The following is a 72089-nucleotide window of genomic DNA, read 5'->3' as shown; positions in this document are numbered from 1 at the left end:
CCACCGAGTGGCGCGATACGAGCTTGTAGGTCTGCTATTTTTTTTAAATCGAAGAGTGACTGACATTTCTAGAATCTGATCTCAGGTCAGAATGGGTTAATCAAACAACATTGTCAGGTCGTAGGAACACAAAGGCTCATGAGGTTTTTACAGCAACAACATTCATCCATTACTGTACTACACAGCACATACTATACGATGCCCACTCTACGGCTACTTCACCTGAAAAAGGCACTTTGGGCGTTAAAAGGGACGAGGGGAGCGATCATCACCTGTACTGTGAATGCAATGTAAACGCAACCCGTCCTTCATGTGAACGAGCGTTAATCACCTGCGTTGGATGTAATGTAACCCGTCCTTCATGTGAAGAGGTCCCTGCCTCGAGCACAGACCGGAATAGTTGTGTTATTGGACCGCCTGCTAAGAGAGAGAGAGAGGTGTGCGCGTGTAGGGGGTGGGGGTTGGGGGGGGACAAGGAGGGAGCAAAATGAATGGGTGTATGGGATGGAGAAATGGAACATGGGGAGGGGGGGAAAAAATAGGTACTTTAATCAGGAACGGGCAGATCGTTCTAAACTTGACCTTGGGGAGAGCTCTCCTGGCTTTTCTCAGAGTAACATGTTTCTCTTCTCGTGTGTGTTAAGATCAGTAAACGGCAGTGGCTCAGGAGGTAGAGTGGCCGCTAGGGAATGGGGAAGGTTCCCAGTTCAATCCCCCGGCTCTGGGTTAGTGTCAAAGTAAGTGTCCTTGAGCAAGTCACTGAACCACTAACTGCTCCCGATGAGCAGGCTGGTGCCTTGCATGGTTGCCTCCGCCGTCTGTGTGTGAATGGTTTTATTTTATTTTATTATTAGCCAAGATAGCAGATCTACAAGCTTGTAGATATTGTAGACTTCCTATTTGCTATGTTTGTGCCACACCGTCATACGACAAAGTGCATTAATTTATGAAACGTGGACAAGTGTAACATTATAGCCCCAAAGTACAATCATAACTTTAGCTTATTTGTTCGTTTTCTCTTTCTTTCGTTTTTTTTGTGCAACTAATCAGAAAGACAACTCTTTAACGTATAGCTCTTACCGCGTTCGCAAAACAAAATGAGATAACGTGACTTATAAGGTGTGTGCAACGTGCACTTAAAAAACCTGTTAATAATAAAAGCCTGATAAATGTGAACACCCAAATGGGAGTATAGGCATGATTAATACCGTTTTATTTATGGCAGCCGTGGGTCTTGTGTGGTGTCTGAAATATTGTCCTGTATGGATTGCAGCACTTTACAGTAGAAAAGAAAAGCAGGGCAGCCGTTGCATTTAAATGTGCGCGCGTGTGCGTGCATGTGTGTGTGCGTGTGCACGCGTGCGTGCGTGTGCGTGCGCGTGTGTGTGTGTGCGGTGTGTGTGTGTGTGTGTGTGTGTGTGCGTGGTGTGTGGGGAGTGAGGACACGAATGTGCTCGGTCCCCTTTCGACAAACCATTTTAGCAAGGGGAGAAAAGGGCTATCAACAATCCTCCCGTGTGTCGCGGGGAACGAAGCACGGCGCTGCAGGGCCCAGGCTGACCTCCTTGTGTCTGAGGCCTGATCGCTGGAGCGTTACCTGGAGACTTTTTGGTTTGTCTCTCATTACAGTCGACTATATAGGAGGCCCGCAACACCACCCGTCTGGCCGATATTTGTGTATATAACATCATTTGACTTTTTGGGTGACACCAAAGTTCAGTTTGTGTTTATATATATGCATCTATGTATAGGAAAATAATTGTTCGTGTTTATGTCTTTGCTTCCAAGAAATAAATAAATAAAATAAAATGTAAAATAAAATATTTTTTTGACAAAATATCGATCAAAATGTCTACTACACGGACACAACTTGTCCCTGTTCGGGGGGGTGGGAAGCCAGCTGGAAGGTGATAATTGTCACTGCATGTAATCCTACAAGAGTGTTGGGCGGGAGGAGTAGGACGAAGGCTCTACATCCTCCCGGTGGAGGCTCCTCACTGGCAGGTAAGTCAGTAGGATACAACAGTGACAACTCACAGAAATGTGTGTGGAGGGGAATCAATTGGCATGACAACAAAACAAGGATGGAAAGTAAAAGATCTAGTCTAGCCCATTTTGGGGCGGGAACCCCTTTGTGTTTTAAGCATTATGTTATACTTTAGCTATTGAAAAATAGCAGACCTACAAGTACTGTACAACTGCTATTCTTTTTTAATTCGTGAAAATGTGCCTCAAATCTTTGAATATATATTATTACAGAGTGAACATTTCAAATCTTTGCTTCTGGGGTGGGTCCCTGGAACATCATATTTTCAGATGGGGGGGGGGCGGAGGCCAATTACATATAATTGTTGGGGTCCTTGACATGAAATATGGAGCACCACTGATACAGAAACATAAGGTTTTTCATAAAACTGTCAGGATTTTGAAGACATTTTTAAAATTTCGACGTCAGGCCTAAATAGGCTATAGGAGGACTCTCCATATCAGCATACCCCAAATCTGCCATCTGCTACACCGCTTCCACACACAGAAAAAACATCTGCATGAGAAACGTGTGTGACATCTGCATCTCATCTCACACACCCATCAGTTCTCCTATTCCAAACTCTCACACTGTTTCTCTCCATCTCCCCTTCTCCCCTTTCTGTTCATGTTCTTGCTTGCACACGGTTCAACTTCTGTTTGAGTAAAGGGACAGATTTAGAATGGGGCTCAGCTAGGATGCCGCTGCGGTCTTCTTATTCCCCATGGGAACTGGCCACATATTTGCCATCACTCTGCGCCGCGCCTCTCATGTCTGTCAAGCTGAACGGGAATAATAGTTTTCTCAGCAGGTTTGAGGAGCGATTTCCTTTTAGACGCAATGCCCTCGATGCAGAGTGTTGCAGTGGCACATGGGCACAGGGGTAGGAAAGGCTGCAGGAGTCGGAACATTAGAACTTGTGACCCAGAGAAAGATACTGTATAGGCCTACAGTAGTTATGTTTCATCTTTTGTGAAATAAAAGGGAATCTATCTGATGACATATTGTGCACTATACGTAAAATAAGAGTTAACCACATGAACCCTAGCATCCGTATTCTAGGCAAGTGGTATTAAGTGAAAACATTGGCAAAAATAGTAGACCTACAGTACAAGATCATAAAATATTGCAAAACGACACTGTCAGCTTTATACTGTAGATATTACTGTAGCTATTTTCAGCAAACATAATTAGTTTACAGGGACAAAAGGAGGGCCCCGAGTACGGAACCCTGTGGGACCTCTGGGTTTAACTATAGTGAAAAGGAGCGGTTGATTTCCCACGTGCATTTCATCTTGCACCTCGTTGCAAGTTGAAGCAGGGAGTGCCCGCATTTGTTGGTCCCGTTTGGACGTTCATGGACCGGCGTCTTCCGCAGCACATCATGTCAGGAGTTACAAGACAGCTCGACAAGGAAAAGATTGAGCCAAAGTGGAGAGGGTGTCATGTTTTCATCGCCTTCCTGTCTCTTCCTGTGATCCTTCAAGTCAAACACGCGTCATTCTCTTCTGCTGCACCGGACACCAAAAATAGTGTGATGATCAGAGTTGGATTATCATATTACTCTGGATTTTTACTGTGCACAGACTGCTAGGATGAATGCTCCTAGTTATTTATTTATTGATTGATATAGTATTACTAATTATCTTTTTTTTTTGGTACACTGCCACTCCAGAAATGCAACAAAAAGTCTGAATTAGGACAAGATGAGGAACCAAATCGGATTAGGAATTTAGGAGTCATCAGATGGAGGCTGAACAGGGGAACATGTTGTATAGGTTCATTCAACCAGCAGGCACATACTGTACGAGCATTGCAGGTAATCTCTATCCATGTACACATTAAGTGATGACAAAGCCCTGTTCATGAATCCTGTTCCTGGCAAACCTCTTTCCTGCTCTTTGCATTGTTAAGTCGATCAATCATGCATTATACAACAGCGAGATATTTCACACCATAATTTACACTTGTGGAAGGGTATTTCTGGAAGGGGTGTGAATTCCACATGACATTTTCACCCTTGTACTGTAGTTTATTTTACTTTGCCTGGCTTAGAAATGTTGCAGGTATAATCATTAACCCATTCTGACCGGGCACCCATTTTGGTGTCAGCATCATGTTATGCTTTAGCTATTTAAAAATAGCAGATCTACAAGCTCGTATCGCGCCACCGAGTGGCGCGATACGAGCTTGTAGGTCTGCTATTCTTTTTTTTATCGAAGAGCGACTGACATTTTTAGAATCTGATCTCAGGTCAGAATGGGTTCATCAGACCAGTGTGTGTCCGGCGGAAACCTCGTATAATAACCTCGTATAATCTCGATCCAACTTCTCTATACTGTAGCTTGTGAATTCATTGGTATACAAATTACTTTTACCGTAAAAGCGAGAGTTGTCAAAGGAAATTAAATTGGTGGTTGAGAAAATGTGCATTACACAAAAAAGAATTGCTCGATGTTGACAAGAATGTGTGGAGAGTCTGCTCGGCGTGTGGCTGGAGTATCTCCCCCACTTTGAAGTAGCAGTTAGGAAGGCATAAATCTGGTGGATTGGAAGCCGTCAAAGCTTACACTGCGAAACAGAGTAAATTTGCCGATTTGTGGTTAGCTTTCACTGTGACTTGTCCCATTAGTGCTAAGCAAATTTGTGTTTCACAGACACGTCACTCGTGCGCGTGCGAGTACGCACGCACGCACGCACGCGCAGCGGGCACAGAGGGCAGGGCAACAGAGATAACCAAGAAAGATGTTTGCCAGTGCTGCTCAGACAAAACACTATTACAAGAGTGTAATTTCCTACAGAAGGTCTTATAGCACAAGGAAAAGTGTCTGTGAAAGTGTGACACTGTGACAGTGTTCGCATGGCTGAAAAAAACCCCACAGAGGCCATATGGAGATATTTCTCACTTCCCCGTTGATTATTTTAATCGAATCCCTCTCTGGAATTTCACAGGGGCTTATCGGAGAGGGGGACTAGATCCACCGTGCTTGGCGAACTGCTGAGGCTGAGGGACACAACACCTTTCTGGAGCATCACAGACCCACATGTCATTCACTGATGTGGCAGTCAGCTGACCAATTGGGCGGGCTACTTAAGCTCACTAGACTGCATGCTCTTCCTGCCTTCCTTTGCTCCCACCACCACCCCAGCACCACCGGTGGGCTCCGTTATTTATGTACTCCATGTTTTTTTTTTAAATTGTATATCTATCTCCCTGCTCTTTATGCTTAATGATGGTGTTTTTGATTGTGCCGAACAGGGAGAAAGATATAGCAGAGCCGAACGTCAAGATAAAATATTTCATGCACACTTATTCTCATTGTTGCGAACGCAATGAGCACTAACTATGAGACCCTGCAGATCATGTCTGAGTGTCTGTCTGTGTGTCTGTCCCGCTGTGACACCACCCGCCCGCCACCAGAGGGCGCAGCTGTAGCACACACACACACACACACACACACACACACACACACACACACACACAACCACACACAACCACACACAAACACAGTAGAAAATTACTAACTAAAAAGATTGTTGTTATTGCAATTTACGAGCTGCGTTCGCTTCACGCGTTTGCGCGTCTTACTTGTATAATAAATATTGGTTAAATCTATCCGTGAGTTGTCTGACTGAACCAGGGTTAAGGTTAAGAACTTGAGATGGAAATGTAAAGTCCACAATGAATCACAGATCACAATAGCGGCTAAATAAATTATCCTGAAATGTGACCCTTGAACAGGGTAATAATCCTGGGATCCTGGGAGTCAGCAATCAAACTTTCACAGTTATATGATGTATTATTCATTATCCTTATTGTTGTAAGAACAGGACACTTATGAGCCACAGGTTGAAACAAACTAGAAACTAGCTAATGTTCTGGACTGTATGTTGTGAAAACGTCCATAGACATTCTACCCGGAATACCCCATCTACCGTAATTTCCGGACTATAAGCCGCACCTGAATATAAGCCGCACCAGCCAAATTTAGGGAAAATCCCATATACAAGCCGCACCGGACTATAAGCCGCACCGGACTATAAGCCGCAGCTACGTTAGCTCAGAGCCTGAGATGGCTCTGCGTTAGCTGTAAAAATCCATAGATTAGCCGCACCGTTGTATAAGCCGCAGGGTTCAAATCATGGGTAAAAAGCCGCGGCTTATAGTCCGGAAATTACGGTAATCTAATCTGGACTATACTTTATACGTGTATGTCGGTAGACCAGTGTTGATTTTGTCGACTAAAACTAAGATGAAAAATGTTCGACGTCGACTACCTTTTTTCACTGACGAAAACTAAATGGAAACTAAATGAAAACTAAGCTATGATGACTAAAACTAAGACTAAATATACTGACAATTTGTCCACAAATAAAAACTAGACTAAAATGTTAGGAAGGGACTAGTGGACAAAATATCCAGTATAAGTCATTTTGCACTTGGTTTGAATGCTGAAAATAGCTGATCTACAAGATCACAACGCTTGTGGGCTTGTAGATCGGCCTTTTTCAGAAAGTGTAAAATCAGCCATTACGATGGAATCAAGGCCCGCCAAAACACAACTGTGATTGAGTCGACTAAAACTAGACTAACACTAAAATATTCCAGGTGACTAAAATGTGACTAAAACTATTCAAGAGACTATGACTAAAACTAAAATCTAAATTTGCTGCCAAAAACACTGAAACCACCCCAGTTCAACTTCAAGCATTTTCATCCACTAAAATGACCCTAGTACAGGGTATGTACAGTACTGTTGTCTTTGCTCTATATGCCCCCATTTAGTATTGCAGTATTTATACAGTATGAATAATGTATACGTGCGTTGGATCAGACCAGAATTGGAGTAATCGGATGAGTAATCCACAAAGAACGTACATTCGTACAAACATGTAGTAACGACCCGTCCGAGTTGTGTATATACCTGCGGGATCAAACCTGGAGTGCACGTTGAGAAACACCATCGATGCTTTGGAGAGGAATTTCACAGGTGCACTTCAAAAAGCGAGAGACGGTGCACGCGCCCCGACGTGTATGTGTGTGTGTGTGTGTGTGTGTGTGTGTGTGTGTGAGAGACAATCAAAAAATCAGTGCTACCATCTGTGAACATTTTAGTGGAACAAGGGCACGAAGCTTGGCTGAGAAGGTAAAGTGGAGAACAGGGCACAATGAGTAATTGAAAACACATCCCGTACAGCAGTGGTTCTCAAACCTTTTCATGTCAAGGACAATGGCCTTTAATTTTTACGGCTCTAGCAGTGATTCTCAACCTGTTCAATTTCAAGGACCCCCCAGTTTGACATGCATTCGGCTACGGACCCCCATTTAATGGCATTTCTATCTCCGGGACCCCCAATTTATATTGTAAAATCAATGTTCATTTAACTCTGAGAGTGTACAAATGGCACAAAAAGGACACATTAGGGTCCATTTGGTTCCAGTTGTACACTCTGAGTTAGACCCATAAGGGTCCATTTGGTTCCAAACTATCATTTAGCTGGGGACCCCTTGGAACTGCCTCAGGGACCCCTGGGGGTCCCCGGGACCCCACTTTGGGAACAGGATGTGGTTACACAGGAGATATAATTATTATACCATATACAGAAGAGGACATGAGAGGAACTAATGAGTTGGCAATGCAACCACCCTCCTCAACCATGCCTGATCAGAAAACATATACTGTAGATGACCCCCATCATCCGATTGCTGCGTGTCCCTTCCATTCTGATTACTTTATAGCAGAGAATTGCATTGAAAGCCTGTCTGATGTCGTGCTGTTTTTAGAACATTAATGGTCCAGAACAGGGGTCCCCAAACTACGGCCCGCCTGCCTCAAGCAAAAAAAAAGAAAAATAATGTTTTTTTTTGTTTTTTTTATATATATATAGCCAAAATATAGGATTTTATTTTTATTTTTCATTAGCACTGGATGAGAGCAAATAATTAGAATAATAAATTAAGATTAATTTGTATTATTGCTCTTGTATTGCTATTGGAGACACTGGGGAGGCACTGGGGAGACACTCAGGGGGACACTGGAGAGGCACTGAGGGAACACTGGGGAGGCACTGGGGAGACACTGGGGAGACACTCAGGGAGGCACTGGGGAGACACTGGGGAGGCACTGGGGAGGCACTCAGGGGGACACTGGGAGGCACTGGGGAGACACTGGGAGACACTGGGGAGGCACTGGGGAGACACTGGGGAGACACTGGGGAGGCACTGGGGAGGCACTCAGGGGGACACTGGGAGGCATTGGGGAGACCCTCAGGGGGACACTGGGGAGGCACTGGGGAGGCACTGGGGAGGCACTGGGGAGACACTGGGGAGGCACTCGGGGAGGCACTGGGGAGACACTGGGGAGGCACTCAGGGAGGCACTGGGGAGGCACTCAGGGGGACACTGGGAGGCATTGGGGAGACACTGGGGAGGCACTCAGGGGGACACTGGGAGGCACTGAGGAGACACTGGGGAGGCACTGGGGAGGCACTCAGGGAGGCACTGGGGAGGCACTCAGGGAGACACTGGGGAGGCACTCAGGGAGGCACTGGGGAGGTACTGGGGAGGCATTTCATATCGCATACACACCATGATTCATTAGGCCCCTCAAACAAAAAACAGCTTGGCATGGCGCGATTTATTTCATGCCAACAACATTCTGCAGGAAACCCTGGCACTGCTGCATGTACAGTACATGCACTATGCAGCCCTGTAGTGCTCCATGTACAGTACATACACTATGCAGCCCTGTAGTGCTGCATGTACAGTACATGCACTATGCAGCCCTGTAGTGCTGCATGTACAGTACATGCACTATGCAGCCCTGTAGTGCTGCATGTACAGTACGTGCACTATGCAGCCCTGTAGTGCTGCATGTACAGTACATGCACTATGCAGCCCTGTAGTGCTGCATGTACAGTACATGCACTATGCAGCCCTGTAGTGCTGCATGTACAGTACGTGCACGGGTTATTAATATTTGGTTATGTGTGGCTTTCTGGAAAAAGATAAAAGTTTACGTTTAGGCACCCCCTGCGATCCTCACATTTTTCTGTTACAAACTGACCCCGGCCCCCATCAGAGAAGGGAAGAGTTATGTGGCCCTCACAGGAAAAGGTTTGGGGACCCCTGGTCCAGAACAAAACCAGCAGGCACAGCTTATGATGTATTATTAATACAAAACATACAGTAACTTTTTCAGCCTAATTTCAACTTTGGCTATTTGTAAATAGCCGATCTACAAGCTTGTATAACTGTTATTTTCAAAAGATTGAAATGCATTTTTACACATAATGATAATGATAATGAATTGGGACATTCTGCATAATGAGTACTTTCACTTTTGGTGCTTTAAGTATTTTCATGCCAATACTTTTGTACTTTTACTGAAGTCAATTTTTGAATTCCAGAATTGCTACATTGCAGTATTGATACACTTAGTATTGTACCTTTTACTTAAGTAAAAATGTCAGTACTTTTTCCACCCCTGAATAGATGAAGAGATCGTGTGCACACGTCTGAATGCTGCTGACAAATTCTACAACACCTGACAATATCACGACTCAAGAATTACGAGTAGAAAACCCCTGCAGGGGAGGAAAATTGGAGAAGCAAAGAAAAAAAAAAAATTCAATGGTCAAAATGAAGAGATAAATCAGGAGCTGAAACAGGTCTGGTAATGGAAGCCGGTTAAAAGTCAGAGCCTGCCAGCAGCGACCATTAAAGCTGCGATATCCTTACACGACAGATGAAATGGAGTGAAATACAGCCGGGGCCCTCCGTCATAACCTTTACACATTCCATCATTAGTTAGTCTTCTGCAAACAGCCATTTTTAGAAGCGCTTGACCCTATGACCCTAGTAAAATCCTATCACCCCCACATACAACACCCCCCCCCCCCCCCCCACACACACACACACTAACCACAAGTAGTATTATTGTTGTTAAAGATTTTTTTCTTCCCCACAAAAATTCAAGGACATCTTGGGAGATCCAATCGCCAGCATCATGCAGGCAATAGTACTGCCACAGACAGTAGAAGAACATAATTGCTTGTTCAAAAACACAGCAAAACCCTAGAGCCTAGAGACTGTATTCAGGAAAAGAGAAGGAAACCCACACACTCACACTCATATGCTCAAAAAGGTTATATTTACTGACGACATTTCGAGCCAAGGCTCTTCATCTGGAGTTTGACCAGCTGAAGAGCCTTGGCTCGAAACGTTGTCAATAAATATACCTTTTGGAGCATATGAGTGTGCGGGTTCCCTTCTCTTTTCCTATGTCACTTTTTGAACCCAGCACCTCCCAGAAGTGATGTGCGTATTTTACTATAGTTCCTAGACTGTATTTGCCATACAAAGGCTACAGTATAGTCCTTATATACAGACTGATCCTCCTGAACAAAGTCTCTCAAGTGTCTGAAGAGCCACTGCATTCAGAATGAGCTATAGAATTAAGTACAAAGTGGAAGCCACTCGCCAGAAGAGTAAGAATAACCTTTATCCGAGGTAGAGCAGGTGGGGGAACTTTTAAAGTGTTTGCAAATCAGCCATTCAAAACGTATGCAAAGGTCGACATTGGTCAGGAAGGGGGGCGGTCACAGTCTAGCATGATTCATGACTATCATTTGTGCTTGAAAAATTAATGGGAGGGGGTCTGATAAATCATCACCCAGACCATCCCTTTGACAAAATCGCTGGACTGCCAGACACCGCCATGCCCTTTGAATGGGCGGAGAATGCTGAATGCAAGCAAGGTCAGCCTGAATGAGAGAAACTAAAGCACTTCTCTGAGACAATGAGACGCAGACAAGGCGGTGTGTGTATCGCTCAATATTATGACATTTAATCTCGTCAACTTTACACCTGTTGTTGATCTGATTCTGAATGAGGCTGTGTCAAGCAGGACCTTGAACACAAGAACAAAAGAGATCTCACTAAGGATCGGCAGATATTCAAACTCTCACAACAAAGACAGAGCTTCTTTTGACAGGTGCATGCAGTGCATGCACACTGGCATAGTAACCTTGCCTTTGTCTTGAAACAAAATAATGACCGTTTTAACTACACAAAATGGGGATGGTTTTACAGTCTTCTTACACACTGTAGCAAAGACTGCCTCTCTCGTCAACAATCCGTTTTATTTTTCAAGTACAAAATATCCCTTATTTCCAGAAAACACATCTCTTTGGAACTTGGGATGTTGTGATTGACAGGTTTAGTACAGAAGACACAATTGAAGTCTAAAGGGAAATGCAAAGAGAGGCTAAAATAACCTTGAGTTGAATGCTTTACATATTAAACGTGCTGCTCAGCTACACTGCACACTAGGCTATATATGTACAAGAGCAGTCAAATAGCAGCATTCAAAGCTTCATTCCAACATCAAATAATGTGTACCGTGTAACTGTATTTCTCAAGGAGAGGAAAGCTAAACTCTGACTTTTGGCGGGATGGATGGATTGTGGTATTGATACGATTCACGTTATGAGATAGTATAACGCCTTGAGTTATCTTGCGAGGCAGCCTCAACATCTGATACATCGCTGGAAAGGTAAGATAATAGAGCACCCTTCATGTCGTCTTTCGTCAACTAATCAAACCGTCGGATTCTATTCCACCCAGGTCCTTAACGCCCGCCCGTGAGCCAAAGCTCTGCATGAAAACACCGACGAGTGCCAACACACACTCACACCTACTAAAGCGTGATTCCTATACTTTTTCGCGCCAGGTTGATACTTTTCGCGTGCTGGAAATAGCCAATCTACACAGCTCACAGCATGTTGCAGCGTGACGTGTTGCAGGCTTGTAGATCTGCTATTTTCGCTGTGAGACGCGCAAATAAGTATAAATCTTGCATGTGCACACACATAGAAATGTGCATACCCAAACATTCTTTAGCTCTCTCTCTCTCTCTCTCTTTCGATCCCAGCTCCCTCCCCTCCCGTCCCTAAAATAGGAATATCAGTGATGAGCAGTGTGCAGCTGGAGACAATAAACTGGTAGAAGAACCAATTACCGGCAGGTGACAAGTCGGTGGTTCGGGGGCTTTCAACATGTCATTATCTGCACATCGACATTTCCAAGAGCCCTGACAGGCCATTTCTGTGGCTGCCATGTGGCAAGCTACCGTGATAAACCACCAGCAAGGGGGCGAGAACAGAAAAACACAAAGCCATTCATAACTTCCCTACACCGCACGCGTTTGTATTACTATACTTGTGAGGAAATAAAAAGTAGAGCTGGGACTTGATTAAAAAAATTAATCTAATTAATCAGAGGCTTTGCGATTAATTAATCTAGATTAATCGCATTTTAATCGCATATCAATATTCAACCCGAGAACAGCGAGAAACTTTTTTTTTTAATGTTTTTTGGTATCCCAGTGAATCAACGAATAGTGACTACAGGATACCACTCATTTTCAACATTTTACTGTCATTAATATACCTGTTGTGGAAATAATAATAAAAAGTCACCCCATTCTGTGTTGCCTAGAACTGGAGGTCTGAAAAAAAATTAGTAACAGTAACAAGTACATCTCAGTGACATCACAAAGCTGTACTTACTGCATATTGTTACTGTTTTTTGTCAGACCTCCAGTTCTAGGCAACACAAAATGGGGTGACTTTTTATTATTTCCAGTTTTCAGTACTATAGAAAAGCGCCCAGTGAGAAACGTTCCGCGGTGAAAAAAAAGGTGCAATTAATTTATCTGTAGTTAATCGCGATAAATTTTTCTGTAGTTAATTAATCTAAATTAATCTCAATTAGTCCCGGCCCTAATAAAAAGTTTAGCACAGCATTAGCCGATCCATGATGCATTGTATTGTATCTTCCGATGTGCAACAACACACAACAAAGTATAATTATACAGGTCGTTTCGAGGAAGCAATGTGATTGGTTAAACACAGCCTTCTAGCCGTGCGTCAAACCAGCATCATGGAACGGCTAATCAAAACAAAGAATTCAGGTGCTCTGTACGTTCTCCCAGAGCGCAGCATACTCGTGGCTAGGCTAGCTAGTTTCTTGGGACATTTGTGGTCGTAGTGGCTACATCTGTCATTAAGAAAATATGTTTTTTCAGCGATTTTCTTAGTTTGAAAGGTAACTGTTGTATAATTGCAATATTACACTGGAGGGGGTGGTTTAACGTCATTAATGCTGTGGAGTTATATCATGATATAATTATACAAACATATATATATAAATCATACATGGAGTGTTACTGCCATCTAACGGCTGTCTGGGAAGTGCACTGTAAAGGTTTATGCGCATGCGCCAAACTTGTTTTCGTCAGTGTGGAAAAGTTTCCGATGAAGATCAGACCTGGAATTGGTACGTACAGTAAATGTATATATATATAATGTTGTTCCAAATATCCCATCTAAATAATCATACTATCGATAGCATGCTGTACTCATGATCAATCTGTTCTTAATCCTACAGTTAAATTACCTACCTGCTGCAACTACCGATGCTCAACAAAGACAAAGAAATATAGACTATTGTGATTACTAGGCCAAAGCAAGGCGCTTATATTACACAGACTGGCATTATATATTTTCTTTCTCCAGTTTATTCTCAGGGTTTATCTGTATGTGTATTTTGTGTATGAGTGAGTGCGTGAAAGGCATAAAAAGTAAAAAGACACGTCATCTCTTTGTTTGTTTTTTATAGCACAGTGAAAGAATAACAGCCGAGTGATTTTCATATACATGTGTCTGACCATCGGACTCCTTACGGAGGGATCACACTCCCAAGATAGGAACTGTTTTATAGGCCTGTTTTGGTAAAATTCCGTACAGTAATTTAACAATCTGGTATACGGTAATCTTGTATAACCAGCTGTTATTTTGCATCTGTGTCTCGAGGGAGCGTGACACAGTAAGGTAAAAGTACGGTGATAGAAGCCAGTCTGTGCGCCGAGGGGACGGTGGACTAGCTCCGTTCTTTGTTAGGGTCCAGGGAAAAGGGTGCCTTGAAACCGTCATTGGGTCCGTCGGGAGCCGATGCTAACCTCGCTGGAAGGAGGAGATCGGGACGGACGACCGGGCGGGTGAAGCAGGGCCTACTCAACAAAGACGAGGAGGAGCACCGTCGCAACGTAGAGGACGCACGAGAGGACTGCATTAGGAGTTGTGCCTGGTGGTTGCGGCTGTAAAAAACGCCGTCAACCATCCAACGACCGTGTCTTTTTACCACCACAAATGTGATGAGCAAACGATGCAAAGAATCGATGCCTAAACTGTGATGAAGGGTGTTTACAATAGGCACTGCTAAGTCCATTCAAGCTAACATTGTTGCTGAAAGTGCTTAAACCATAGACATTGCAAGTCCAACCAAGCTAGCTAGCATTGTTGTTGAAGTGCTTGAAACTAGACATTCCAATCAAGCTAAGCTCACTTGCTAATGCTAAAAACATTGTTGCTGAAGTGCTTGAAGCTGCTAGACATTCCAATCAAGCTAACCTTGTTGCTAAGCTCACTTGCTAATGCTAAAAACATTGTTGTTGCCTGCCATCTTGATTACCACGGAGAAGACGCCCACTAAGGTCAGTTTTGAGTGACGTCATCGCCACCATTTTGTGGTTGCACGTAGCAGACGCACGTAAGGAACGTTGCTGCGTGTGGTGCGCCGACACGACCACAGGGTGTCACTCTTGTGCCACTGAGGAGTAGTGACATTTTGCCGTGGCAATTGCAGGCACATTAAGACATTGAACTAAATACACACTATAACCGTCGTCATGGCGTCCTTAGATGATGTAAAGACCCAACGCTCTGCTGTTCAGAGGGAATTAACCAAGTGTTTGAACAAAATTGAGAGGGGTTTTGATGAGCTCACAGAGGATGCAATGGCAAATGAACAGTTGAAGCTTGCATCATTACATGAGGCACTCTGGGCTGTCACAGAGGATTATTTAGCCATACTAGACGATATTCCACTTGACACCAGGGACGCTGACCATGATAAGGTGGTGGATGGTGTGACACAGAAGGCTGACAGCAGCAAGCAAAAGTATGATAGCATAATGCAGAAGCTCAGGGACACGTTATGGATTTCCACAGTGGCAGCCAGGTACGCCAAGGTCAAAGACAGACTGGAAGCTGACCTGGCTAGCGCCAAGACCCAGGAACAGGATGCAACTCAGGCACATTATGACATGATGCAAGATGTCCTGAGTGCTGATCTCACTGATCTTGGTGGGGTGGTAGATAGGTGGGCCTACTCTGTTCCTAAAATGAATGGTGCTGAGATGCGGGAAACCCTTGAGGACTTGGACCGTGAGGTGAAAAAGGTTCTGAGGACATTAAAGGGCCAGGCGCGGAGCGGCACGGGAGGGTCACCATTTCCTGGGCGGCGGGTCCGGGTGGGGCTACCAGCACCTAGCTTTGGCTTTGCACCGGCTGTCAACGTGGCTACTGGACAACCCACACCCTCTGCACCGGCTGTCAACATGGCTCCTGGACCACCCGCACCCTCTGCACCGGCTGTCTACGCAGCTCCGCCAGGATACGGGGGTCTACCGGGCGGAGTACCAGCAGCGCCACCGCAAGTTCAACAGGCTGCACCGGGGATTGCAGCTGCTGCGGTGGCTGCCGCAATGCCAAGGCTATCCATTGCTCCGATGGCTCTTCCCAAGTTCAGCGGCGACAGAAGGGGCTACTTTCGTTGGAGGGAGGAGTGGCTCAGACTGCAGGGAATGGCTGACCCATCGGGGTCCCCTGATCTGCTGCTGTATCACTTGCGGGACAGTATAGCTAATGCGTTGACCAACGAACTCAGGCTGGGCTATTGTTACACTGCACAAGACATTTTCAATGTGCTGGATGACCGATATGGCGATGTTTCGCAAATTACGGAAGACATTATAATGGAGTTGCAGGAGCTGCCGGTAGTGCGAGAAAACCAGCCAAAAGAGACATTACACTTAATTCACGAAGTGGAACGAGCTGTACTGGACCTGACAGCTTTGAGGTGCGCAGGCGCTATTAACAATCCTTTAGTAGTCCGTACATTGGAGAGCAAGTTGCCGAACTATTTGCTCGACCGGTGGCTTGCACACAGTTGTGACCCAGTGAACGGGGTCAACGCACTAAACCGGTTTGACAGATTTTTAGCGTTTCTGGTCAGCCAGAAAACTATTCTGGTGCGGCGAGAGCAACTACAGCCCAAGCGACAGGTTCCTGCCAAGACGGGCGGGCCGGTACCTTCTCCCAGCAAGTCAACAGGAAACAATCAGCGCGAGCAGCGAGCGTACACCAAAGCATCAATGAGCGACGGGAAGGCGCATGGAGAGAGCTGCTCATCGCAAGGTTCCTGTGTGGTCTGCGGCGAGGAAGGACACTCGGGGCAATTGTACAGATGCAGGTCTTTCCGCAAGGCCAGCGTGGCTGAAAAGAGAGAATATGCCAAGAAGACAAAGGCGTGTTTTAAGTGCTTGGGCCCTAAGCATGACGGAGCCTGCAAACAGAACTTTCTATGCAGAAAGGAGGAATGTAAGAAGGGGGAGGCATCATGCGACCATCACTACATGCTCTGCCTCAACAAAGCGCCATCGCCTAGTGACACTTCTGCAGGAAAGAGCGGGAAGGAAGGCACCACCAAAGCGGTGCAAAAGAGGAACGCCCGAGGCCCTACGGAGCAGCAGGAGGCCGCACTGGCTGCAGCGAAGCTGACGGATGAGCAGTTGGAAATCATACGCAAGGCTTTTTCCAACAAGACTACTGCGTGTGTGGACGAGGATAAGTCAAACGACGGCCCAGTTCTTTTCATGTTGCTTGATGTAACAACGAAGCGAGGGGACTGGGTGGGCGCGCTAATAGATCTAGCATCTGACACGAACTATGTCACGCACCAAGCAGCCGAGAGACTTGGTCTCGAGGGAGAGCCCGTCACACTTCTTGTGCATGGAGTGGGTGGGATGACAACGAAAGTCGAAACGAAAAAGTACTCTGTGGGGCTAAAGGTGGGGACGAAGAGAGGAACGTGGAGTAACCATGACATGTTTTGTTATGGGTTGGATGAGATCGCACGGGTCGGCTACACAGTGGACTCGGAGAGCCTGGAGAGATTTTTCCCGGGTGATGTGAAGTCAGGCGACCTGCGGCGCCCGGACAGGGTTGAAATGCTCATCAGTGCGCGGGAGGGTAGACTAGCTCCTCAACGGATGAGGAGACATGGGGACTTGATTCTCTGGGAAGGTCCTCTTGGAAAATGTGTGAGTGGAGCCCATCCAGAGCTGTCTGAGTTGGTCGAGAGAGCGACCTTAACCCAAACTCTTTGCGCCTGGACTATGAGAGCAGAGGCCATCGCGATCAAGGTTCCCCGTAGTGGTCCAGGACAAGACCGTGCATTTGCTCAGACTATGGCTATCTCCAACGCTGAGGTTCTGAAATGGCTTGAGTGGGACAGTATCGGGGCCGCCTGTGATCCAAAGTGTGGTGGCTGCCGGTGTGGGAAATGTGCGCCTGGAGGAAAGGAGATGTCGTTGGCCGACGAGAGAGAGCTCGAGGTCATAAAGAGCGGCTTAACCTACCGACTGGAGGATGCGCACAGCAAGGAGCCACACTGGGATTCCAGCTATCCCTGGAAGGAGGACCCATCAACACTTCCCAACAACCGCAGAGCAGTCGAGGCCACGTTTAGGAGGTCTGAAAAGCGCCTTGAAAAGGACCCAACGTGGAAAGAGGCTTACAAACGGCAAATGCATGACATGCTAGACCGGGGAGCTGCTGTTCTACTGTCGCAGGCTGATATGGATGAATGGAAAGGAGCAGTGTGGTGGATAAGCCACCTTGTAGCTCCCAACCCACACTCCACTTCCACACCAGTACGGATAGTGTGGAATAGCAGTCAAGAATTCGAGGGAGTGAGTATGAACAGTATTCTGCTCAAGGGTCCGGACGTATTGAACTCGATACGTGCCGTGCTGCTGCGGTTCCGGGAAGGGTTGCACGCAGCCATTGGAGACATCTCCAAGATGTATAACTCTGTGTGGTTGGAGGAGCGGGAAGTGCACCTTCACCGGTTCCTCTGGAGAGACTCACCAGCGGAGGAGATCAGAGACTACGCCGTGGTGAGAGTTAACATGGGAGACCGACCTTCGGGCGCCATTGCGCAGGTGGCAATGCGCGAGACAGCCTGCTTGCCCCAGTTCAGTGACCGAGCAGAGGAGAAGAGCATCATCATTGATAACGCATATGTGGATGACATTTTTGCCTCTCACAATGATCCCAAAAGACTGGAGGTGATTCTGGAGGGGGTCACAACCATTCTGGCGGCCGGGGGTTTCCATCTGAAGCCCTGGGTACGGTCCGGCCACAGTGGGAGGGGAGCAGAAGGACCTGCCAGGCCTGAGACATTGTTGTTACCCAACCAGATGCGGGAAGAGGACAACAAGGCCTTGGGGGTGGGGTACCATGTTGCAGGGGACAGATTGTTCATCATGATGGGAATCAACTTCTCCCCGAGAAAGGCGAAAATGCGGGTCGCGGAGGACCTAGCCGAAGGAGAGGTGGAGGAAAAGACACCCGACCCTCTCACGCGCCGCACGCTTCTTAGTCAGGTGGCAGGGCTTTATGACCCCATCGGCCTCGCTACACCGATGAAGCAGAAGGGTGTCATCTTGGTGAGGAAAGCGTTTCAGGCGGCCGGACAATTAGTCAAGGACACATGGGATGCCCCGCTACCTGACGAGCTGCGACGTAAGGCAATCGTCCTATTCAAGGAATATGCCCGTTTGAGTTCAGTGACTTTTCCCAGGTGTATCATGCCTCCCGGACCGGTGGGCAATCCCTGGGGGATCACATTCTCCGATGGGAGCTCGGAGTCATACGGTGCTGTGATGTACCTACGCTGGGAAACCGAGAGCGGGACAAAGGTGCGTTTGGTGGAGTCAAAGGCTAAGTTGGCTCCACTAGACCAAAAGGGTGACGCTGTGAAGGCAGAGATCTGCGGGGCCGTCTTCGCCTCCCGGCTAAGAAAGTTCATGGAGAAGCAGAGCCGTCTGGAGATTGAAAGATGGTTCCACCTGATAGACAGCCAGACGGTGTTAGGGGCCATACAACGTGACAGTTATGGTTTTCAATCATTCTTTGCTAACCGGGTGGGAGAGATCCAGAAGGCAGGTCCGGTAACTGACTGGTGGTGGGTCTCAGAGAAAGACAACATAGCTGACCTCGTCACGAGAGATGGGTGTTCTCCCGAGCAGCTGGGCGAGGATTCTGTATGGCAGAACGGTCCTGCTTTCCTAACCAAACCGCTCTGTGAATGGCCTATAAAGTCCGCTGCAGATGTAGCTGCTGCATCGAGAGAAGAGGTGAAGACGCTACAACGGAAGGCGTTCTCTGCAGTCACCACCAGAGCGCAGGCAGCACAACAACGCCAGTGCAGTAACAAAGTTGCTTCCCCAGTCAGCGACGGAGAGTCAACAGTTGGTGGCACTGGGTCTGCGCCCAGAACAGATGTGGGATCTGCGCCTGTAGGAGCAGTCGATAGGCTGCAGAAGTTGTGGGGCAAAGGGCTCGTGGATCAAGTGGACTTGAGGAGAGACCGCCCTCTGTCGTTCTTCTGTGGCGTTGTGGGCTTTGTGCGAAGATTCCTCCATATGTTGTGCGACAAGACCAACCATCATGTACGGTGGGGGGCTGTGCTGTCGAGCAAGGAGCGCAAAGCAGCATTCATGGACTTATGTCTTGCTGCCCAAGAAGGTGTATCATTCCCCACAAGCACCCTCAATCGCTTGGTGGTGGGGAAAGACCAGGCTACAGGCCTGTGGATGTGCCGTGGTCGCATCCAAACCGTGAGCACGAGTGATGGCATTCCCCTGATTCCATATGGAACGCGGCTTAGCATCCTCCTGGCTGAGGAGGCCCACCGCATCAACCATGAGGGGGTTGCTGGAACAATCTTGCGGATAAGGAGGAAGGCTTGGATTGTACAGGGGCCACGAGTCGCACGCCGGGTGATCGACCAGTGTTTGGAGTGCCGAAAGAGGAGAGCTGAGTTAAGTTCTCAAGTAATGGGTGATCTCCCGGTGGAGCGCACAAACCCAGCACGTCCATTTGAATACACTGCATTGGATTTGTTCGGGCCATACACCGTGAGGGACTCTGTGAGACATCGTGTAAAAAAGAAGGTCTGGGGTGTGGTTTTCTGTTGCATGGCCTCGCGGGCCATTCACGCGGACTTGGTTGTTGACCTGTCAACTGAGGGATTTCTCCAGACCTTCCATCGGTTCACGGCTCTTAGAGGCCATCCACGCAAGCTGTGGTCTGACCCGGGGACCAATTTCGTAGGGGCAAGACCTGCATTGGTGGACCTCTATACATTCCTGGCGACCATAGACAAGGATATGGTCCAACACAGAGCGGCGGTGGCTGGGGTCGACTGGAAATGGAAGTTCAGCCCAGCAGATTCACCTCACCGCAACGGGGCAGCGGAAGCGGCTGTCCGCATCATTAAGAGAGCACTGAGCAGTGTGGGAGAGGCTGAAGACCTGACGGCTTTGGAGTTCCAGACTCTTCTTTTCCTGGCTGCAAACCTCTCTAATGAGAGACCGATTGGTGCCCGGACTCAACTCCAGGAGGAGTCCGTGGACATCGTTACGCCCAACTCGCTTCTATTGGGGCGAGTGGATCCAGAGGGAGATACTCGAGGCTTCGACTTCCCAGCTTATCCTTTCAGTCGGTTGCGAGCAGTCCAACTGGAAGTGGATAAGTTTTGGAAGAAATGGAGTCAGCTGGCAGGTCCTCACCTCTTCGTCAGGCAGAAATGGCACGTTTCGTCCCGGAACGTGTCTGTCGGCGACGTGGTGTGGATAGCGGACCAGAATGCGCTGCGAGGCCGGTTCCGGCTGGGCCGGGTCGTGGAAGCAGTTCCAGATGGTCGAGGTATCGTCAGGGACGTCAAGGTGCAGACTTGCCCTTGCGCGCCCATCAGCTGGTCCCAGGTGAAGAAGAACGAGGTGTCGTGGCAAACGACCATTCTTCATCGTGACGTGCGGAGGCTGGTAGTCCTCGTTCCGTCAGAAGATCAACAATAAGTTGATTGACTAGTCAACAAAAGACTAATGACTGTGTTTGTTGTTTGAGTCCAGCACACTATTAGGCTTAAGTTTTCTTTATTTTGTAGCCACCTTTTTGTTTGTTTGCAAGACCTTTCAAGTGGCTGTGTTGAATGTTTATTTTGTGTGCCTAGTTATATGTAAATAGTTAGGACCTTTTAATACTTTTGTATTTGTGCGTATTAGCTACAGTATGTGTGGCCTGTTTGTTTACAACACAGTCCAAGTAGGAGGTGTGGAGTTATATCATGATATAATTATACAAACATATATATATAAATCATACATGGAGTGTTACTGCCATCTAACGGCTGTCTGGGAAGTGCACTGTAAAGGTTTATGCGCATGCGCCAAACTTGTTTTCGTCAGTGTGGAAAAGTTTCCGATGAAGATCAGACCTGGAATTGGTACGTACAGTAAATGTATATATATATAATGTTGTTCCAAATATCCCATCTAAATAATCATACTATCGATAGCATGCTGTACTCATGATCAATCTGTTCTTAATCCTACAGTTAAATTACCTACCTGCTGCAACTACCGATGCTCAACAAAGACAAAGAAATATAGACTATTGTGATTACTAGGCCAAAGCAAGGCGCTTATATTACACAGACTGGCATTATATATTTTCTTTCTCCAGTTTATTCTCAGGGTTTATCTGTATGTGTATTTTGTGTATGAGTGAGTGCGTGAAAGGCATAAAAAGTAAAAAGACACGTCATCTCTTTGTTTGTTTTTTATAGCACAGTGAAAGAATAACAGCCGAGTGATTTTCATATACATGTGTCTGACCATCGGACTCCTTACGGAGGGATCACACTCCCAAGATAGGAACTGTTTTATAGGCCTGTTTTGGTAAAATTCCGTACAAATGCACTTCTGCGTTGCTTTCGGGACTCGCCCTGCGGATGAGTTCCTGCAGCATCGCAGGTGTGCATTAATGACGTTAATTAATTGCTTAAATCTAACCCTAACCCATAAACTAACCTCTTAAATGCTTACGTTTGGCCCTCACAAATACAAGCACAAAAAAACACACAAAAGATTCTAAAACTTGTGTGAACTGCAATGTGTCACATACAGTGGGCATATCCATATACTCAAGCAGGCACACCATTATACAGTACGTACATATGGAGTGGTACAGAAGTTTAGAAGTTATTGTAAAAGTCACTTTTTATGCGTTTCTCATGGCCGCAGTGTTACAGGTATATTGTCATGGTCTCCCAGGCATCCGTTTAACACAGCTTTTCTTGCAACCACCAACAGTTGAAAACCTGAAAATGCTTTTTTTGGAGAAAAAAAACACCCAACATAATCCACTTGTGAATTGAGGGGAAAAGAGATTGTAATACTAATACAACAAGCACGCAGGTAAAAACGACGTGACACTATGACAAAGGTTACATCTGTATACAGTGCACAGTACAAAGATCCTCAGTGTTATACTTTAACTCAGAGACCATAAAAACCCGTAATGGTTTACTTATTAACACTCAGGAGTTAGGTGGTATGCATGTACAGTAGGCATGCGCTATTGTTCTCTCCCATCTTCTGCCATCTTTAGCTATTGAAAAATAGCAGATCTACAAGCTCATAGCGCGCCACCGAGTGGCGCGCTATGAACTTGTAGGTCTGCTATTTCATTAAAATGTGCCTCAAATCTTTCCGAAAATTGTCATGATTTAGAAAACTTTTTTTAATTTATTTTCACGTCAGGCCTAAATGGGTTAATGTGTTTGAAACGCATTAGACCACAGACCCCTATTAATTTATTTTAGGCTATCAATCGTGTTAATTTAACCCTGGGAGTAAAAAAATGACCAAAATGGACCTGTAAGGGTCCGTCTCATACATTAGTTACAGGCCTAAAAGGGTCGCTAGAACCCCCTCCAAGGACCCCTGGAGGTCCCCCGGACCCCTGGAGGTCCCCCGGACCCGGCGTTGAGAAGCACAGCGGTGCAGGAATTAACCACCTGCCCACAGCACGCGCAGCGCCCCAACCAGGGGCCCCCACTTCCATCTCCCCTGTGTCGTATAGGAGCAGCTTAACCCATTCTGACCTGAGATCAGATTCTAAAAATGTCAGTCGTTCTTCGATTTTTCAAAAATAGCAGACCTACAAGCTCGTATCGCGCCACTCGGTGGCGCGATATGAGCTTGTAGATCTGCTATTTTTAAATAGCTAAAGCATAACATGATGCTATAACACCAAAATGGGTGCCCGGTCAGAATGGGTTAAAGATGATTCCCTTTTAAATCTGCAATGGTAATTGTATTTCTCCGATCCAATCCCGTTAGAACCCCCGGTGCCTCCTCTGCAAACTGCCCCGAGGCAATTATACAAAATGTCAACGAATTAAGTAATAGCTTGGTGTCACGCCAGAAGGTGCTCACTGTTGATCACTCTCATGTCAGCAGAAAAGGAAAAAATACATCTGTCACCGGCCGTACACACACACACACACACACACACACACACACACACACACACACACGTGTGGGAACAAACCAGTTAACCTTTGTCTATAGCACACACACTCGCATATTGCTGCAACCCATATAGCCCCTGTCCAGAAGGCAGGCAGGCAGGCAGGTGCGCGCACGCACACACACACACACACACACACACACACACACACACACACACACACACACACACACACACACACACACACTTGAGGAATGTGTCCTCACAACCTTGTGTAGACTTTGGTCTGCATGGAGATAAGACCCCACAGAGGGGTAAAATACAGACTCGGGACCCGCTTTGACGCAGCATGCTTAGAATACAAATGCAGGTAATCTGTTTGCACCCACTAGATACAATAAGGGAGGGTGACAGCCATTGTGGCTACTTTGCACAATGTCGGGCAGAAACCTTGTATATCCATAATATTTCAACTTTTTGATAGAGAAAGTGGTTATGTGTGTCTGTGAGTTTACATACATATTGAACCACTGAAAAGTAACAACAAGAGCCTTTGTGACCAAATAATAACACTACATCCATTACATACAGGTTATTTTGTGTTTGTTCTTAATTTCCTAAGAAGTAACCATTCGCCATACGGGGTTTCCGGCCGACAGCGACGACATGCATTTGCACATACATCATGTTTTGGCGTGTGCACAGCTATATGGACCTGACATGGTATATCCCATTCTGACCCGAGATCAGCTTCATACGAGGTTTCCACTGGACACACACTGGTCTGATTAACCCATTCTGACCTGAGATCAGATTCTAAAAATGTCAGTCGTTCTTCGATTTAAAAAAAAAATAGCAGACCTACAAGCTCGTATCGCGCCACTCGGTGGCGCGATATGAGCTTGTAGATCTGCTATTTTTAAATAGCTAAAGCATAACATGATGCTGACACCAAAATGGGTGCCGCCCGGTCAGAATGGGATATACATCATGGACGTGCTGGTTGGCCATGTGCTATGTAGGTATGGAGATTGTTAAGAAGCCAGGCATCTTACAATATTGAACAATACATGATTCATGGGGCATTTTTTAAAAGGACAGGCAAGTTGAGAAAGCTAGTGAAAGCGTAAAGCTCACTGTGTGGTTGGTAAGTGGGTGTAATAAGAAGTCTGATTTATACCTGGTTGTACATGTGTCATGCAGTGAGAATAGCCAATCTGCAAGCTCACAGTGCAGCTGAAATCTACAGTATTATTAGTAAATTGTGTAGTTGTATAATGCATTGTGACACCACACTATTATTCAAGAGCTGGGAGATATATTGATACAATATCGGGATATGAGACTACAATGGATATTGTTTTGAATTATGCTTATCATCATTTCATTATCCCATTCTGAACGGGAACCCATTTTGGTGTTAGCATCATGTTATGCTTTAGCTATTGAAAAATAGCAGATCTACAAGCTCATATCGCGCCACCGAGTGGCGCGATACGAGCTTGTAGGTCTGCTATTTTCTTTTTTATCGAAGAGCGACTGACATTTTTAGAATCTGATCTCAGGTCAGAATGGGTTAATCAGACCAGTGTGTGTCCGACGGAAACCTCGTATGAATCTGATCTCAGGTCAGAAAGGGTTCAAATGCATTCCGTTTTGTAAGCTTATGAGATGGTTCAGGGAAATGAAAAGAAAAGGGGAAAAAAAATCTGTTTGGTCATTACTTTGCTACTGTAATGGTGCGTTCACACGGGCAGACGCAAAGCGAACGGGAGTATCATTTGGAGCAGCTACATGCTTCATTTGGAACAGCTACATGCTTCATTGCGTCTTTGCATCGTCATGTTGCTGGGCTTCCATTGACAATGAATGGTAGACTGCGTTGTTGTATCCGCCCATAACAGTTTCACAAAATGTTCTTGTGGGTAACAATCTTTTGAAGGCACCATAGAGTTATTGCCAAGATATTGTCACAACATCGATATTGAAGCATACAGTACAGGTGTTGTGATATTTGATTTTGTCAAAATCGTCCAACTATGATTAAAATGTTCTCGGTACTGTCGAGAGTTTGAGATTGAGCAAGATGCACAACGTAATCATTGATGGAAATTGAATGTTGATAAGTCTTTAGTAACTAGATAAGCAGGTACAGTATGTGATACTATTACAGTAGTAGCTCAATGAAGAATACCCTTCTTTAAAGAGACACTGTACACTGTACAGTATGTGACATTGTAGCTTCATCATTGGGAATACTCGACCATAGCATGATCGACCACTCGATCATATTTTCTACTAATGTCGTAAAATATAGATTATATCCCCTAGCCCATTCTGACCGGGCACCCATTTTGGTGTCAGCATCATGTTATGCTTTATCTATTGAAAAATAGCAGATCTACAAGCTCATATCGCGCCACCGAGTGGCGCGATACGAGCTTGTAGGTCTGCTATTTTTTGAAAAATCGAAGAGCGACTGACATTTTTAGAATCTGATCTCAGGTCAGAATGGGTTCATCAGACCAGTGTGTGTCCAGTGGAAAACCTCGTATGAATCTGATCTCAGGTCAGAATGGGCTAGACATGTGTAATTTGTCACAGCCCAGCTAGGAGATAATTTGTTTAATTACCACACACACCCATTACTTGTTCATTGACAAAGACAATGAGAAAATAGCATTACCGTATATATATCGATACTTTAATTGAATAATTATTTGAACATTGCTGTCAACTAGGAACTGCTACGGTGAGTAAATACCAGTTCAATGCCTGCTGCCATATTGTTACGTTTTATCCATGCCATTTCATGCAGCGCTGTAAACTAACAAGGTATATTTATTCACCGATACTGTACTTAAAGTTTTACTTTACTTGAGTACTTACATGTTTGGATACTTTATACTTCTACTCAATTACATCTCAGAGGCAAATATTGTACTTTTTAATCCACTACAATTATTATACAGATTCAGTTAATGCCATGGTTACTTTGCAGATTTAGATTATTACGGCAAAAAACATACAGTTAAGTCCTTTTATTCTGTGTTCCTTTCATCTCTATATTCTCTCTTTCCCTATTCTAACTGTAACTAGCAATGTTTTTAGAACTGGCACAAAAAAGATCCCACCCACTCTCTTACAGTACACCTGTAATCGTGTGATGTAACAATAAAGTCTGATTCGGAACGCCACGGTAGTCCCAGTGGAATTCCCCGACGGTGTGGGGGCGTGGAGGTGGGTGAGGAGAACGCGGCGGGTATACTGCTGGTGGGGCCTGGCTGCCTCCCGTCGGTACAGCAGCCATTCTGTGAACCATGAAAGTTCACAGTTTCACGCTCTGCGTGTCGGCTCCTTTACACCTCCATCAAATCCAGGTGGAAATCCTCCTCACGTCCTCAGCCATGAATTCTGCCACATCATCTGCAGCAAGCTTCACAGATCAGTCTACTAAAGGCTTCTATAAAAGGACTAGAGTTTGTAAGTAAGTAACTTAAGTTACTCAAATTGGTTGGAAAAGTAAGAGTGCATTGCAGATTGCAGAACTAATTCAGTGTTTTTTTTAGGGCGATCCTTCATATTTGGCTCGTGACATGATTGGACTCTAAAGCCCCAGACATAATTGGCAGAGATCTCTGATTCGTCAGTGTCAACGCAAGACTACATCTAGCCTGGGTTCCTGATTCGCTGCGTTCCGCGGATCTGAAAATGTCACTGCGCTACTCAGTCTGGAGAGTCTCCTATTCTCCACAGGTAGGCGGGACATTATGCAGGCTGAAATGGAGCCGAGGCTTCTGATTGGCCTGTGGTGCAGTTTGAGGAAAAACACCAGTTTGACGTATCAATGCGCACCGCACAGCTACTGCTGTTGTCCTGCAACGTCCCCTTATCATTCACTAAACTCACCCCACACAGCTACTGCTGTTGTCCTGCAACGTCCCCTTATCATTCACTAAACTCACCCCACACAGCTACTGCTGTTGTCTTGCAACATCCCCTTATCATTCACTAAACTCACCCCACACAGCTACTGCTGTTGTCCTGCAACGTCCCCTTATCATTCACTAAACTCACCCCACACAGCTACTGCTGTTGTCCTGCAACGTCCCCTTATCATTCACTAAACTCACCCCACACAGCTACTGCTGTTGTCCTGCAACATCCCCTTATCATTCACTAAACTCACCCCACACAGCTACTGCTGTTGTCCTGCAACGTCCCCTTATCATTCACTAAACTCACCCCACACAGCTACTGCTGTTGTCCTGTAACATCCCCTTATTCACTAAACTCACCCCACACAGCTACTGCTGTTGTCCTGCAACATCCCCTTATCATTCACTAAACTCACCCCACACAGCTACTGCTGTTGTCCTGCAACGTCCCCTTATCATTCACTAAACTCACCCCACACAGCTACTGTTGTTGTCCTGCAACATCCCCTTATCATTCACTAAACTCACCCCACACAGCTACTGCTGTTGTCCTGCAACATCCCCTTATCATTCACTAAACTCACCCCACACAGCTACTGCTGTTGTCCTGCAACATCCCCTTATCATTCACTAAACTCACCCCACACAGCTACTGCTGTTGTCCTGCAACATCCCCTTATTCACTAAACTCACCCCACACAGCTACTGCTGTTGTCCTGCAACATCCCCTTATTCACTAAACTCACCCCACACAGCTACTGCTGTTGTCCTGCAACATCCCCTTATTCACTAAACTCACCCCACACAGCTACTGCTGTTGTCCTGCAACATCCCCTTATTCACTAAACTCACCCCACACAGCTACTGCTGTTGTCCTGCAACATCCCCTTATTCACTAAACTCACCCCACACAGCTACTGCTGTTGTCCTGCAACATCCCCTTATTCACTAAACTCACCCCACACAGCTACTGCTGTTGTCCTGCAACATCCCCTTATCATTCACTAAACTCACTCCACACAGAAGTATTTTTTTGTACTGCTGAATCTGACAGTGTACTACTGAATCTGACAGTGTACTACTGAATCTGACAGTGTACTACTGAATCGTTTATTTTTTACAGTAGGTTTTTACTCTCAATTCTTGAACGGCGCTATTTTTGTCAACAGTGAGAAGCATGGATAGAGTGGTGTGGCTGATGACGTATCGGCATCAACGTGGCTGCATAACAGCTGACGTTATGAAATGCGTGTCAAGCAGCCTCTGTCCACACTGATAGCACACTGTCATTTTCAGATCCGCGGAACGCAGCGAATCAAGCTGGAACCCAGGCTCGACTACATCCACATGTTCGGTGGCCATTAAAGGTGCAACAGCTGATCAAACTATAATCGATGGAATTGATCATAATCATCAATAATGCATAGTTCAGTTAAATAATTATGGTAATAATCGATCCCTATTTGTTATTATTGTAGGCGGAAATTCAAAATATGAAAATAGCCCATCTTCAATGCCTTGTTGTGAGCTTTTAGATCTGATCTATTTTCACTATTTTACAAAATCCTTGTGCAATGAAGTATAAAATACCCCATACAGGTTAATTGATGTGTTAATTATATACAAAGAATACATTTAATTTATTCATTGATTCAATTAAAGGTATATTCAGTGATTTCACTCAAAAAACCTTAGATTTCGCTTTTGGCTGGGACCTAAGCCTTTCATCCAATCAGGATAGAGAGCCAAAAACGAAACCTAAGGTTTTTTGACCCCCAGGGGTTAACTGGGACAGGGAGGAACTCCTTATATGGTCAGCACACTCTATGGTAGAGAGGATTATCACAACAAAACAAAAAAATAAGTGATATTTGAATTAAGTGAAATCACTGAATATTCCTTTAATCAAAAACATAATCTATGGAATAATCAGAAAGAACATAGTTAGTCGATAGTCATGTCCAGTTGATTCCTTAATTCCACAACGGACACAGTTCAGCACACAGACACTTTGTGACAACTTGTGCCGACTGGTCAGTCGCCATATGGTTTTGTCCTTTTATCATTCCCTTCACCCAGGGCAAACAGAGGCTGCTGGCCATATAACAAGTAAGACGCGCAAACGCGGGAAGCGAACGCAGCTCGTGTGTGTGTGTGTGTGTGTGTGTGTGTGTGTGCTACAGCTGCGCCCTGTGTGTGTGTGTGTGTGTGTGTGTGTGTGCTACAGCTGCGCCCTCTGGTGGCGGGCGGGTGGTGTAACAGCGTGACACACACACACACACACAGACATTCAGCCCTTGCTGTCATAGTAAGTGGCTTACTGCATTCGCAATAAAGGCTTATGTAAGCTGTCACTATAGTCATTTTCTTCCAGAGACATTGTCGTGTTCAGTCGGGCCAAATCGGACTATGGTTTCCTGCTCTTTAGAGGGAAGAATATTCAGTCAAGGAGGATAAACTTTTCAGAGAAAGACAAAAATAAATAACGCCTCAAAGGTTAGCATGGCCTTTTCATCGAATGTGGTAATTTCCATGGGTTTTCAACTGTTTAATGCACATTTTCAGCCGTACACAGGAAACCCAGTGGCGGTAATTAATCTGCCAGAAAATGGCATCTGCAAAAATAAAACAACATTTGACATTTGAATGCCGAACCTCTGCGGTAATCGCCTTTAGCTTTAGGATAAGAAGTTATTGTATGAATCCCACATGTAACATACAGTACCGTACATATTATTGTGTGTGTGTGTGTGTGTGTGTGTGTGTGTGTGTGTGTGTGTGTGTGTGTGTGTGTGTGTGTGTGTGTGTGCGCACACGCGTGTGCGTGAGACCGTGAGTGTAATTGAGTTAGTGGCTCTGCCGTGGAGGACCACTGAGGTGGTAAACAATAGGTGTTCCTTGCCAGCAGGGCTCCTCTACTTGAGGACAGAATCTCTCACAGATTTGGGCAAAGGGTGAGAGAGAAAAACAGCAGGTGGCACAGCGACTCTCTGCTTTTCATGACAAACTGAATTGCTTTTTTTCCTCTGTGTGAGATGAGCGGAGTAACCACTTGGGCAAAATGCTCTGCAGTTGCGTAACAGTAAAATAGTGAGTCAGTGCAGTTTTTTTTTTTATAACTGTTTTATAAAATGCATGCCCTGTTCCCCACTAAGCCTTCCTACCTCATTTTGCGGTAAGAGATAAGTTTAGATATCTTTCATGACTAATTGGCAGAAATCTCAAACGCGTACAGAGCTGTTCCAGTTGAAAAAAGAATTCTCTGGCATTTTGCAAATCATCAGGAGAGTGGAGGATCTTGCATTCGCCCTCATGTGTCCGTCTGTGTGTTTCTGTGTGTCTGTCCACAGCTAACCTCGCAATCCATGCAGATCATAGTTCTTGTTCGCACTGCCAGCAGGCCAAGGAACTTACCAAACAATGTGAAAGACAACCAACTACTGTACACTAGTTCCTCCAGACTATGGTACACACACGTCCACGAGAACTAGTCCACACGTGGACGTGACTGTATATGCAAAAGAAACCACATCGAAGTATATGGTCAATATAATTTGAGTGTGAGTGAGAGAGAGAGAGAGAGAGAGAGAGATGCAGTTTGACGTTACTCAGTACTGCGTCAGACATCAAGTATTATTATAGGACATTTGTGCTCAATGAGCAAACCTTTTTAGTTTTGTTATACAAGTAAGATAACTACAAGGCTTATTGTTGTTTTAAAGCACTACAGTTTTGGGCCCACAAATCAAGAGTTCGGGCTGCTATACGGGCCTCACACGTCACACCTACAGCATGCCCAGTATGCCCATATATGGACATATATGCTGATATGATTATGGGCATCTCTGTATGGCAATAAACAAACATCAAACACTCACTAAATCTTATTAGGTGATTTTCTGCCATCCTCTCCCATCTTCCTCTCCTCACAGGAGAAAAAGGCATCATAAGGCATCGAATACCTTAGATCAGGGGTACTCAACTGGCGGACCGCGGTCCGCGACCGGACCGCGGTCCGCGACCGGGCCGTGACCGGACCGCGGTCCGCGACCGGACCGCGGACCACCTCTTTGCGGACCACCCAAAAAAATAATAATAATAATAATAATATAAATAACATCAGATGGTACATTTCTCATGTGAAATTGCTGCAAAGGCCCCCAAAATGTCCCCCAAGGGCCTCCAAAATTGTGGCCTGCCAGGGCGTATAACTACCAATCCGGGCCTGCACTCTGCACCCCATTATTGGTTGGGTGGAAGGGGATCTGATTTGTATAAGCTTGGCATAGAGCCCCGCTCTCCGAAGGACGCTGCGCATGGGACCGGACCTCGGTCTAATTCAAAAATAAATTGTGGACCTTCATCATTTCTAGTTGAGGACCCCTGCCTTAGATAGGTCACAAATGTTGGTCTGCCAACACCCATCATGACACAGCTGCCACTCAAACCCCTGATTTTCTGTATGAAACAAATGTTGGACTGAGTCTAATGATGATTAATGTGCAAAATATCAATGGACCAAAAAAAGGCTAGGTTGGCTTCTCCTCTGGTGGTCCCACGCCAAGGGTAAGCATGCAGCTTTAACCCATTCTGACCTGAGATCAGATTCTAGAAATGTCAGTCGTTCTTCGATTTTTCAAAAAATAGCAGACCTACAAGCTCATATCGCGCCACTCGGTGGCGCGATATGAGCTTGTAGATCTGCTATTTTTAAATAGCTAAAGCATAACATGATGCTGACACCAAAATGGGTGCCCGTTCAGAATGGGTTAAGTTCTCCTTTCTGACTCATTTGCTTAATTTCCTCTGCGTCAGCTGATTTCCGTCACCGGCCTCCTCTGGCAGAGGTTTTGCTGTTTAACGCATATTGTTTATGGTCTCCCATGATGATACTTTTGTTACTTTTTTCATAATTACAGGAAATGTGTAAGCGGAACGCAGATGACTCCGTTTACCGCGCAGTGGCACCATCTGGCTGCAGACGATGTTCTTTCTTATATCCCCCTCATCCTCCTCTGCGGTTCTCATCGCTTCATCTTCAGAAAACATCCTCAGACAGCACAGGCAGCATGGCCGCTTGTCTGTCCATCCTCTCTCTCCTCTCCTTCCCTCCCACTGTCCCTCCATCCCTCCCTCCCGTCGTCGCTGACAGCTCAGCTCCTCAGGAGCGCTGAGGGGAGCAGAGAAAACAAAGTTTTGGTTCAGTGCCTCTGATCTTGATTTTCTGGAGATTGGGAGGAAGATTAGGATAGGGTGGGGGGGGGGGGGGGGGGGTTGCTTTTATTCATACGTCACACAATCGCTTCCCTCTGTAACTGCAGACCGTAGCATGCAGACCACCAAGGGTTGTGGCTAGCATCGGCACATCGACGTGCCATCTGTGAAAACAGCAGAAAGTGCTTTAGACTGCTGGATGGGTTGGGTTTAATTATCTTTGACCCATCTACTCCGCGAACAACACAGTCTCACTCCAATAAAGCAGGTACTTTGTGCTGCCACCTCAGGAGCGCATTCTTTTATCAAACAGAATTCACATTGCGGGTGGTTTGAGGAGGCGCTTTCCGTCGTCCTAAACCTGTGTGTGCAAGATAACAATTATAGAGAAGGCGCATCAACACGCCTTTAGACACACCTCCACCCGCAAATAAAGGTGTCGACAAAATGTATAGTGGGTAGTGTGGCCGCAAGATACCGCTTACGGATAGTGGAAGCTCCTAAATGCGTAATTCACAGATTGTGGTTAACGCTGGCGGGTGAAGGCTCATACATAGTCTGGTTTTACGGTGGTGGGGTGACCACCGAACTACAACATGACGTCACGAGCCGCGGTGAAGAGCAAACCACCGCCACCGCTCCAGCCCTTCTCTCTGTTTTTACTCACCACCGCTCAACGTTATTTCAGCTCCGGTGGTCACCTCACCACCGAACATCCAGACTATGAATAGGCCTTAAGGCATGGCAAACGATAGAGCCCGCTATGCGCTTTCCCAAATATGTAGCAATTGTATCCCAAATATGTAGATATGTAAATATGTAAATATGTAGATATGTAAATATGTAGATATGTAGATATGTAAATATGTAAATATGTAGCAATTGTATCCCAAATATGTAGCAAATATGTAGCACTACAATAGCAAGTGCATTGTAGTGCAACAAACAATCATCCACTGGCACACCTCCAGCCACAAATAAAGGAGTCTGCCTAATCTATAGTAATTATTATTAATCATAAATGCGTAATTCACGGGTTGCCGGGTAGTGCTAGCAGGTAAGACAGAGGCCCTCAGTGTCTAATGGAGCATAGTGGTTAAAACATTATGGCCCTGAAAAGAAGAGAAAAGGAAGTACAAACATTGCAATTGCCAGTGCATAAGTAAGACTGACAAATATATTATTAAAGAACAATTCTGCACCATTTTCAAGCCAGTTGTTTGTCATAGCAGGATATTGTGCAAACAGCTGTGACATTCACCATGGCACGCAGCGCGAGGAAGACCAAATTGAGGGCTTTTACCAGAATTACCAGCATGCTGTAACACGGCATTTTCAGGAACTGGGCTGAAACACAGCCAGGGACCTCTTAAGGCGAGTCAACGGTCAATGGTTCTGTGGGCTGTCAGTGGCTCCAGATCCATCCCCCACAGAGGTTGCCACTGTGAAAATGAGCCCGAGGAATGACAGGGACTTTGAAAAGCCAGTGCATTTCGAAAGCCATCAGGGGAGAGCGGGAGGGGACAAAAGTTGCGAGTGTGATGCATTCAATACCATGCGTTTTAGCTATTTATTGCGACTGAAGGTCGCAGTTAACTATGGAATCGTACATTTCCCGTCAGTGTGTCGGGCACCATATATGGTGCCACGGTCTCGTGGCATCATGTGACATCAGGGATGGAGATGTGGAGACCCTGATGTCATAGTAAATGTGACCTGCTGTCGCAGTTAAGCCCATATATGGAGGTCCAATTTTGGCCAGCAACTCTACATCTGACCTCAAACCCTTAGATATCCATATATGGATATATGTCAGAACCTGTTCTGACATATATTCCATATACTTCCGCAACCATCCTTCCTCTTCTATGTCTCCCCTTTGACTTATACCTGTTTTAGATTTCAAACTAGACGAGTTCACAACAGGCCCAAAAATGAAGGCCCGGCCCTCCCTGGGCCCTCATCAAACCCTGTACACTCAAAGGAATGTCCCCGCTACCACCCTTAGATCTCCATAATACTGTATGGAGCTGACCTGTCCTGACATTCCATATATTGATCTGACCACATCAAACCCTGTACACTCAAAAGAATGTCCCCGCTACCACCCTTAGATCTCCATAATACTGTATGGAGCTGACCTGTTCTGACATTCCATATATTGATCTGACCACATCAAACCCTGTACACTCAAGACACGCTCCTTATATGGCTAGTACAGAATTCATTCCATGTTGATCTGACCCCCCCCCCCATGCCAAAGCGCCAGTGCTCGCCCAGCAGTCTGCCATCCACAAAGCGGATGCGAGCACCCATGCTCGCTTCTTGTCCTTAACCCATTCTGACCGGGCACCCATTTTGGTGTTGGCATCATGTTATGCTTTAGCTATTGAAAAATAGCAGATCTACAAGCTCATATCGCGCCACCGAGTGGCGCGATACGAGCTTGTAGGTCTGCTATTTATTTATTTTTTAATCGAAGAACGACTGACATTTTTAGAATCTGATCTCAGGTCAGAATGGGTTCGTCAGACCAGCGTGTGTCCAGTGGAAACCTCGTATGAATCTGATCTCAGGTCAGAATGGGTTAAGGGGCCCAGGCCGTAGCGTAACGGTCTGGGCACCGGACTGGTGATCCAGTCGCGGTGTGCCGCGGGTTCGACTCCCGAACCCGACACGGCCTTTACCGCATGTCATCCCCCCATCTCTCTCCCGTTTCCTGTCAGCCTACTGTCTGTCCCTTAAAAAATCAATAAAAGGCGTAAGCCGCAAAAAAAAATTCTTAAAAAAAAAAGAAAAAAGAATGGGTTAAGGGCCTTTCAAACGGGAAGCGAGGAACGCAGGCATCGTCGACTGGATCAACGAAAGGTCTGCTCAAGAGGGGCGCAACAACGCAAGCTTAAAAAAAAACAAGAAGCGAAACAGTATCCAGGTCTGGTGAGTCGCGGGCGTGTGCACGAAGCGAGCGTGTGCGCAACAAATTCACATGACCGCGCTCACGTAAATGCGCTTGCGTTGTCGCAGGTCTCATTGAAAATGAACTACAGGCGAGTTATCGCTTCACGTTTGAAAGGCCTTACTGGTTATGGGGAACACTGATGGGACAGTCGTCCTCAATGCCACTTGTGTAGTACACTGGCTCTTGCAAAAATACTAATATCCCCATGCCAGGGATCATCAATGTGTCCAAACATAAAACATGTTATAATGTTCTAATTTTGATCATAAGACCCACTTACTGAGTGTCAGTCTCTGGTTATCCTTCAGAATATGTATGCCACTGTCTGATACTAGATACAAGATAGATACTATCTTGTTACATTAGGAGTCCACTAGGACAGTGGTTCTCTAACGTTTTATTTTCAACAACCCCCATAACTCTGAGAGTGAACAAAATGGTCTCGCGTCTCTTCGTGCACTCTCAGAGTTACAGACCTGTACTTGTAATTTAAGGCTATAGCTCTTTGTGTTCCTAGTGGTTATAGCTTTGTCCGCTCATTTGTATGTCCATGGCTGGCAAAAATATAATTTTGACAAAAATGTGCACCCACAACAGCCAGCATGGCGATGACCCTTGCTCCCTGGCCCTGCCCATTCCATGGGTTGAATCAATGATGTTGGCCATTCTCCCAAATTAGAATTCAGGTTGGCGCCACCACCTCTTCTGGAGCACAGCACAGCTTCCGGGTGGAGGATAAGGAGTTAGTGTGGCTGCAAAAAACGGGATTCTGTGACGGCGCCATCTCTCTCCAGCCATTGATCACGTCTCTGCGCCAAGCCCTTCTTTTCCTGCCATATGCATCGGCCGGAAGAGGAGATGCTTTACTTTCTACTTTTAACACATTCTGACCTGAGATCAGATTCATACGAGGTTTCCGCCGGACACACACTGGTCTGATGAACCCATTCTGACCTGAGATCAGATTCTAAAAATGTCAGTCGCTCTTCGATTTTTCAAAAATAGCAGACCTACAAGCTCGTATCGCGCCACTCGGTGGCGCGATATGAGCTTGTAGATCTGCTATTTTTCAATAGCTAAAGCATAACATGATGCCAACACCAAAATGGGTGCCCGGTCAGAATGATTTAATAGGTGGGAAAATAACAGCACAACAATTTTGTTGTCTATTTTCAGGCAAAAAAAGAAATGAAAAAAAAAAAATAGGAGGAGGGGGAAGCAGAGGAGCTCAGGCACATTCATCAGGCTGCCTTTCAGCCTCTCCCCTTTCATCTCACTCGTTTGTATTTCCACTTTGATTCTAGAACACCCTCTCACATTCCTAAGTGCTGGAGATTCTGTATCCACAGTGGGCGACACTACAGTTGTGAAATCCTGCCTCATCAATACACATATTCCCTCCTCTAAAAGAACAAAAACAACTAACAAACATGCATTTTGTGAAGATGGCATAACTTTAGGGAATTCAGGGAACCGTCACGTGACCAATTATAGGTTTCTACAGAGCCGTTGAAGCCACGTTTTTTGGGGAATTCAAATCCACAGTCTTGGAAATTGCGGTCCCGAAGAGCAACAGAAAAGGACTGCGATTGGCTGCAACGGCAAAACCAGTAGAAGCCTTAGAGGAATACCTACTTTATCATTAATTAAAGAAATAGTGGGACCACAATTTACTAAACGCATAAGAAGTGTACCGTTCATTGGGCCACTCGGGCCTTTGCCAATGCAATTCAATGCAGAAAGAAAACAATCAACATAAGATACATTGGCAGCTCATCACCTCTATGGCCATACTATGGGAATGGCAAGTCACCTTTGTTTTCAAATGGCCACTCATTTGCAAGTCGGCAAAACCGGTATCAGTGAAATAGACCTATCGGCCGGTGTTGCACACACCCGGCCCCCACACGCCAATTTGGGGTGTGCGCATTTATACACACTTATACGTACTATAAATGTTATTCCAGCCTACGTGGCTGAAACGCATATCATGATGATTGAAAATACTTTAAACTAGCGATTGAAAACTAAGTATTTATGAAAATGTTTCCTAAGGTAATAGAGTCAACTGCATAAAGTCCGGCCAAAACCTCATTCACTTGAATGGAGAGTAAATGCTTCTGCAGCCAGCAGAGGAGGGGGACTAGCAACCTCTGCTGAGCCCCTAATGGGAACGGCAGTGGATTTCCTTCTTCCGTGTGAGCTTACATTTCAAGAGCTCTGCCTGGCGGCCTGGTCATGGTGCAAGCATGACACCTCAGTCAGTTAACCAATTCTGACCTGAGATCAGATTCATATAGGTTTCCGCCGGACAAACACTGGGTCTGATGAACCCATTCTGACCTGAGATCAGATTCTAAAAATGTCAGTCGCTCTTCGATTTTTCAAAAATAGCAGACCTACAAGCTCGTATCGCGCCACTCGGTGCCGCGATATGAGCTTGTAGATCTGCTATTTTTAACCCATTCTGACCTGAGATCAGATTCATACGAGGTTTCAGCCGGACACACACTGGTCTGATGAACCCATTCTGACCTGAGATCAGATTTTAAAAAATGTCAGTCGCTCTTCGATTTTTCAAAAAATAGCAGACCTACAAGCTCGTATCGCGCCACTCGGTGGCGCGATATGAGCTTGTAGATCTGCTATTTTTCAATAGCTAAAGCATAACATGATGCCGACACCAAAATGGGTGCCCGGTCAGAATTGGTTAAGATACCACATTGGGCTCAAAAATCATGTGTTAAGTTGAACGGTGACTGAAATATTGTAGGTTTACCGTACTTACAAAAACCAAGCACACTTTACTGAAAGCAAGGTACTCGACCGTTACCGTGTGTGCCTTGAGGTTAGAGATCGAGGGTTCCCAGATCATACCCAATTCTCCCAAGTACTCTATGAATGTATACAGTACCACTTTGCTTTGAACTGACCATGAAGGAGGTTATTGTAAACAGTAATCTCCAAGCTCGACAATTCCAACTCCCTCCTTGCTGGTATGTCTACATGCCTATTCAAATCCCTTCAACTCTTCCAGAATGCTGTGGCACGTCACAGTCATAGGTCTTACTGTACATACAGTACAGTTAGGCCCTACATACGACCCCCCCTCCCCTTTGCATTCCCTTCACTCGCTTCCCTCTACTGTACTGTACTGCAACTGTCACACCTGAAATCATCATATATACAGTTAATATGTACTGTATGTATGTGTTAGGCTGCACAACAGTGACACTTGTTTTTGAAAACCAACCAAAAATGCTATTTTCGTGCTCGGCCAGACCCAGCCAGGCAGCCAGAGAGACACAAAGCTCTGTAATGAAGTGGTTGCACCGCTTAAAAAACAAAACAGATTAACAGAACAGCAACATTTCCTCATCGTGTGATCTAATACATGTTTAAAAACAGTTGCAGACCCTTGGGGGTAAGTCTGCAATCAAAGATTTAAATTGACCGTAGTACCGTACAGTATGTAATGGGAGAGCAGATCTTTAAAGGACAACTTTAGTTTTTTTCAACCAAGGTTCATGTTTTAGGTTGTTATTAGAGAAACTAAAAGATGAGTGTTAATTTTCTTTCGTTATAGGGATTTTAGCTCTTTTTGACAGGGGGGCGGGGGCATTCAAGCATGGGGCTAAATATGTATTTTTTTTACCAAATTTGATGGTGATTTATTTATTTATTATTTACTATAGTCCTAACAAACCCCAGGAAGTTACATCTGGCCACAAAAGATCACATGATCTACTGAATGTGAAGGTAGCCTACTGGGGGAAGGCTTATACTGTGTGTATAGGCTCAATATGTCAGTTTGTCACATTCAATAGATCCTGTGATCTTTTGTGGCCAGATGGAATTTCTTGGGGTTTATTAGGACTATAGTAAATAATAAAATAATAAATCGCCATAGTATTTTGTAAAAAAATACATATTTAGCCCCATGCTCGAATGCCCCCGCCCCCCTGTCAAAAACTGCTAAAATCCCCAAAATTAAAGAAAGCAGCAAATGAAAAAAAAGAACACTCACCTTTTAGTTTCTCTAATAACAACCTAAAACATGAACCTTGGTTGAAAAAAACGAAAGTTGTCCTTTAATTTAAGCTGTAGGTCATTCCATGTGGTTTTGGGGCAGTAAAGCAAAAGGCTGTTTTCCCCACCTCTGTGTTTACATGTGGAGCCTTTAGTGTGAGCCAGTGACTGGAGCGTATCCTATATGTTAGATAAGGAAGCAAGCTTAGAAATGTAGCTGTTTGACATGTGTTCTCTACCCACGCACATCAAACTGCAAAATATCTCCCCTGAGACATGGGCAATTGCCTTTGGCCTTAGCCTTAGTGGTTAAGATGTTGGCTTTCCATGTGGGAGACCTGATTTAGATTCCTGGGGGTGTTACATAAATAAAGAACGATGTAAACAATTAAAGTGTATAACACATTCTCAAATGTTTATATCAAGGGTGGAATACAGAGGGATGATTTATTTATCAAAATAAGACATGCACAGTATTAAAATACAACAAACCTGATATAGTATGTAAGACTGGAACTTGCAACCTCTAAAAATAAAAACTGTTGAATGAACTACTTCAGCAGCTTTGATCAGTTTTTTCAGAGCTGTATAGTGCATTTCTGTATCTTTACAGTGCACGCTTATGATTAGAACACCAGCAGCTCAAACATTTCATCGACTCTAAACAGTCGAGTGCTGTCCGTGGCTTTTGTATCCCATCTGCTGGACAGCTAGGTTACCCGTCCCCGAGTACACAGTCCAAAGCACTACACAATAACTAAACAGATACATTCTTATGCCACTCCTTCTGACTAAAATCAATCTGCAAAGCCATTACATTTGATGTACCCAGCCACACGCCATATCTCACTCCAAGCGCCTAGGGGAGCCCGATCTCTCTCTCAGCTTGAGAAGTGAATTTGTTATGATTTTTGGACACAGAAGATTTCCGCTTGACACTGGAAGACAGAGGTGGCGAGATAGAAACAAGATAATTGGAATTTGGCTAAATGTGCATGGCTGCAGCTCCACCCACTTTTGCAAATAATATGGCTACAGATCCATGATGGCAAGGGCCAATATTGGCCAAACAGGCATCAAAATACGAATCCACAAAACACTAATACAGTATGTCACGGTCACAACATCATTATTTATTTCCACATGTGACCTGCTATGTTCCAGTTGCACGCAGCAGGGAGACAGCCACGTCTAATAGGCGCCAGGACATGTGTGGCAAGACTTAGCACGTCTCTGATGCAGACAGACGACGCAGAACATGAAAAATCCTGGGTGTTCATTTAACACATTCTGACCCGAGATCAGATTCATACGAGGTTTCCACTGGACACACACTGGTCTGATTAACCCATTCTGACCTGAGATCAGATTGTAGAAATGTCAGTCGTTCTTCGATTCTTTCAAAAATAGCAGACCTACAAGCTCGTATCGCGCCACTCGGTGGCGCGATATGAGCTTGTAGATCTGCTATTTTTCAATAGCTAAAGTATAACATGATGCCGACACCAAAATGGGTGCCCGGTCAGAATGGGTCAACACTCTTCACGGTCCATATGTTATTCTTTTTACCACCTCGGTTGAATTAACATTCAGGATTTTAGTTACCATGTGGTCTCATTAAAGTTTTGCCAATTATTGCAATAAATATCCTCACAGCCCACCATTGGGCCCTGTGCACCACAGGTTGGGAACACCTGCTGTAGTTGGTTCCATCCTCCGAGGAACGTGAAGGTGCAAAGCAAATCCCATGGCAATGGAGCCAGTTGTTTGGTATCAAAATGGTAAATGGTGCTTTACATAGATTGTGCATTACATTCACCCATTCACACACACAGTCATACAGCGATGGTGGAGAAAACAAGGCAAGGCACAAACCTGCTCATTGGGAGCAATTAGGGGTACAATAGTCTTGAGCAGTGGTTTTCAACCAGTGGTCCAGGGACCACCAGTGGTCCTTGAGGGGGTTCCAGGTGGTCCCCAACTAAATGATGGTGGAGTTGGTAACCAAATGGACCCTTATAGATCTTTAACTATTGAGTGTAACCAAATGGAGATGGATCTTTACGGGTTCATTTGGTTTAATTGTACGCTCTCAAGAGTTACATTGTTATTGTTAAAGTCTACACAATTAGAGAATGTAGCAGAATTGTTCCAAGAAAAAAATATTTTACTTTTAGTATAGGTTGACTGTTTTGTCTGGCTTTCAGACATGATGTCATGTGGCAGACAAGTCTATGGACTTTTAATGTTTGTCTTATCCCATTCTGACCTGAGATCAGATTCATACGAGGTTTCCACTGGACACACACTGGTCTGATGAACCCATTCTGACCTGAGATCAGATTCTAAAAATGTCAGTCGTTCTTCGATTTTTTTCAAAAATAGCGCGATATGAGCTTGTAGATCTGCTATTTTTCAATAGCTAAAGCATAACATGATGCCGACACCAAAATGGGTGCCCGTTCAGAATGGGTTATTCAAGAGCAACCCCCCAAAAAAACAAAGTGCAGGTGGTTTCAGAGTTACAAAAACCTGTAAAATAATTGTGAAAAAACTACAGCAATTCGTCGATGTGAAATATAAGAAATGTACTCAGGGCTGGACTAGGTAAAGAATTCTGACCTGACATTTGGCACAGCCCGGCGCACCACAACCGGCACGCAGATAGTCTATGCCCTGCTCTGTCGAGGCTCACACAAACAAACAAGCCCTAATACCACCACTTTTACACTGAAAAACATCCCTCCATGTGCAAAAAATTTATGGAACGGTCCATTCGTTGTGCTATATACTGTAGAACACAACAATGGACATATTATACCAATATGGTAACTTATTGGAGCCTGCTTCATACCGCATTTCTTTTATATATTTTTAACCCATGATTTTGTAACCCATTTTTCACCCCCTGTGTCAATTATCTAATGTCATCCTGGGCTCTACACACCCTCCGCCAACCTGGGGAGAGCAACAGACTTGAGCTCATGCTTCCTTCATGCATGAGTGTCCAAGTCGCTCCTTTACACCTGACAGGGGGGAGTTTCCCTGGTTGGACGTAGCGTGTGGAAGGAACACCTTATTCAGTATTTCAGCTGTGACGTAAGCGCCCCCTCCAGAGATACGTCCGGGTCCTACTTTTGTGTCGCTTTTGTGTCCCCATAGAGTTATATTGTGTCCCACCGTCGGACTAAATCTTAGACGAAAACAACCACGAAAGTCTCATTTTACCGCTTTCCTTGCAACAACAAAGTTACTGGTCTCCCAAATCTGGCTGTGACAGGCCGTCTGCCCTACACTGAATACTATCGCCATTTTATTTCATTGCGTCAACTAAATCCTCATTAAATGCAAACTAGATTCAACATACCGTATTCAATCCTGCACACATTCTAAATATGCCCCTGAATTATTGTACTGAGCAAATGGACTGTTACCACCTTCTATAATAATGATAATAATAGTCTTTATTGTCTCCACATCATATATTTTCTTTGTCATGGACACTTGACACATTAATTGACACATTAATAATTCTACCCAAGTTGGAAGCATTAAGACCCATTTTAACCCTCAATGGCTTCCTTTCTGAAAAATGTAAAAAGATTCACGCTTTTAGATATTCTATTTACAATGGGAAGCGGACGGGAGCTGGTGCCACTTGGATCCGGACGTAACGTATGACTACAAAATGACGTTGGACTTTGTAAATACAGAATTCCAACCAGTTCCTTTCCCCTCCATCAGGCGCCCCGGCTGGCCAGGGGGAGGCAGTTTAGAGACCAGGATTATTGCATGTTTTTTGTGGGGGTGCCTACCCTAGGGGACACGGGGAGAACATGCAAACTCCACACAGAAGGGCCCTTTCGCCAACCCCACCTCGGGTATGGGGCGGGATGACGCGGAGGAGAGGCCAAGACGCCAACGCCAACGCCCACAGCGTTGGCGGCGTGAGGCGACAGCACTACCGACTGTGCCACCGTGCCCCCACATTCATGCCTTTTGATATTCTATATAGGATCATTTCTGGGCCATTAGATATTGCAGTGTTCCGAGCTTGTGTCCCTGGCATGGAAGTGGCTTTGTGAGTATAGTATTGGAGGCAGGTGAAGTGCTTACATGTTCGTATTAAGGAAAGGTATTTGTTCCCCCTTTTTCCCCCCTAAGCATCTGGCTTAAATCCGGCTATATTATAAGAGCAGAAGCTCTTATGATGTGCTTCAAAATTAGACCTTCATTCAGTCAAGGACAATGTAGGACAAATTAATCATACTGTGTAAAATCATAGTGGATGGAGAAATTGGAAAACTATAGCTAATGGATTTAGGAGAATTCTCTCTTTGGATTAATGGACAGCAGCCACTCAAAACTGCTGTCCATTATTCTGAAAGTAAAGATAAGTAGAGAACATGTCTGGCTTTTTTGTTTATTTGTACCATGAAAAGGTCTTTTAATACCTTTACTTTTGATACTTAAATACATCTTAACACCAGATACATTTCTTAAAAAGGGGAATACCACTCATAAATAGTCCCCCCATTCTGTGTTGCCTAGAACTGGAGGTCTGGAAAAAAATCTGTAACATTATGAAGTACATCTTTGTGATGTCACTGAGATGTACTTCATAATGTTACAATATTTTTTTCAGACCTCCAGGTCTAGGCAACACAGAATGGGGGGGACTTTTTTTTATGATGTGAGCTACGTGTGTGTGTGTGTGTGTGTGTGTGTGTGTGTGTGTGTCTCTCGCTCTGTCGAAGCTCACACAACCAAACCAGGTCTAATGGCCCCTTTTATACTGAAAAACATCCCTCCATGTGCAGAAAATGAAAGGAGCGGGCCATTCATTGGGCGGCCCACCAGGCATAATTATGCCCTGTACGTCAAGTGGCCAGGCCTGAATTTACTTACTCAAGTACTGGGGTTGAGTACTCTGTCCACCTCTGTCCGTGGCTGACCCCTCCCCCCCCCCCTCCCCTTAAAGTGTTGATTGCATAGACATTGCCATCCTTAGAGCCCTGCCACTGGCAACGCTGAAAATACATTAACCCATTCTGACCTGAGATCAGATTCATACAAGGTTTCCGCCGGACACACACTGGTCTGATGATCTGATTCTGACCTGAGATCAGATTCTAAAAATGTCAGTCGCTCTTCGATTTTTCAAAAATAGCAGACCTACAAGCTCGTATCGCGCCACTCGGTGGCGCGATATGAGCTTGTAGATCTGCTATTTTTAAATAGTTAAAGCATAACATGATGCTGACACCAAAATGGGTGCCCGGTCAGAATGGGTGAAATGAAAGCAGCATTGTAGCAAAGGCACGCCAACTGCTGTTCTACCCCGTGAAAAAAAATATGATTATGCTCAAATTTGGTTCCTTTTTTTTGTACTAAGCTTTTGGCACGAGTCATATCTGCAGCTGCCATCGTTTACTGATCATGGATGGCTCCAGGTCTTCATGTTTGATTTCATTCACCCATTTTGGTGTCGGCATCATGTTATGCTTTAGCTATTTAAAAATAGCAGATCTACAAGCTCATATCGCGCCACCGAGTGGCGCGATACGAGCTTGTAGGTCTGCTATTTTTGAAAAATCGAAGAGCGACTGACATTTTTAGAATCTGATCTCAGGTCAGAATGGGTTCATCAGACCAGTGTGTGTCTGGCAGAAACCTCGTATGAATCTGATCTCAGGTCAGAATGGGTTAACTGGGCCCTGGGCGAGCAGACTTAGTTGTAGTACTTGAGTATGCACATAAGAAAATCCACCTAACTTTTAATCTCCCCTGGATTCGCGGTGATGCGGTGATCAACAATGAAATAATATTTGAAATTTTAATTCCGTATGCCTCCGACATAAATATACATTCACGTCAACGACATGTGTGGGGGAGGGGTGGGTAAAATGGGTCATTTACATTTTCTGTATCGATTTTCCCCCAAAAGTACTGTGGCAGCAAATCAACTCACACACACACAATATTAAAATCACCTTTTTTATTATTATTTTTTTTTATCTGGTGAGTCAAAGGGAAATTGAATAGTTTGGAACTCATTCTCTTTTGTTGCCACAGTCAAAATATTTCTCCATCCACCTGCTACCTTGCTTCCCCTCTCTCCACTACTGGCAGTAATTGCATCAGGAGCTAATAGGTGCCTGCATTAGCAAGTTTATACATTATTCATGCAACTTTTTGGAATGTGACTGTACTCTCTTTTATAAACTCGGGCTGTAACATATGCCTCTCAATTCTACCCGTGTCTGAGTAACAGATGGCTAGGGCCAGGTAAGGCACAACAAAACATATTCTGCCTGCCAACAAATAAATAATCAACGGACGAATAAATCAATTTTGCCGCGAACTATGTACGATCCAGATCATCTACTTCTTTGAAAGTGTAAGGTGTGTTTCCTTCATGTGTTTTTGTGCACAAACAGTACTCACCTCTGAAATATGCTCATTGCACATTTGTATTGCTTTATGTGCTACAATACGCATGCACTAGGTGTGTACATAGACCTTCATATTTTGTATATATATGTGTGGTATGTAATATGTATGGTATGTAATATGTATGGTGTGTGTGTGTGTGTGTGTGTGTGTGCGTGTGTGTGTGTGTGTGTGTGTGTGTGCGCGCGCATGCATGCATGCACGCATGAAAGTATCTGTGTCTCTGTCTAAGCACGGAAATAGCGTTTCTTCACCACCAAGTGTCACTGTTGCACAGCCACACACACACACCACAAGTACAGCACCACTCGGTTCAGCCAGGTCTGATTTTTGACAGAGCAGCATATCTGTGTGAATGACTATGTCTATGCATTGTGCATGACCTTGGTGTCCTCTGCGCTTTGGCACTGGTCTAATCACACTGAGCCATGCCTCCAGCCCCTGCAGGGTTTGGCTCACCACCAACACAGACACTTTTGACTCCACACGTCCCTTCCGCGGCCCGCCGGCTAAATACCAACACATGGCGTTGTCAATAGGTTTAAATGCCAATTACAAGCTCTCCCCTTCACTGTACTGGCAATTAACCCATTTTGGGCAGGCACCTCTTTTGGTGTTTTAAACATTATGTTATAATTTAGCTATTGAAAAATAGCAGATCTACAAGCTCATAGCGCGCCACCGAGTGGCGCGCTACGAGCTTGTAGGTCTGCTATTTTTGAAAAATCGTGAAAATGTGCCTCAAATTTGGAATATATTTTTTCAGAACGAACGTTTTTAACTCAAATCTTTGCTTCTGGAGAGGTCCCTGGAACAACATATTTTCAGATGGGGGTCTCGGTGGCCAATTACATATCATTTTTGGGGTCCTTGACATGAAATACTGAGTGATATAGGCCTAGAAACATAGGTATTTCAGAAAACTGCCAGGATTTAGAAGGCTTTTTTTTATTTCGATGTCAGGCCTAAATGGGTTAATGATGCTGGAGGAAAAACACTGCCTGCCAAGTCTTTAATAGGAGGTACAGTACGTGCTTTGTGTTTTCTTTTTAATCTGTACGCATGTTTGACGCTGAAGTGTAATGTACATTGGCAGATTCTGAGCGTCTTTTTCTCCCCCTCTAATTAGAAATAACATGGATGCCGATTGTTGACATTGGATAACAATGCTGATACTGGTTCCATCATGGACTCCAAAACTTGCACAAACAACCTCATTGCTCCAAACTGATAGCATCGTTGGCATTTGTATGGAATAAAAACCACTTTGCAACATGGATCCACTATACCCTCCCTTCCTCCGTCTGGACCCGGGAGGGATAGAAAGGCAAGAGGTGCCCTTGTTTCACTTCAAAACAAAGCAATCACTCAGAGATTGATCTAATGCTAGGATAACTGCTGGCACTGCAAGTGTATGACAGCTTATTTCCTCTCTTGGCATCACTCTCCCGCAAGTGCCGCTGGCTGGCGATGACCAACAGTGTCCTCACGTTCGGACATATTGGGGTAACAGGCCAAATATGCTCCCACCGGGTGAGTCACGAGCCAGCATGACCCAGAAGGCGCGATGCACGTACAGCCGACAGAGATACTGGAGCCAACCACATGGGGGTGGGAGTATTTCTCGCATTATTTACTTAACCCATTTAGGACTGAGACCAGATTCTACAAAATGTATTCTAAATAAAAAAACCCTGTTTCTATGTCAGTGGTTCTCAAACTATTTCATGTCAAGGACCCCCAGAATTATGTTTGTAATTGGCCGCTGACTCATCTGAAAATATGTAGTTCCAGGGAGTTCCAACTAATATGTAGTTCCAACCAATATGTAGTTTAGGGTTTCTTCCTGGAGGCTGAACCCTTGACAGTCAAACGGGCCAATAAAATAAACAGTAATATAGTGTCATCACACACTCAGCCCCTCCCCTAACCCCTCCCCCTTTATCATACAACTACAGCTGTGGGTGCGGCTTAAGTTCAGGTGGATCACCACCCACCAGGCAAACCAGGCATACTTAATGAACGTGTCCACATAAAGGCAATCATTTTAACCAATACTGTACACTTTTTGGAAAAAGTTCTTCTTCCTTAGATTATAATAATAACTGATCATGTTTTAGGGTGGAAAGAAATCATCTTTAACCCATTCTGACCGGGCACCCATTTTGGTGTTAGCATCATGTTATGCTTTAGCTATTGAAAAATAGCAGATCTACAAGCTCATATCGCGCCACCGAGTGGCGCGATACGAGCTTGTAGGTCTGCTATTTTTTGAAAAATCGAAGAACGACTGACATTTTTTAGAATCTGATCTCAGGTCAGAATGGGTTCATCAGACCCAGTGTTTGTCCGGCGGAAACCTCGTATGAATCTGATCTCAGATCAGAATGGGTTAATGTCCCTATTCTGGACAGCATGTCCTATAGACAAATATTCAGCAACAGACGGTCTACCAGTCTGTCAACGTGTCGCGTTGCAACATGGATCATGGAAAAAAGGAGGGGACCAGCTGATAGATCGGTGATCGAATCAAAATATATTGATTCGTTATGGATAATTTAGTTACGACATCCTAGGCTATTTCAGCATGCCATCTTGACTGACCATCCATTTTCCAGTCATGTGTATATTATGGTTGCGGATCACAGACAGTGTTGGTCATTGGGCTCCTTCTGGTATGCAAACAATATTAGCTAGCAGGTTAACCTTGGAGAAGCCTCTGCTTAACACATTTAGTACAGGAAGTGCCTTCAAAATAAAGGCTATAGAGTGCCAGAGTTGTCTGATCGCTTTTACTTTGAAAGCCATGAAACAGGAAACACTTGCCTAAAAAAGTTGACTTTACAAAGGGACCTCACATCCCCGATCATCTTAATATATTGTTTTACGCTCCAAAAAGCGTTCATATTTTGCGGGAGAGACGGATGAGGAGCAGAAAATAAGCGCCAGCATATCGATCCATTCATCACCACGGAGAGCGCCCTGGATTAGGATATACGAGTCATTCTTTCCGCCGCGCTAACATGGGAGTCAATGACAAGCTAATAGTTGCACTGAGCGTTAGCATACGGCAAGCGAAAATTGAAATGCCAAAAAAAAAAATAGGAAAAATTCTGAATATTCTTATCTCGCCCTGCGTCGCTGGGACGTCGCTAGGACGTCCTCACACGTCAATAGTACTAATATTTCGGGATCCTTATGACGTTCTCAGACGTCCTATGTATAGAATCTGTTAAAATGTCAACAACCCCAGTTGCCCCTGCAGGGAACTACGCAAATCGTGTTGGCTGACGTGATGACGCTTGATGCAACCAGACGTAATGTAACAGATCTCTTCTCTGGAATAAACCCAAATAATATTATAACAAGAAAGTTTCCTCTCAGTTATTGATTTGACCTATAATTTATATACTGTATAGGCCTACTGTCAGATACAGTCGATATGGACCGGGACGGGTCAAATGAAGCCAAAACACCAACATAGACCCAGTCAGTAAGTATATAAATCCTGTGTTTTATCTTGGGGGTAAGACGTGAGGAGAAGTAAAAAAAGAAAAGCATGTAGGAATGGAAGTTCTCTAAATCGTTCCATCTTTTCCCTTTAATGTACTATGTATGTATGACATCCATATGTAGGTATTACATTACTTACATTCATGTCCGTTAATGGACGAAAAATGCAACACGATCCACATGACCTTCGTTGACTGTACATTTGTCTGGAGAGAGAGAGAGAGAGAGAGAGAGAGAGAGAGAGAGAGAGAGAGAGAGAGAGAGAGAGAGAGAGAGAGAGAGAGAGAGAGAGAGAGAGAGAGAGAGAGAGAGAGAGGAGAGAGAGAGAGAGAGAGAGAGAGGAACCACCGATTCATCTACGCATTTTCAATTAAGGGAAAGCCAACCATGAAACAAACGGAGGTGAGACACCTGGGGGGCGGGGCACTGCCAATACAGGCTGAAAGTGAGATGGCTGGCCGTTACTCTCAGCTCTAAGCAGACATTCACTTTACAATGCCTACTGTAGCGAGAGAGAGAGAGAGAATGGAGAGACGTGGGGATAATAAGGGAAATAAATGCCAGACGGTCCTGTGTGGTGTATACACTCAGTCAGCCCTCATTGATTGCTTTGCAGCCTGGGCCATTTTATCAGTTTTGTTTTGTTTGTTTGTCTATTATTATTTATTATATTTTACTTTAGAAGAAAAAAAAACACGTTCTCAGCGATGACAGGTAAACAACATGTGACTACAGCAGTGGCTTCTAGCTAGGGCTACTGCCACGCTGCTGGGCCTTAACCCATTCTGACCTGAGATCAGATTCTAAAAATGTCAGTCGTTCTTCGATTTTTCAAAAAATAGCAGACCTACAAGCTCGTATCGCGCCACTCGGTGGCGCGATATGAGCTTGTAGATCTGCTATTTTTCAATAGCTAAAGCACGACATGATGCCAACACCAAAATGGGTGCCCGGTCAGAATGGGTTAAAGGGAGCTCCACGGAGCTGTTGTCGAGCTCATCTCTTCCTCCCCAAACACCATGTTATTGTCCTCCAGACAAAGTGTTAATAATGGCCGAGCATGATGTGGTTTCTCAGAAAGTATGCTGCATTTCCCAGCACAGCAGCGGCCCGGCACATACAGTAGGCTGTTTGTGATTGTGTGGAATTGCTGCTCCATTTTTTTTTTTTACATGCCACAATCTCTGCCGCGCCAATGTCATCGGTCTTATTAGCACATGTATAGAGCAACGTCTGGAGGCAGTGCAGAATCCACCAGGCAAGCAAATAATAAGGATAGCCAGCTGTCCTTTGTGAGGCGATTACATGGAACGGAGAAAATATGGAAATGTATCATCAGGTCAGTCAATTATATTCAGACAACACAATTCCTGGAAGAAATAAGTGCCGAAGCCATGAGAAAACTGCATTCTATTAGAATAACACCCACATTCCTTATTCCTAGCGCACAGAGATGACCTGCAATGCAAATGTTCGCCGACTTCAAAACACCCTCATTTGCAGCCGTACGCTCGGAGATGTACCTCGCGTTTGTTCTTGGGACAACAATGAAGTGAGGGGAACAAGATAAAGAGAGGGAGTTAGGATGGTGAAGCCGGATTGTGCTTCCCAACTCGGCGAGGGTAAATTATGGAAAATCAGCTTAGAGTAATCCCGGCCCTCGATGAAGCGGGGATCATCCCAAGCGACTTGACACCATTGTGCACTTCAGAAAAATGATGTGCTTGTTAGTTAGGAGAGTGGTGAAGCACACACACACACACACACACACACACGCACGCTCATACCTCATGCGGCTCCCTGGCCATTAGCGGTGCCCGTCGCTTGCCCTTTCCAGAGCGTTTATGTGTTGATTATGAACTGCATTCCGGTGCAATGTGTCTTTGTCATCTTAGGGAGGTGGAGACGCATTCGCCGCAGCTGAAGGATAAAAACACAGTGGATCCTATTTACATTCACCACAATGAGCGTGCAGATTAGTCACCACCCAGCCTTAAAAATAAATGAATTATCTAAATAAAAAAGGGATATAAAAAGGGATTTAGCCTTTTGCAGCATTGACGGACAACATGACCGATTTATACTTCATCGCCCAACAGTGTTACATAATGAAGATAACCAAAAGTTTAGTTATCTAAAAGCTCACAACATGTCACATTTGCGTTGCATAGTGAGCTTGTAAATTATTTACAAGCTCACTATGCAACGCAAATGTGACATGTTGTGAGCTTTTAGATCGGCTAATGAAGCATTAGGTGCTCTGCACTGAGGAATGTTTGGGTACAGGCAACACTTTTTTTGTCCTCCAGTCGATTGCTGTTAAAATATAATCTGCATTTTGCTCAATCTTGATACAATATCAAGGTCAAAGGTTCAAGGTTGTACTTCGTTACAGCTTGTGCACAGGTATAAAAGTAAACTTGTCCTTCAGACAATGCAGCAGTATAATGCAGTTATAGATAACATAACAGACTAAAACTTAGTTTTGTTTGGCTGTCTTCAGACAATGCATGGATAACATAACATCAAACATCAGACACAGCAAGCACAGCAAATAAAGGGATAGAATAAAGAGTGCAAAAAAAAAAAGAGAGTAACATCACGTTTTGCAAAGTTAGGTAAAGCTGATGTTCCATTTACTGTATACAGCAAATGTATTTTAGAAAGGTGCAATTCGTGCATAATAGTGTGCGTGCGTGCGTGCGAGAGGCCGGGGCGCTAGTGTTTTCCTTTGCCCTGTTTCGCACTGGGTCTTATCAGTTCGTTCATGTATCTGATTTTACGGGGAAAGAAGCTTTTTGCAGTCCGTCTCCAATGGCTTTGAGACTGCAAATACGTTTTCCATTGCACAGCATCTTAAACAGCCTGCAGTTGAATTTGCGACTGCGAAAACTTTTTCCATTGTGCAGTATCTCAAACAGTCTGCGGTTGGGATGGCTTGAGTCCTTCATAATTCCACGAGCTTTGCTGACACAACGATCGTCGTACAGGGCTTCGATGGGGGGGGGGGAGATCACATCCGCTGATGCGTTCGGCTGTTCGCACAACCTTCTGCATTGCTTTCCGGTTGAGTCGGTGCAGCTGCCATAGCAGGCAGTGAAGCGGCCAGTCAGGATGCTCTCTGTGGTGCCTCTGTAGAAAGCTTTTATGACTTTGGGGCCCAGGCCAGCTTTCTTGAATCTACTCGGGAAGTAAGAGGCGTTGTTGTGCTTTCTTCACCACCCGCTCCGTCTGTACTGCCCAGGTGAGATCCTCAGTGATGTGTACCCCAAGAATTTGAACTCGGGGGTTGCATGATATATTTTACTACATCACATGTCAATTTGAATCATGTCCGTCACGATTACTTAAAGAACATTGCTTTGTGTTGCTACAGTACGTGTTTTACAATTATACCTTCATAGGTGTATATGAATGCTTTAGGACAATACGTGTATTAGTATTCATGTATTCAAGTATTCAACCACACAGTGGTACGATTTGATCCAGGGAATTAGGCAGTGCTGCATTAAGTTACTGTAGGCTATATCAAATTGATTTTAATCGTTCCTTAAATCCAAACTGTCGATCACATTTATAATTTTCTTAGTAATTTCTTCAATACTTAGTGATTGATTAAAGCATTTAATAAAACATATGTTTATGTTACAACACCAATTACACATCTATCTGCATCATTTCTCTGTAATCATGTACTGTATCCGCTTTGGGTTCTTTAACTCATTCTGACCTGAGATCAGATTCATACGAGGTTTCCGCCGGACACACACTGGTCTGATGAACCCATTCTGACCTGAGATCAGATTCTAAAAAATGTCAGTCGTTCTTCGATTTTTCAAAAAATAGCAGACCTACAAGCTCGTATCGCGCCACTCGGTGGCGCGATATGAGCTTGTAGATCTGCTATTTTTCAATAGCTAAAGCACAACATGATGCCAACACCAAAATGGGTGCCCGTTCAGAATGGGTTAAGTGCATACTTGATTTCTCATGCAGCTGCCCACGGCATGCCCACACAGCACATTTCTCCAGACTCCAGAGTTGCATGTTCCCTAGGAGAGCAAAAAGTGCTAACAGAGGGCTAATGCATATGATGCTTATAGATTTCTCCTTGGCTGTCTAAACGTACCTGTATTATTTGTAAGTGGAGGCACTTCAAAAATATATGGCATAACTATGCCCTGGAACAACTGGTTCTTTTGTTATGTTGGAGGCTATACTTCACATTACAACACCAAGCTGTAAATAGATACACCTGCAGAGACACTTCCTCATGGTCACAGATGCCACATATTTTACAAGCGGCGGCCACAACCCCACTTTAATTAAAGAAAGCGGAGAAGAGGACATTGATTTAAAAAGAAAACACTAAGCTATTGACCACTCCTCTTCTGGAAAAGGGGAAGGAAGCTGTAGGCAATTTTCTGTCAAGCTCTTTCCCCTCCAAGATGGACTTTTAATCAAGAAAATGCCTCCAAGTAATTATACCAAAAACGACAAAGGGGAGGAAAAAAATGGCCTTAATGAATCGGTCTACCATTAATAAGTTATACTCCCTCCTGAAAGGTGGGATGGGTCGCTTGTCCAATCACTGGAGGAATGGCTGACAAAAACCATTTAGCATGTTCATGCACTAGAGAGGGGAATAACAAAGTTAAGCAAACTTCCAGGTAGATTTGAATCGCTCTTTCATGAATGACATTAGCCCATTCTGACCGGGCACCCATTTTGGTGTCAGCATCATGTTATGCTTTAGCTATTGAAAAATAGCAGATCTACAAGCTCATATCGCGCCACCGAGTGGCGCGATACGAGCTTGTAGGTCTGCTATTTTTGAAAAATCGAAGAACAACTGACATTTTTTTAGAATCTGATCTCAGGTCAGAGTGGGTTCATCAGACCAGTGTGTGTCCGGCGGAAACCTCGTATGAATCTGATCTCAGGTCAGAATGGCTCTAAGGATGGCAATGTCTATGCATACAACACTTTAAGGGGAGGGGGGGGGGGGGGCAGCCACGGACAGAGGTGGACAGAGTACTCAACCCCAGTACTTGAGTAAGTAAATTCAGGCCTGGCCACTTGACGTACAGGGCATAATTATGCCTGGTGGGCCGCCCAATGAATGGCCCGCTCCTTTCATTTTCTGCTCATGGAGGGATGTTTTTCAGTATAAAAGGGGCCATTAGACCTGGTTTGGTTGTGTGAGCTTCGACAGAGCGAGACACACACACACACACACACACACACACACACACACACACACACACACACACACACACACACACACACACACACACACACACACACACACACACACACACACACACACACACACACACACACACACACACACACACACACACACACACACACACACACACACACACACACACACACACACACACACGTAGCTCACATCATAAAAAAAAGTCCCCCCCATTCTGTGTTGCCTAGACCTGGAGGTCTGAAAAAAATATTGTAACATTATGAAGTACATCTCAGTGACATCACAAAGATGTACTAACTAATGTTACTGATTTTTTTCCAGACCTCCAGTTCCAGATACGAGCTTGTAGGTCTGCTATTTTTGAAAAATCGAAGAGCGACTGACATTTTTAGAATCTGATCTCAGGTCAGAATGGGTTCATCAGACCAGTGTGTGTCCGGCGGAAACCTCGTATGAATCTGATCTCAGGTCAGAATGTGTTAGTATGAGGCATACAAAAATGCAGAGATGCTTTTTAGATAAAGTGAGATGTCACAGCTTCCAATGGGCATTGTATTTACCCAATTACTTTGACATTGTTCCATGATGACAGACACGCAGTCAGAATAAGCAGCAAAGAGCATCAGCAGCACGGCGTGGTTAAACCATTCTGAACTGAGATCAGATTCATACGAGGTTTCCGCCGGACACACACTGGTCTGATGAACCCATTCTGACCTGAGATCAGATTCTAAAAATGTCAGTCGCTCTTCGATTTTTCAAAAATAGCAGACCTACAAGCTCGTATCGCGCCACTCGGTGGCGCGATATGAGCTTGTAGATCTGCTATTTTTAAATAGCTAAAGCATAACATGATGCCAACACCAAAATGGGTGCCCGCCCGGTCAGAATGGGTTAATAACATGTGCATCAGCTATCAGAGAGCTCAGGACTGGCACCAACACGGAGCTGTTTTACATCCATCACTGGTTTAGATTAATTCTACTTTCTACCACATGGAAAAATCACGAGTGCTATTTTAACTCTAATAGTGTAAAATGGGCCTCTAAGGGTCCATTTTGACATTTTACTCTGCAGTGTGCGCCACAACATGCCACTACATGCCCCACATGCTAGCATCTGTCTGTTGGCCCAGGGTGTACCGTGTGCCTAATGAAAACCACCGCCCTAGAATGAAAGTCTTTGTTTTCCCCTTCTTTTCCATTTCCCCCGGTTCAGTTAATTAAAAACAGAACAGATTCCAGAAGATTTATTTTATTTTATTTTTTTCTTGGGCATGGGGGAGTATGGTGCTGGTTGGGAATAAGGAGGCGGATGGATTTCCAGAGGGTGAGCACACAGTCTGCTTTGGTTAAAACTCCCAGGAGTGAGGTGTCGACATTGAGGGTTTGACCTTGATCGCTATGTTGTTAGATGCAGTAATGAAGCAAGAGCACTCTGAATCAGCTTCCAAATGCGGTCATAATACTGCAGATGATAATGGTGGTGCTTTCCTCACCTTCACAGAATATGAAATTAATTTGTACAGGCGTAATCTGTCAGCGTGACTGCCTTAAACATGTAATTTTGTTGTTTTGCAGGATTACTACACACAGAAGCACCCGGAAGTAAATTGGACTGAAAAGCCAACGGTCTACTAGGGGGACACTGACATTTCTATCACTTTTATCGCAAAATGTGCATGTCTGAGCGGTGAGTGGCACCATCATAAGCATGTTAGGGTCCAGCGAGAGTTTCGCTGCTCAAAGCTTGCAGTTCTGCCCAGAGAGAGAGCTCGCAGGCAAGGAGGACACTCAATGCTTGTCACTGGCAGATTGTCTGTAAATGACATCAAATTAAATTTAGGTAAGAAATATGGAATGAAGTTGCTGAATTCTGGTTCATTTTACATCGACAACTGCTAGTTTAAAGTTATGCTATCAATATTCTGTAGCCTACTGACATAACAGTAGTCCATTTCAAGTGCTGTCGAGTGTGTGCCTACTAGTCCACACCCACACAATGTTTTGGGCCGATCAAATAATTTGTAAGAAGAAAAACAAAACTAAAAGTGTTGTATCCTGCCTTTTTTTTTCTTCTAATTATTTGATCAGCCCAAAACATTGTGTTTATTGTCATGAGTTGGCTTTGTCCGTGGCGTAAACATCTTTAAATTAGGGCCGGGACTAATTGCGATTAATTTAGATTAATTAACTACAGAAAAATGTATCGCGATTAACTACAGATAAATTAATCGCACCTTTTTTTTCACCGCGGAACGTTTCTCACTGGGCGCTTTTCTATAGTACTGAAAACTGGAAATAATAAAAAGTCACCCCATTTTGTGTTGCCTAGAACTGGAGGTCTGACAAAAAACAGTAACAATATGAAGTAAGTACAGCTTTGTGATGTCACTGAGATGTACTTGTTACTGTTACTAAAAAAAATGTCAGACCTCCAGTTCTAGGCAACACAGAATGGGGTGACTTTTTATTATTATTTCCACAACAGGTATATTAATGACAGTAAAATGTTGAAAATGAGTGGTATCCTGTAGTCACTATTCGTTGATTCACTGGGATACCAAAAAACATTAAAAAAAAAGGTTTCTCGCTGTTCTCGGGTTGAATATTGATATGCGATTAAAATGCGATTAATCTAGATTAATTAATCGCAAAGCCTCTGATTAATTAGATTAATTTTTTTAATCGAGTCCCAGCTCTACTTTAAATACATACTTTTTGAAAAGTCTACGAGGAAAATGAACAGGGGAATTGCGGGACTGCGACGCTCTATAGAGACTAGGTTTTAGGCTAAACAAACAGGTGGCAGGTCTGGGCTGCTTTGCAGTGTGTGGTGGAGGCCTTTCCTCATTCCCCCCATTGTTGTTCTGATGGATACTGGCTGCACACACTTCTCCAACAGCAAACCCTTGAGAGGTTCTCCGTGCAGCTGCAATGAGGCGACGCCATTCCTCTTCTCCCAGTACTCCCCCATGTCTCCATTCACATCTACACCTCGCATGTCGCTTTGTCTTGTGTGCATTCTTATCTCCCCGCTCCCCACTCGTCCTTCCTGCTCTGGAATCCTCCCTATACATCCAAGAGTCCTGGAGGCATCAGCTTGGGTCAAGAGATTGTACAGCATGAAAAGTAGTTAAAATAAAATGTCACGTGACGTGTGACTGTAGTCGGAGGCCGAGGTAATACGGTATGCGATACACGCTCGTCACAGTGGCTGTGGTTTGGTCCATCAAGACAGCATTACGCTATAGAGCGTCGCAGTCCCGCCCCCTCGAGAGACCCGGAAAACAATTCCCCCTTCATTTTCCTCTTAGACTTTTCAAAAAGTATTTATTTTAAGACGTTTACGCCGTGGACAAAGCCAACTCGAGTTGTGACAAATCATGACAATAAACACAATGTTAAATAATTAGAAAGAAAGAAAGAAAAGGCAGGATACAACACTTTTTGTTTTGTTTTTCTTCTTACAAATTATTTGATCGGACCAAAACATTGTGTTCATTGTCATGATTTATCACAACTCGAGTTGGCTTTGTCTGCGGCGTAAACGTCTTTAAATAAATACAGTTTGAAAATGCAAAACACGTGTGTGTGTGTGTGTGTGTGTGTGTGTGTGTGTGTGTGTGTGTGTGTGTGTGTGTGTGTGTGTGTGTGTGTTGCTCACCAAGGCACGGAGCACTTGGATTTACTGTGGTAATTACCCAAGCAGTGTTGAGGGCCCACGTTTCACTCTACTGTATATATTTACTATTTACCTTTCATATAATTGCTGCATATGTTTTCATAGCACAGAATTTCACACTAGGCTCTGTGTCTCAGGAGCCAACACATTAGACAAAAACGCTAAATCAACCTGTTTTATCCATGCAGCTCAAGCATCTGTTTAGCAGCAGTAATGTTACATTGGGGAACTTTGGCTTATGTCTTAATATGCATCAAGGTTAAAAGCATAAGATAGATAAAGCATGCATTTATTTAAATGGCAAAAGTTGTGTACTATAATATTGACCAATGTGTGACTCGAAAAACTTCAAATGTGATATACAGCTTACAGCAGCCTATATCAGAGATATTTTACCGTTTTGTGTATGTGAGGTAAAGGATAGATTGTTGTTAGGCTCCAAGTGTCAAGAGACAAGATGCTGTTAAATATTTAATATTTAATTTGTTGTATTAAGTAACGTTCAGGTAGCTGTTTGGTGCACATGATGCTATTTCAAAACAGTGATTTCCCTGCATTCTCCTCAGGCAGGTAAAAAGAAAAGAAAAGGCAGATGCATAGTCTTGCTGCACAGGCATTGCTACGTCAGGCGGGCCTATTATAAGTGCTTTGAATTGGTGGTGCACTAGAGAGGGGTCTAAAAGTCTCACTCCACCTCTTTCCAGTTACTGCCAATCCGGAATGCCATCATCATCACGTTGGGAATGCCAAAGCCCGGCAGCCTCAGGACAGAGTGGGCTGCATTAAGTACAATCACGAGGGCACGGAGCAAAGCTCTACTGGATAACAGACTTCTTCCAAAGCATCCCCCTCCCTGACTCTCTCTCTCTCTCAGTCTCTCTGTGATGCTGAGAAGCCGCGACAGGCTAACGCCTCCCCGATCCCTCTGAAGTAAGCCCTGCGGAAGCTATGGGCTACTTTACCATTCCACGCTCTACCCCTCATCAACAAAGGTGAGACAAACGCCTGAGTGACTGCGGTGAATAGAACGATGGCGGGGAATAAGAGAAAAGGGAAGAGGAGAAAAATCAGGCACTTGCCCTTAACCGTCAAAGGTAGTGCCAGCAATCTTGTGGCAGCAGGATGAATGAAGCTTTAAGAATGGAGACAGCGTGTTGTGAGGGTCTCATACAAGCCCTTAGGAGGGAAGAGACATGTGGAAGGTTTGGACAAAACACCTAGTATCTGTGTTTTCTGCCTGCTTTGATATCCCTGATAAATTAGTATGACCTAAAACTATGTGACTGCATATACCTGCTATCAGTTTGCTATGTATTGAGATCAGAATTGAATTTGTTTTGTCCATTTGTCTAAATGCAACCACTGGCTCAGGCTTACCTTCGACTAGCCTTAAAACACTAGTATGACTGAAGTAAAATCAGACAGAAGTAGCATTAAATGTGCTTAAATGTTTCAGATATCAAACATTTCTGATGGAATGGTGATGGATGATGGTGGTCATGGTAGGGGAACCTTCTGAAACATAAGATAATCAAAAAACTGTCAAAATGACCTCTCAATGCTAGTATATTAAGTTATATTAAAGGCTTAGACTGCCAGGGCACTTCAAGGGTTTCCATGGACTACGGCTGCGGACCATTATTAGTGTTACTGTTGCTGTCCTTTTCCCATCTCTACCTCTCCCCCAAACCAACTGGTCAAGGCAGATGGCCGCCGGTGCCGACCATAGACTGTAAAAAATATGGACAAAGCGTTCGCCGGGTCTAACATGAACGTAAAATGAAGCCTGTAATAATATGCTAATTCCTGATGTAAGTCGCCATCTTTCTAGATCCGTTTGGTACCAGCTGGCCATTGGCTGGCTCCGTTTTGGACCAGCTGGTCATTGGCTGCCCAGACAACGAGGCGGGACTTCCCCCCTTCTTCTCCGTTGGTTTTTATTTTGACTCGAGTGGGAGGAGAAGACTCTTGAGTGGGAGGGGAATCCCGATCATAGACTGTAACGGTAGCCACGCCCCTCAGAACATACGCGACTTTATGGTCATTTTTTTAATTAATGGGACCATAATTTTCCAAAAAGAATATTATGACATTAGAAATGAGACTTTAAACTAGTGACTGGAAGAAGAAAGTATTCATGACCATGTTTATTAAGGTAATACAGTCTAGGTGAAGTTGGGCCAAAATACATGGGCCTCTATGGAGCTATGGGGCTTTTTGGGTCCAGTCCAGCGCCACAACAGGCCATTATATGAACTACCGATTTCAAATGAGGCTTCACGAAATATCTGGCTGACTGCCCCCCTGTTGCCGACCTATCGCCAGGTTCTTTTCAAGGTTTCTCCCCGTTAAAGATAATTGTTTAAGAACAAAGGGAGTCTACCAACGCGCCTCAAGCCTGGAACGGCTGGTCGGGTGCATCACAGGAACAAGGAGGAGGAGGACACTGGAGCACCACGGACCTTTTAAGCCCTTTATTAAGTGCTAGCATACAAAAACGACAAAACGTTTCGACCTATGAGGTCTTCATCAGAGTCATGACTCCAAGAGCCTGAGATAATGTTTACTTTGGCGCTACAAATAAGATTCTTGGCCAAAAAAATATGAATCAAGGTGGCTATTTGAACCAACGACTTTATGAAACAATCAATAGAATCAATCCAATCTCTAAATACACCAATTGACCGTATACATTGTAACATGCAAAACGGTTGCATGTGGGATGTGAGGTGTGCTACTGTGCTGCATCCCCCCCCTTATCCCATTCTGATCGGGCACCCATTTTGGTGTCAGCATCATGTTATGCTTTAACTATTTAAAAATAGCAGATCTACAAGCTCATATCGCGCCACCGACCGAGTGGCGCGATACGAGCTTGTAGGTCTGCTATTTTTGAAAATTCGAAGAGCGACTGATTTTTTTTTAGAATCTGATCTCAGGTCAGAATGGGTTCATCAGACCAGTGTGTGTGTCCGGCGGAAACCTCGTATGAATCTGATATCAGGTCAGAATGGGTTATTACTCATCCAGGGGAGTGTGGCTTTACTGTCCACTTACCAGCACTGGTCCTGCGCCAGAGACCGAGCCAGAACCATTACTGCCTGTGTATTCCTCGCACAAAGGGCCCCCTTTACAAACAGATTATCATCAATCCACAATGGTAAGGCAATCATGTCTTTCCAAGACAGATTGCTCTGTTAAGGTGCTCTATAATTTAATATCCCTCTCTTTCTTCTTCCCTCCCTCCCTCCCTCCGTCCGTCCGTCTCTCCGTCGCTCCCTCCTTCCATCAGCCAGCCAAGTCAAGCCAAGTTCTTTAACCCATTCTGACCCGAGATCAGATTCATACGAGGTTTCCACTGGACACACACTGGTCTGATTAACCCATTCTGACCTGAGATCAGATTCTAAAAATGTCAGTCGTTCTTCGATTTTTCAAAAATAGCAGACCTACAAGCTCGTAGCGCGCCACTCGGTGGCGCGATATGAGCTTGTAGATCTGCTATTTTTCAATAGCTAAGGCATAACATGATGCCGACACCAAAATGGGTGCCCGGTCAGAATGGGATAATTTAATATCCCTCTCTTTCTTCTTCCCTCCCTCCCTCCCTCCGTCCGTCTCTCCGTCGCTCCCTCCTTCCATCAGCCAGCCAAGTCAAGCCAAGTTCTTTAACCCAGTCTGACCTGAGATCAGATTCATAAGAGGTTTCCACTGGACACACACTGGTCTGATTAACCCATTCTGACCTGAGATCAGATTCTAAAAATGTCAGTCGTTCTTCGATTTTTCAAAAAATAGCAGACCTACAAGCTCGTATCGCGCCACTCGGTGGCGCGCTACGAGCTTGTAGATCTGCTATTTTTCAATAGCTAAAGCATAACATGATGCTGACACCAAAATGGGTGCCCGTTCAGAATGGGATAAGAAGTATTAAATTATGATGTGTCATGAAACTAATTCTCTCCCGGGAGTATGAATCACATGACAGATCCCCCTCCCTGGCCCTACCTTTGACACACTGTATGTACATGGCAGGGTAATAGATTAAAATTAGTCTCCTGTTCTTTAAATTATTGACCCTGGCGCCCGTTTTCATTCCCCCCCCCCCCATCTCCACTCAGCAATGAGTTTAGAGCGAGATGTGTACTAAATGGAGAAAGGAAAGAGGTATTGGGAGTGATTTTCTGCTGTTTGATGTGCTGTCAAACGCCTGAGTTCTTCTCTACTAAAGGCACAATTTTGTTTAGAAGTGAAAGATTGAATTAATGAGCAGAAAGTAAGAACTTTCTGCATTACACCAACACATTGCAGAAAGGGCACTCCTATAATATAAACCTTAAATTTCTAAGCTGGAATTTGAATGAATGATTTTTTTATTACCACCCATTTATTATTAAGCTAATTCAAATTAATATTACACATTCTAATCATATTAACCCATTCTGACCGGGCACCCATTTTGGTGTTGGCATCATGTTATGCTTTAGCTATTGAAAAATAGCAGATCTACAAGCTCATATCGCGCCACCGAGTGGCGCGATACGAGCTTGTAGGTCTGCTATTTTTTGAAAAATCGAAGAACGACTGACATTTTTAGAATCTGATCTCAGGTCAGAATGGGTTCATCAGACCAGTTTGTGTCCGGCGGAAACCTCGTATGAATCTGATCTCAGGTCAGAATGGGTTTAATCAGACCAGTGTGTGTCCAGTGGAAAACTCGTATGAATCTGATCTCAGGTCAGAATGGGTTAAGACTGTCTGTGCCACACAACATAACAGCATTTCCCCAAACCCAAAATATAATTAGCTGCGAGAAACCATTTCAGGTAATCTTCAAGCTAATTCAGTTTGGCAAAATGAAGAGATCAGTAAGCATAGCATTTGTATTAACCCATTCTGAACGGGCACCCATTTTGGTGTTGGCATCATGTTATGCTTTAGCTATTGAAAAATAGCAGATCTACAAGCTCATATCACGCCACCGAGTGGCGCGATACGAGCTTGTAGGTCTGCTATTTTTGAAAAATCGAAGAGCGACTGACATTTTTAGAATCTGATCTCAGGTCAGAATGGGTTCATCAGACCAGTGTGTGTCCGGCGGAAACCTCGTATGAATCTGATCTCAGGTCAGAATGGGTTAAAAGGGAAATCCATGCAATTGCTCATTTTGGGAGATTAATTTGTTCCAATTGAGTGACAAGTCAGCCTTGGCCAAAATAATAGTACGGGTGATCTCATTTTCACCCGGAAGATGATGGACAGAGAGGGAGGATGTGTGCAGTCAGAGTGTACAGTACAACATTGGGACAACAGTAATTTTAACCTATTCTGACCTGAGATCAGATTCATACGAGGTTTCCGCCGGACACACACTGGTCTGATGAACCCCATTCTGACCTGAGATCAGATTCTAAAAATGTCAGTCGCTCTTCGATTTTTCAAAAATAGCAGACCTACAAGCTCGTATCGCGCCACTCGGTGGCGCGATATGAGCTTGTAGATCTGCTATTTTTAAATAGCTAAAGCACAACATGATGCCGACACCAAAATGGGTGCCCGTTCAGAATGGATTAAACACTCTCTTCGGTCATAGAACATTGGCAGTCTGCATACCTACAGGCTACAGCAAGCTATACCACTATGGTGTGCTTGCTTTTGAAGTCGGTTCGTTCGTACCACTTTAGTCAGTCTCACACCACGCAGTCCCCCTCCACGCACGTTTTAACACATTCTGACCTGAGATCAGATTCATACGAGGTTTCCGCCGGACACACACTGGTCTGATGAACCCATTCTGACCTGAGATCAGATTAAAAAAATGTCAGTCGCTCTTCGATTTTTCAAAAATAGCAGACCTACAAGCTCGTATCGCGCCACTCGGTGGCGCGATATGAGCTTGTAGATCTGCTATTTTTAAATAGCTAAAGCATAACATGATGCTGACACCAAAATGGGTGCCCGGTCAGAATGGGTTAAGTATGTAAAAATACTCTGCTGTGAATCATGTTTAGTTTAACATCATTTTAAAAAAAAATCTCTGAAAGGTGTCTGGAAGCACATCTACTCAGCCGCCCACCACCACCGCTGCTGGTGGTTTCAGCGTTCAGCAAGTAAGTGCCTATAGTTTGCATATTGGACCAGGATATGTTGGAGGGATTGGTAACATCATAGCCTGGCCTCACATTTTAAGTAAAGATACGTTTCCCCACCACTAAGAATGTGTAAATGTGCTACACATAATATCAACCTGTATCGTCCTGCAATTCCAAACCTGTGGGAATCGGCCCACTGGACTAGTGGTATATGAGGATATTGCAAGTGGGGCCCCCAAATAGGCTACTACCAAAAAAATGGGTTTCCATTGTGAACTTGAGGCATACTATGTTAGTTCCATTGATCCAAGCCGGAACACAATCAATTGATTGATTACCAAAATAAAAATGCTCTGAACGCAGCCCACCCATCTGAATACTTAACATAACGGCAGCCATTCGGCTGGACGGGCCATGGACACTTCCGAGAGTTCGAAGTGGGACCTTAAAGTGGGAACCACCGTTATAGACCAAGTCATGCTTCCAGGAGGGGTTAATGCCACACAAGTACCGTAATCTCCGGACTATAAAGCGCACCTGAATATAAGCCGCAGCAGCTAAATCTAGGGAAAACAACAAATGTGTACATATACAAGCCGCAGGTGTTTTAACCCATATGCTGCCACCTGCTGGACGCAGAGCCAACCGCAGACTGCCGACTCCGAGCCTACTTACATGGAGCACACACTGGCCCTGTTTGGAGCGTCCATCTTAATGCTAAATAAATAGCGTCAATGCTAGCGAGCTAAAATGAAGCCATCCTTGCTCTAAAAAGCACCAATGTTTCCATCTAAACCACCGGATAATCAGCAAAGACAGTCCGAACATCGCGCATTTTATCCAAACCATGAAGAGCTCCGTAGATTAGGAGTTATTCAGCTTTTTAGTCCAAAAAAGACCAAAAAAATAACTCCTTGTGGTCTTGTTTCCATCTAGGGCCTATGCAGTCAATGCATAGACATGACATGAAGAATAACAACAAATATCACAGGGAGGGGGGAAAAGGTAAGGGGGGTGATCATTTCCTCTCCCTTGGGCCTGCTGAAAGGTGGATTTTCAAGCCAGTTTTAACCCATTTAGACCCGAGGACGATTCTTAATGACTTCTAAATCCTGACAGTTTTCTGATGTTTCGGCGGGGTTTCGGATGTTTTGATTGAAGTATTCAATCAAAACTGTAGACAAAACTACTACCTTTTTTGAGTGGAAGGGGGACTTATATAAAATAAATACGTTTCCGTTTCATTCATCAATGGGCTTTTTCTAGACTTTCTGGGAGCTTTAGTGTCACTTCTCCTCCATAGCAGCGAGTTGATATCTTTGTTGGTGCAGTGTGATATTCTTCTATAGGTGGAACATCAACTGGCATGTGTTGTGTACGTAGGTTGGATCCTCGGGGAGTTCGCACAGCCTCTGAGTGTCTCTAATGAACTACAGCCGCTTGACTGACAGCTGAGTTACAGGCCGCTGTGTGCGCACGTACTGTAAACTGTGGCAAGACGTTTCCACCTGCCGCCAGTAACTGATTGGAGACAGGATTAACCCATTCTGACCTGAGATCAGATTCTATAAATGTCTTCTACATCCTGACAGTTTTCTGATAAAGCTATGTTTCTATGTCAGACGTTCTTCGATTTTTCAAAAATAGCAGACCTACAAGCTCGTATCGCGCCACTCGGTGGCGCGATATGAGCTTGTAGATCTGCTATTTTTCAATAGCTAAAGCATAACATGATGCTGAAACCAAAATGGGTACCCGGTCAGAATGGTTTAATGAAGCAACACGCCTGTATGCATGCGCGCGCGCGCACACACACACACACACACACACACACACACACACACACACACACACACACACAGTATACTGTAGCTTAATATGCCAGATCTGTTCCGTTATGTGAATGTTAGAGGTAAGTGGCTGTTTGCGTTTGTGAGAGCATGTCTGCAGTCATGTATTTGTACCGATACGTGTATCTGTGACTAATAAGCGAGCGATGTAACAGACACTCACCAATCATAAATGTATTACTTACATACATTTCCTTCAAATCAGTGCATCTCCATAACAATTTAAAAAAAAAACTGAGAATGTATGGTCATGATTCACCAGGATAGCCTGGATAGCTTTGTTCCAGACTAATAACGTGTATAACAAAATATGTTCAGGAAACTATGGGAAAAATGAAAGGGGTTTCCATCTGTGGTACCACAAAATGGCTGCCACTGCTATGCCCTATATTCACTGCATCATGTACACAATGTGTAGGGCTGTAGAGAGACTGGTATGGTCCTTTAACCCATTCTGACCTGAGATCAGATTCATACGAGGTTTCCACTGGAGACACACTGGTCTGATGAACCCATTCTGACCTGAGATCAGATTCTAAAAATGTCAGTCGTTCTTCGATTTTTCAAAAAATAGCAGACCTACAAGCTCGTATCGCGCCACTCGGTGGCGCGATATGAGCTTGTAGATCTGCTATTTTTCAATAGCTAAAGCATAACATGATGCCAACACCAAAATGGGTGCCCGGTCAGAATGGTTTAAGCTACCCATTTCGCAATTTATGTTGGCATTACATGAACAAAATCATGCGTACATCGACGTCTACAAACTATCGAATAATTACTTAGCGATAATTATATCGCTTACTTTTTCAATTAAACATTTAAAAAAATATATATATATAAATAAATAAAATTAAACTGCTATACCACTACATTCATCTATCTCTCCATTCAGCAGTTTGAAAGGTGGAGTGTGGGTCTGTGTGGATTAGACTGCCCTTGGATCTCCTCACTCCTATACTACTGTACAGTACCTTTCCTCGACACATCTGGCGGCGGTCGACTTGGGGGAATAGAGTGCAATATAAAACATTATAACTCAGCATGGCCAAACATGTCAGCTGGCCTGTCTGCCGCTGTCTTTCCACAATGCTTCTGTGCCTTTTGTCCTTCAGCATGAACAGTGAAAGCCCAGGTGTGTACAACAACTGCAAAGCTTTACTTTGTCGTCCATGAGTATGTCATGACTTTGAAGTCGCATTTTTGTTGCCGTTAATTTTCTTTTTTTTTTGTATAGTCCTACCTACACCGTTATTTTTTCCCAGGATGGAATTTAAAAAAAAAAGAGTCAAAGTAATATATATATATATAAATAGGATGAAATGAATTTGATAGAAGTCAAATATGAATTCCTGCCTGCGTCGCGTCACACCGCTCACCATTCACAATCCTTGACTCATGTCTGAAATCTCAGTTACTCTTTCAATTACACCAAACAGAGCTCTCTCTCTCCCAGGAAGTGTCAATACTGACTGAAAAGGAACAGCAACATCTATCACAATGAAAATAATTTGATGTCAGTCACTTTCTTCTTCTTTTTCTTCTTTCTTTTTTTCTTATTTGATTTGCAGCGACACATTTTTGGCGAGATGCAGAAGAATAGGGGAAAATGAGCTAAGGATGCAATTCAGTGATCTGGGGAACATTTTATGCGGTCCCTCAGCTTAATTGGAATACCCGTCCTTGCAGATGTACGGTATGTAGCCAATCAGGAGTGTTAACAATGCTGCAGGATGACAAGGGGGACCTATCGTGTTATCCCTCAATGACAAATGCAAGGCATCACAAGCCCCACCGCCATCACCACCACCACCATTACCGAGACAAACAGAATATATCGTATACTATTACCATCTGCTTTGGGGGCAAAGGGGCGTAGGGGTAAAAACCGCCGTTTTCACTGTTGGGTGGGGTGGTGATGGTGGAGGAGGATGGGTGTGGGGGGGCAGGGGAAGTCCGATATAAAATCCAGAGCACTTTGACAGAGACAGAGTGCTCAACAAGCGCTCCCGCTTTGTAAACGTCGAGCTCCCAATTTGATTTGCTTTAATCCTGTCCCGGTTTGTTGTAGAGATACAGTGCGTAGCAGGCTAGTGAGCAGCCCCCAGTCAGAGTTTATCTCTTTTGTGTCTGCGTCACTGCGGGCTCTGTCGGCACTAGCGTTGCCAGATTTTGCGATATAAATAAGCAACCAGCTCTATGAAACCACGCCCAAAAGAAGCGACTGGACCGCGGTTATTTTGAATGTGAGCTTGAGCTTGTAGATCTGCTGACACAAATCAAAATATTTTCAGATTGTCTGCAGACAAATTCATATTAAGCTGGGGGTACTTGCCATGTTTAACTTTAAACATAAGGATGCAGCCCAAATAAAGGGTATGCACGTGACATCATACTCAGAAGTTATATGTGAATGCCTACTGAGTGACAAAAAACTACTTTCTAGACTTGACAGTCCATACATCCAAACAGAAAATATGATTGCATTAAATGACTTTAAACATTAAATTCACTTTGTCACTCACTTTGACACTCGATCTGCCATTCACTTTATGCATGCGCATACCCTCTATTCAGTTTTTAAGTCCGACGTCATTTTGTAGTGCTACGTTACGTCCGGGTCCAAGTGGCACCAGCTCCCGTCCGCATCTCATTGTAAATTGAATATCTAAACGCGTGAATCTTTTTACAGTGACGTTATTTTTCAGAAAGGAAGCCATTGAGGGTTAAAATGGGTCTTAATGCTTCCAACTCGAGTGGAATTATTAATGTTTTGTACAAGTGTCCATGACAACAAAAATATATGATGTGGAGACAATAAAGACTATTATCATTATTATTGAAGGTGGCAACAGTCCATTTGATCGGTAAAATATTTCTGGGGTATATTTAGAATGTGTGCAGGCTTGAGTATGTTGAATCTAGTTTGCATTATGAGGATTTATTTGACACAATAAAATAAAATGGCGATAGTATTCCATGTGGGACAGACGGCCTGTCACCGTCAGATTTGGGAGAGCAGCGCAGCTTTGTTGTTGCGAGGAAAGCGGTAAAATTAGACTTTCGTGTTTTCGTCTCAGATTTAGTCCGACGGAGCGTCACAGTATAACTCCATGGGGACACAAAAGCGACACAAAAGTAGGACCCGGAAGTATCTCAGGAGGGGGCGCTCACGTCACAGCTAAAATACTGAATAAGCAACTACACTTTAGACACAAGCAACAAAAAAAATGAAGGAAAATCGGACACAACCACCAATATTTACAAGCAGCTTTACAGAAAAACAAGCCCATAATCGCTTATAATAAGCAGACATGGTGGCACTGCTTATATCAGCGTGGTGAGATGTTCAGTGTTGGCCTCTGAACTGTACTGTGATGAGATTTCTCCTGTCACAAAAACTATGTGTTTAATAGTTAATTAGTTTAATAGTATCATGCACTCATACGTGGACACGTACTGTACAGTGTGTATGAACACACACAGAGTTCATGGCAGCTACATGCAAACGTTTTCTGCGCTGCCACCAACCACAGAGTTAACAGCAGATGAATGGCACCCGCTCATAGTCAAGATTACATTAGATCTCCAATCAAGAGGTAATGGGCGTCGTCATGGCAACTGCATCCAACAGGCAAGGGAGAAGCCGGGGAAAGGGACGGGTGAGGAGGTGAAAGCTGTCGAGAGTCCAAATATACCCCAAGATGTGTCAAGTACAGGCACGTCACAATGTGACAAGGTGTTTATCTTCTCTCGGCACACAATCGTTAATCAGACTCTTATCAGGGCTAAGCGTGTTATTTTATTAGTCTATATTATCGTCTCGTCTATCAGGGTATGATGGCGTGAGATGTGAAATGTGGTTTCTCAGTTCTGTCTTTCCAAATAGCAGTGTATTCCACTAGTACAGTATGTGTATGTACAGACTACTGAGCTGTACCACAATAACTGCCATACACTATATATGAGAGCCCTGTCACCACAGGGGCTGAGTGCTGTACATACAGTACAATCCAGGGGTGGGCAACTGGCGGCCCGGGGGCCACATGCAGCCCCCACCTTCACTTAATGTGGCCCTCAGGTTAATATCAGAATACTGATATAATATTGGTTCCAGCTGTTTACAATTCCACAACATGCAAACATGACCTGCTTTAATTACTTCAGTCTAAATTAGTAGCTCAATGCTCAACACACGTATAATTAAAGGCATTTGAAATTACATAAAAATGTAAATTTTCAGGATTCCATTTCGAATATGGCAAAAAAATGCCGATCAACAAGCTCAAAACGTGTCGCAGCGCGACGCGTTTTGAGCTTGTAGATCGGCTATTTTTGCTACGACAGTAATATATGGCCCTAGGGAGTGAGTGTGGAAATATAGTGGCCCTCTCCATCGTCAAAGTTGCCCAGCCCTGGTACAATCACATTAGTGCTCAGGAATACACCATTCCTGAGCCACCATTCTCTGCCACCATCAGTAACACATTTTTGCCTGCATTCCCCCCCCCGCATAGCAGAGTTTGTCTGTCCATCTGTACAGCCAAAATCGACCTTTAAAACAGGCCTGAAAATCCTCCTTTCAGCAGGCCAAAGGGAGAGGAAATGATCGCTCCTCCCTTAGTCAAGTGAGTCATGTCCAAATTGTCAAAGTAATAAGAGCAGCAGCCAGATGATCTGTCATGTGACTTGGTTACAGTACCAGCTGCCGCAAAGAATAGAGGGTATGCGACGCGTGTGACATCATCAAACCCGGAAGTTATGCGTGAACGCCTACTGAGTGGTAAAAAAAAAACTACTTTCTGGCCATGACCGCCCATACATCCACACAGAAATTGTATTTGATTGCATTACATCTGGTTAGGATGCCACTCGGGCGCCTCCCTAGGGAGGTCCTCGACGCATGTCCCACTGGGAGGAGACCCCGGGGCAGACCAAGGCGCAGTTGGAGGAAATACATCGACTCTCTGGCCTTGGAGCGTCTCGGAGTCCCCCAGGAGGAGGTCACTGATGTTGCTCGGGAGAGGGAAGTCTGGAGCTCTCTGGTGGAGCTGTTGCCCCCGCGACCCGACTACGGATAAGCGGTTGAAGATGGATGGATGGATGCATTAAACGACGTTAAACGACATTAAACTCACTTTGCCACTCGAATTTGCCATTCACTTGATGCATGTGCATACGCTCTATAGTAGAGTACATTACTTGGTATTAAACGGGTAATTCCCAACAATGCTGGTTGGCTTCTCCTCGTCTGTGGAAGCCCCTCTACCACTTGAGAGCACAGACTCTCAATGCGTTTAAAAATGGAACCTTTTGTTTGATTGAATAGTTTATTAGACATAAATGTATGTTTAAAAAAGTATGTTTAAAAACGTCTTGGCACAGATTGGGTTTTAACTACACTGGTTTCCCTTGAGACTTGATGCCTGTGATTTTATTCAGACTTTTAATTAACTTTTTGGGTTGTTTTTATCCCAATGAGTTATTAATACAAGACAATATCAAGAAATTGCAAGAAAAGTGTGGTTGTCCCTACATGTCCCTACGCAAGTCTTGGGTTGCAGCCATCGGGACCAAAAATATAGCGCCCTTAA

This window comes from Protomyctophum parallelum (assembly GCF_964188405.1).
Source record: "Protomyctophum parallelum genome assembly, chromosome: 18".
In the NCBI taxonomy this organism is placed as follows: domain Eukaryota; kingdom Metazoa; phylum Chordata; class Actinopteri; order Myctophiformes; family Myctophidae; genus Protomyctophum; species Protomyctophum parallelum.
The sequence above is the reverse complement of the archived record's forward strand: the minus strand, read 5'-3'. Positions refer to the sequence as shown.